Raw genomic sequence first — 72,089 nt, 5'->3', positions numbered from 1 at the left:
ATGACATACTTCCTCCATCAAGGCCCCGCCTCTTAAACCTACCCAAACAGTGCCACCAGCTGGGGAAGGAATATTCAAACACCTGAGTCCATTGGGGGCATTCTCATTCAAACCACCACAAGAAGTCACTAAACACAGGCCACACATGAGTGACAGGAGACATCCTCTACCTCCCTGAAGGAGGTGCGTCTACATGCATTATCTAGAATGCATAAGAGGAATTTTTCTCGTCTTACACACTTATTTTATTTGATCATTTGCTTGTATTAGCGTGGACTAGTGAATATTTATTCCATACACTATTTTATGTCCCTATGGTAGGTTATTGCAGTATTCATTCACCACTGGAAACTCATCCAGTTATCACCTCTGTTGTTCTGGTACTCCCTCATCTTACGGTCTTTGAACATGTCCTTCTCCACCACACAGCACTCCAGGCTCATCCTGCTTATTTCTTGTCCCTGCTCTAGATTCAACCATTGCTGTAAGAAGGCCCTGGGTTTATTTATTTATTTATTTATTTATTTATTTATTTATTTATTTATTTAGAAAGATGGGAATCCAGGTTTTGGTGCTTGGCTAGACACCCAGGCATTACATTCTAACATGCAACAAGGCCTCGACCCTGTTGCCCCTGAGAGTGAACGTGATTGTCAGCTGCCTCTTGTGGGGTCACCAAGCTCTGCGTAAAACAGCATTCCACCGCCTGTTGCAAACTATTTACAGATAGGACACACACACACACACACACACACACACACACACACACACACACATTTTCACATACAGTCAATGGAAATTGGCTTTTATGAAGGAATATCTATGCAATGTTCATTGCAATACTTCTTGTAGTTGAAGTATTAGCAGAATTGATGTTCCAATGCCAACTTCTCTCAGAGCCCAGTCCTCTTGGCAACCGGGAGAATGCAGAGAGTAGAGAGCTCAGCCTTTCAGGGTGTCAAGACCAGAGGTTCTAACCCAAGACATCAGAGATCAAGGCATGGAGGGGACTGTATTCATTCCAGAACCAGCAAGTGAGTTCTTGTTTGGTTTGAAGTGTGTATGTGTATGTGTGTGTGCAGGAGGGTGGGTGAATGGATATGACTGAGTATACACACACACACACACACACACACACACACACACACACACACACACGGTGTGAGTGTGTACACCTGAGTTTTGAGGTGTGAACAAATGTACATGAGAATGTTGGTAGGTATGAGATTGTGTTTGTATGAGAATCAACATATAATGTGTATGGGGCGGGGAGACTTAGTGTGTGTGACTAAGACGTATGAGTGGGTGTGTGAGCATCAGAGAGTGTGAGGTTGGAATGGAACCGATCACCTTTTCAACACCCATTTTCCTTCTTTACGCCACACGGAACATTGTCCAGTGCCTCCTCAGGGCACACCCCAGCCCGTGGAAGGAGATTAGAGTCTCCGGAACGGGGGCACCCGGTATGGCACATTACTAAGCCTCATCTTCCCCTATCTCCTGAGAATCTGGGTGCAGCACGAAACAGCCAAATATTTTCCCTGTCACCACTAATGATGGCCCCACAAGTTCCCCGACAGCAGAGTTAATTCATTACCATAATTAACAATTTTCTGATATCATACTAACACCAGCTAATTATTCCCTTGGAGACAAAGCAGACTCACAGAACGCCACTAGTAAAGAGGACACACCCCGCCCAGAATCTCAAACACACACTGTGACAGTCACATTGCCAAAGGGTTCCCAGACAGGCTTGGTGACCTGGAATGTGGCTGTGAGACAGAGGTAAGTGAGTGTCAGTTACCACTGTGGGAGCCCAGCCTTCTCTCTATTAGGCTTGCTCCCTTCTGGCTCAAAACCACCAGAGTTTTGGGGACATGTTGGCCATCCTGCCAGCCCTTCACTGACACCAGGGCCAGCCCAAAGCAGTCCCAGCCTGGTCTGAGGTCCTAGGGTGCAGAAAAAGAGGCCCTCATCTCCACCTCTTCCAGCTGCCCAGACACCCTAACAGCACCCACCCTCTCTAAGGTCCATTTGCACATTATCTGAGCGGCACACCGACCAGCCCAGGCTCACAGAGGCACATTAACACAGTCACTCCTCACCCCTGCAGGCAGGACCTCTCACAGGGGTTCTTAACACAGTGCTGCAAGAGAAGGAAGGGCCTGGGCCCAGACTCGGCTCTCAGACACCTGGGACAGATGGCCACCTCACCTCCCGTAACACCTCAGCTCCCTAGTGAAAACAGGAAGCCAGAAGCGAGAGCTCTGTTCACACTCTGACATGGGACAAACCACAAAGACTCATTTGATGAAAAGATGAAAATCAAACCCAAGGCTATTTTTGATGAGGGACTGTAATGGCCCAAGTGGACACTGGGTTTTCTTACCTCAGTTACTCAAATGGCAACCCCAATGGTGTTTCCCTTTCCCAAGCAAGAAAGTCCCCCGTCGGGGGAAAGTTCAGTCAGCTCTTACCTGATGCCTCTCTGTATTCAGACACTGCTTTTAGTAGCCGATGTTTCTTAGAAAAGTCTCAGTTCCAGCAAACTGGAGAGGAAAGTACAGAGATTTGTTGGATGCCCAGGTCCCACACATACACAGCCTCACTACTGCAAACAGCCCCCACCAGAGCGGCCCATTCCTCACAACTGATGAGACCCAGGACACATCCTTACCACTCAAGGTCCACCGTGCCCTCAGCGTTTGCTTTTGGGGTTGGGCAGTCTATGTGTTTGGTCCAAGTTGGATGACATGGGGCCACCCCATAATATGCATGGCATGGTGGCTTCCCCCCCTAAGGACTCGTGCTTCGCTTCTGCCTCCCTTCTTCTCTGAGCCTGACTCGGTCACCACTCATCTTGTTACTGTCTTCCTAGTTTTGAATGTTCCAGAACTCAGAGAATATGGCACATAGCCGATTCAGACTGGATTTTTTTTTTTAATGTGGGAAATTACCCAAAGTGGACCATCTTGGATTGGAAAAATGGCTTAGCATTTAAGAGTGATTTGCTCTTCTAGAGGTCAGTTGGCTCACTACTACCTGTAACTCCAGCTCCATGGAAGCTGACACACTCTTCTAGTCTCTGAGGTTACGGCACACATGTGGCATACACTCATACACACACACACATACACATTAATAAAGATAAGAAAGTGAACCATCTTAGTCATATGCCTGAGTGACTCCATGTTCAGGTCTTAGTAATTCATATCTTTCTGGCACTGAAGAACATTCCACTGTCAGATATACCACCGTTTCTTTAGTTGTTCAACAATTATGAGATACTGTGTTTGCATCCAAGGTTTGGCAATTGCGAATCAAGCCATGAGTAGAGTTTTGTGTGAATGTAGACTTTCAGTTCATTTGGGACAAATATGAGGAGAACAACTCTGGATTGTGAGGTAAAGGTGCTCAGGTCACTTTCACCTCTTCATGGAGGAACAGCAGACAGACGACACAAGGGATGGACTCAGGATTAAGGACAAAGGTGTTGAGCTGATGACTCCCTGGTAAAGTGCTTGCTGATGCCTTTGGTCTGAGTTCAAATCCCGAGAGCCCACCTAAGAGCAGGTGAGGCAGCTCCTCCGCAATCAGTGCTCCACAATCCTACTGGGGTGGGAGATGGAAGGAATCCCCAGAAGCTCCTGGATTAGCTTAGCTAAGACAGCATCACAGCAACAACAAGACAAGACAAGACAGAACCACAAACAAAAACAAGACCCCGGCATCAGACAAGGGTGATGGAGCAACAATGTCTGAGGCTATCTCCTGATCTTCACATGCATGCCTAACCACATATCTACATGTTCATCTCTCTCTCTCTCTCTCTCTCTCTCTCTCTCTCTCTCTCTCTCTCTCTCTCTCTCTCTCTCTCTCTCTCTCTCTCACACACACACACACACACACACACACACACTCGATTCAGGGTGAAAATGAGCAATTAAGACTTCTTCCTCCATCTTCAGTCTCCTCAGAGGAACCCCACATCCAGCAGCATCTACAGTCTGCATGGAATGGGACCTCTAAACTGTAGGACACCAGAGCTGAGTGAGGCTCATCACCACCTGTGCACAAACGTGTGTGTGTGTGTGTGTGTGAACACACACTCGGAGGGGAGACACATCAGTCTCAGCACCTATGAGGTATCATTTTTTCCCTATTGCTTTATCACCTATAATTTCTCATTTCATAAAAATGAATATGAACCTAATGAGGCATGTTAGGATTTGAAAGCATCGACAATGAGGCCAATGGCATGAATTTTATCCTTTGCATTTACATGGCATTTCATCCCCCAAATTGGCCCCTAGGTCCTGTCACTATTACATGTCATAACAAGAGGATGATACGAAATGTAAGGCTCTGGAACCTTTGCAAATGGAGCTCGCACATTCATCCTGGACCCTGCTTCTCTTGACAGGGTTATCATAGGAGCTCCCAAGACAGGATGGTCCTTTGGATGTCTTGTCAAGTGGACAGGAGAGGGTTGGGGAGTCTGCATCACTCTCCAACCAGACTTGAAAACAGGGAGCCAGAGAAAGACTTGGGACTCTAGAACCTGCAGGGACAGAGGTAAGAGATATAGATAGATAGATAGATAGATAGATAGATAGATAGATAGATAGATAGATAGATAGATACATACATACATACATACATACATACGTACATACATACATACATAGATACATAGATACATACATAGATACATAGATATATAGTTATATAGATAATAGACAGACAGATAGAGGAAGTCACTCAGTGAGCCCCACCCAAACCATCCCACTTCATCTGCACCCAGGTAGCCAGCAGAAAACAAGCCCCAAGCCACAGGACACCCGCCCTTAGATACAGAGCAGTGATGGGAACCAGCCATCGTCCTGCGGCCTCACCTCCCTTCACAGCTGTTCTTGCTCTGCACCATTAGGGACGTTCCCGCCCCCTGCCTTCTCTCACACTGCCTCTCAGCAGGAAGGTGGTGGGCTGTAGGGACGAGATAGGCAGTGTGGGTGTGGATGCTGAATCAATCCTACCAAAGAGAAAACAGAAGGAAAGGGCTGTAGCTCAGGTGCCTAGCCTGTGCAGGGCCTCAGGGGTGGGGTGTGGAGGGTGTGGGGGTGTGGAGGGTGTGGAGGGTGTGGAGGGTGTGGGGTGGGTTCCTATTCCAAGCACCTAACAGCTCATAAATAAAGTATGTGAATATGTTCCATATTCCCTTAAGTGATTTGCACATGTGACTGACTTGATATTTCAATTGTTTTGAGGAAATCTATATATGCTAAGGAATGTGGGCTCTAAAAACTTTAAATAAAAAAATGGGGGGGGGAAGAATGCCAGTGATCAAGCTGGTTTGCTTTGATGGCCTGAGCATCCCAGTGGTGTGGGGGGTGGGGGAGGGTACGGGGACATTGTCCTCTTGGCAGGAAGAGGTACAGTGTATATAGAGAATTTAAAAACAATAATCCATCCAGCTCGAGCTCATCTGCCCTTCATCACCCCGCAGGTCACTACTGTGAATAGTGTAGGTGACAAATAGTTCCCACAGGCCCATGGACACAAGGCCTCTTTGCCTGCATGTGGCTCCTGGGGTGTCCTCCTCTGTAGAGGTGCTGGGGGAGAGTGGATCCCTCCTTTCCTGACCACTCCCACTTTCCCTTTCTTCTTTTCTTCCTTTCTTCCACCTTTCTGTCTGTCTTTTTCTTTTTCCTTTTTTTCCTTTTACTTTCTGGTTTTTCAAGACAAGAATTCTCTGTGTAACAGCTTTGGCTGCCCTGGAATTCGCTCAGTAGACCAGGCTGGCCTCGAACTCACAGAGATCCACCTGCCTCTGCCTCCCGAGTGCTGGGACTAAAGGCGTGCGCCACCACCGCCTTGTGGCAGTTTTCTTTTTTTTTTTTTTTTTTTTTTTTTTTTTTTTTTTTTTTGGTTTTTTCGAGACAGGGTTTCTCTGTGTAGATTTGCGCCTTTCCTGATGGCAGTTTTCTTTAATGTGAAGTCTTTCACCTTTGCCTTGAGTCAGTGTGCAGCCATCCTCCTGCTGCCGAATCTAAAGATTTGATGTCCTAGTTCTGAGGTTGGAGGACCAAGGAAGAGTCAAGGTCCCAGTTCTGATGCAGGCAGTTGGGTGAAAGCTGCCCCAGCTCCCCCGGGGGCTCTTCTCACTCTATCAACTGATTGGCTGGGACCCATGACACGATGTTCCTGCTTTCTTGGTCTATATGTTAATCTCATCTCCAAATACCCTCACAGAGACACCCAGACACGTGATCAAGTGACAAAATTTCCCATCACAGCTCCTCACATCAAGAGATGAGGGGAAAAAAAATACATTAATTGATGGTCCAACTGTATGATTCAGATTCTTGGCTACATACAATGCTGCTCACACCCGGGCAGGCCATTTGGGTTCTCTCTGTGCCTGTGTCCACATCTCACTCGGGGCTCCGCCAACACTCACCTCTCAACCAGCATATGCAGAGAGCTGGTTCCCTAAATGTCATTACTGGTGGCTTTATAGTGTGTGTGTGTGTGTGTGTGTGTGTGTGTGTGTGTGTGTGTCCCAGATGGCTGGGGAATTTCTGATCAAGGGAAACAATAAACTAAGCCAGGCTTACCCAAGGCTCCTGAAGAAAACTCCAATTACTCCCATGGCTTTGTCTTATTATTTTTTTATTGCATCTAGCTTTATGACATGGGGCCTCTTAAGGGGAAGAATCTCATCAGATCACAAACACAGCTCTTTCTGAACTAACTAACTGTGCACATGTGGGTCAAAGTCCCGGGAGGCTAGAAATCCTTTCCTATAAGGCCCAGCCATCCCCGAATCTGAACTTCCAGGGCCCCAGGCCTCACTGAGTCCTGGATTTCACCAGGATGCTGAGCCCAGGTCTTATTCTCTAACTGAAGCTCTTTCTAGCCAGGCATTCTGGCTTATTTGCTACAGCACGTGTGAATTCAAGCTACACTCGGGTATCTACCAGCACAGGAGCGAACAGCCCTTAGAAAACAGAGTACAGGCGCTTGGAAAAATGGCTCAGCAGTTAAGAGCACTGGCTAGCTTTTAGAGGACCCATATGGCATCCATAACTCCAGCTCCAGAGGATCTGATACCCTCTTCAGACTCTTTGGTCTATATAGGCATAAGGCACACATGCATGTATTACACACACATGCATGCAAACAAAGTACTCACACACATACAATCAACAAAACAAAAAGAAAAGAGACTGCAGGATCCACAGCCCAGCAGCTTTGGGTTGATGAGCAATTATGGGTCAATATGTATTTATTGAGTACCTACTGCATACAGGACATTGGAGGCAGAGACCACAGTGTCCCTTGAGGGCAATGGTTCTCAACCTGTGGGTCACGACCCCTTTGGAGGGTCAAGCGACCCTTTCACTGGGACAACCTTAGACCACTGGAAAACACAGATACTTACATTACGATTCATAACAGTAGCAAGATTACAGTTATGAAGCAGCAACAAAAATAATGTAAAGGTTGGGGGTCAGCACAAGAGGAGGAATGTAATAAAGGGTTGCAGCATTAGGAAGGTTGAGAACCACTGCTCTAGGGCCTCAGAGGGAAAGGTCACCCACTTCACTTACCCCGGAGCTGCTCCTCCTCTGACTGGTTAGAACTTGATATTTCCAGTCTGATATACCTGTTCTCCTCTCCTCTTGGGTGGATGCTCCCCTCTCCTTTAGGGTGGGTGCTCCCCTCTCTTCCTGGGTGGGTGCTCTCCTCTCTTCCTGGGTGGGTGCTCCCCTCTCCTTTAGGGTGGGTGCTCTCCTTTCTTCCTGGGTGGGTGCTCCCCTCTCCTTTAGGGTGGGTGCTCCCCTTTCCTCCTGGGTGGGTGCTCCCTCTCCTATTCGGTGGGTGCTCCCCTCTCCTCCTGGGTGGGTGCTTTCCTCTCCTCCTGGGTGGATGCTCCCCTCTCCTCCTGGGTGGGTGCTCCCTCTCCTATTCGGTGGTTGCTTCCCTCTCCTCCTGGGTGGGTGCTGTATGCCTTCAGGGCCTTAGTCTAGGTTTCTCTGTAGGAAAAGAGCTGATGATTCCTTTCTCAGACCTCCAGGAAACTGCTGGCAACCGTAGATAGGTTAGCACGAGGCACATGCCCGGCCGCCTGTAGTGGTTGGTCTCTGGACTGGGGTGCTCCAGGTTGTTGTTTCCTATGTGTTGGGGTGAGATGCCCCTCTAGGGTTTAGGAACACAATGGCAGAGGCTCAGAGGGGTCAGTAAAAGCTCAGACTTCTACTCCTGTGGGAGTTCAGAGGGTTGAAAGGAAGTCAGTACTGTCCAGAGTCACTGGGGACATTGCTACCTCACTGCAGAGCTGGAGCCCAGGGGCTCAGGAGGTAGGGGTCTCCAGTCAAGGCTCTGTGCTAAGTCCTCAGGGAGAACTGTCTGGCCAGAGAGTGCACCCCTGGCAATTAATAGGCTCGGCTTAGTCCCCTGCAGGGACATTTCACAGCCACCATCTCATGTAGTGAGGAGGAAGTAAGGGCAATGGAGGGAATGTGTGCCTGGGCCCAGCCTAATCGGAGGATGCTGGGCACAATTCTTCCGGTTCCCTTCTGTGCACTGGTGCTGAGGAGGAACAGCCCCACACAGAGGCTCAGGGTTGCCTGTCCTGTTCTCCAGCATGTGCCAGGTCTGCCCAGCTCAGCAGAGTGTGTCCCTGGGGATGCTTTCAGCATCGGTTGTGACAGCAGGTGTGGGTGGTCTCAGGAAGGAAAGGTGGATGGTGGAGAGGGAGCAATCTACCTCCAGGCCTAGGTGGTACCCACAGTCGAGGTGTCATCAACATCCCTAGTCTCCAAAGGTGAAGAAGAGTCATGGATTGCTAACTTTTCTCACTTCTTATCTCACCACTGGGAAGTGCTTGCTTTATCCCACAGATGATAAAAAATAAACCGACTACTACCATCATGAGTGCAAAGACATTTTCAACACCCAAGGTTAGTGAGAATTTCCTTAAAAAATAAAATAAAAATGATTGCCTTAGAAAAATGTATGAGTGTGTATAAATTATTTAACATATCAGGAAATAGATTAATCATGTAATACACCATAAATAGAATAAATGCCATGTGCATTTTATATAATAAGTAGTATATGATATACACTGTGAACTATATTTCTTAAATGTCATTTTTCTTATTTATTTGTTTGGCAATGAGTGCCTTGCTGGCATTTGGAGAGCTCCCAAGAGCTCCCAGTAATGCTGGATACATCTCCACTTCCTCTACAGCAGTGGTTCTCAGCCTTCCTAATGCTGCGACCCTTTAATACAGTCCCTCATGTTGTGGTGACCCCCAACCTTAACATTATGTTCATGGTTACTTCATAATGGTAGTTTTGCTACCATTATAAATTGCAATGTAGATGTTTTTTGGAGATACAGGTTTGTCAAAGGGGTTGGGAACCACTGCTATGCTGAGCTGTGGCTCACACTGACTGCAGCATCCTTGAAGATGTGTTTTACATCATCCCACCTGTAAATGCTGGGCTCCAAACCTGTCTGAGATGGGCACAGGCTTGCTCACCCCGCTGCACCTGGGCACCCACAATCCGGGGGGTGCCCCTGGCTGGACTCCTTCAATGCAGTGAAGGCTGGACCAAGATTCAGTCTTGCTTTGGAGGCTTCTCTGTGAGGTACCGTTCCATGGCTGTTTCCTCAGAGTTGAGACATTCCCTTCAGAAGAGAGTGGGGAGGTTCCAGATGGGAAGGGCAGCATGTCTAAGAAAACAAAACTTGGAAGGTTCTTGGGGGGGCCCGACCCTGCCTGTATAAGAAGTAAACAGCTGTAGGGGTGGAGATTCTGACCACAGAGCTGGAGCCAAGAATTCTGTCTAGCTGCCTGTAAGCTGTGCAGAACTCCAGGCTTGCCGTTCTCAAGAGTGGTCACCATGTTGGGGGGGGGTGTTCCCCGAGGCCCTGCTTCTGAGTCATCTCTGCTTCTTCTAAGTCACCCCTCCCCCACAGTCTTGTTAGGAACCTGGATGCAAACCCATTGCCTCGCCAAGTTGGACCTTGGCGCAATCGTCTGTTGTGGGCTTCTGGGGTGAGTGGATGTGTGTGCGCCGTCTCCCCAGGAAAAGCCTCACACTGCAGGAACCCAGATGAAAGGAAAAAGCGAATCTGGCACAAACCCTGGTTGTGTGCTCCTACCCAAAGAGCCTGTGACGTGTAGAAGTGAGAATAAGAAAATTGCCCGAAGTCCAGAGTAGGTGACCTTGAAGGGACGTGGCTTGCTGGAGTGGAGTTCAGCTGTCAACCTCATTAGCCCTGCCTAAGGCCAGCTGGAAGGCTCTGCTGTGTCAGCAGTGGCAGCTACGCAGGGAGGTTCCACCTCGGAGGCTTGGAACGCAGATCTCAGAGATGTACAAACACCCCCGATTCCCTCCAGCTTTCTCCATGAACCGATGGGAAAATAAAATGTCATTGCAGGTGGAAGATGCCTGAGACAACTGTCCAAGGCCCTTCCTAGGACACGTGCACCAGCCAGACCTGACCAACCCTCCAGCAGACCCTTCTTCACTCCATATCTGGGCTTCCCTGCCACCAGCTCCGTGACAGAAGGCCCCAGTGGTAGCTGTGGTCTGGCAGAGTTTCCACAGGAGGTGGCCGTCAACCCCTGGAACCAATCTCCCCAACCTTGGGCTAGGCCAGCGGTGCTGTGGGGTAGGGGTGGCTCTCGGGGGTCTTCTCCAGGAAGCCCCGTGGCTAGACATGTCTGTTTTCTCCAGGAAGTAAGACTGGAAGCTGGGGCGAGCTGAGAGCTGCCCACGCACAGGCCTCTGTGGAGCCCGGAGCAGGCTCCTGCCAGACAGATGGATGATGTGGCTCTCTGGTCTCACAGACTCACCTAATGTTCCATGCCTCACCCACATTCACGCAGCAGCCCAGAAGGAATGAGACTTTTCATCTCCCAAGTCACAGAAGACAGACACCCCAAAGTGGCTTCTAAGTGCAGCCACTAAGCCCCACCCCCCTTGATTCACCTCCACAGACTGAATAAATCTAGACTGGGGGGGGGTGCTCACGCACTAGATGAGTATCCAGACAAGGGGTGCAGATCTGGTCAGCCTAAAGGAAAAGCTCTTCCAACCAAACTGCTAATGCCCTGCCTGCTGAGACCCTGGGGTCGGGGGTGACGTTGGCCCAGGGCAAGGTTGCCTAGGGTGGGCTGAAAGGCCTGCCCTCTCTTCCCCCGCAGTGTGTGAAGGTAGGTAAGGCTGCCTAACTCTCCCAGATGCCTTACTGCCTTCCTCTGGGAAGTGTAACCGTAACTGTGGAAATCTCACGGGCTCCTGTGAACAGCCCACACGTGGCAGCTGCTGTGGCTTGCTGGAATTGTCACCATTATCACTGCCCCTCTGATGATGGCTTAATCAACGGCGGCCATTCTCATTAGCTCTTCACCCTCATCTTCATTACGGGGCGGGGGCGCTGTCCCGACACCACCGCATACACTGGCACCTACATCTGTCTGGCTCTGTGGTTCTTACTCTGCTGTCTTTAGCAGTTCCTAAGGAAGCATGCTTTCTGCAGGTGGAAATGCTGGGCAGGAGCCACATTCCTTCCCTGTGGACCAGGGAATGTGAAAGCATTGCCAGGGGCTGATGAGGGGAGGTGGGCAGGGCAGGGATGGGGATGCCAAGGAGCAGAGGGCCCCTCTGAGGAGGGTGGCACCACCGGCAGCACACTGATGGCCCACTTCCTTTCCAGCACGGCTTCCCGGACTCTGAAACGCAATGTGTCACCACCAGCTTGTTAACACTTGCTGGCTTGTCTCCATCCCCAGCTTGACACTAAGGGGTGAGAAGGGCCCAGGGCTCACTCGTACATGTGAATTCCTAGGTGATGCCAATGATGCCCGTGTGGGGACACAGACTTTGAGAAATGCTGCTTTGGGTCCAGGCCCAATGACGTATCCGTCAGACGAAATCACTGGCAGGCAAAAATGAAGCAAATGAACTAAGCAATGATATGACAGCTTTTTGGAGGGTAGGGGCCAGGGGGCACTCTGGACACTACCAAGGCACAGTACCAAACCAAACAGAAATTCACCTTCGGCTTTAGATCAAGCAGTAAAGAAAGAAGAGTAAGTCCAGACCTCATAGGGTGGCTCCTCAAAGAATGGGGTGCATCCTCAGAGAATGAGGTGCATCCTCAGGGAATGGGGTGCATCCTCAGAGAATGAGGTGCATCCTCAGAGAATGGGGTGCATCCTCAGAGAGTGGTGTGGATCCTCACCACTAGTACCTCTCAGCATTCAAGGCTGTGTTTCAGTGGGCCCACAGGAACCCCAGATTGTGCAGATGTGAGCCCCACTATCACAAAGGCCTTGTTACACAGACACCCCATCCCTGTGGCTCACAGCTTCCCTGAGAAGGCAGCGAAGGTCCCCGTCAGCTTCAGTAATGATCCAGTGGTCCTTCCCTGCCTCCCCCAGGCTACACTGAGCCCACCCCCCTCCTCTTCCTGTGTTCCCAAACCTGCAAGCGAAGTCAGGGCCAATCGCTCACCCCAGGCTTCCCCTGACAGATGTTATGTGTATCCATCCCAAACCAAGGTATATGTTACAATCCCTAGTGTGGAAATAAGACAAGAAGGATGCGGGATTCCAGGCAGCTAGCCCAAGGTTGCTCATCTTGAAGGATGGTTCTTGAACACCATCACCAGCAGATCAAGCCAGAAACTGATTCACCACACAGGACTCCCGGCTCCCAGGCCTTGACCTTGATTTATTAGATAGTTGTTTCCTCCCAGAGAGAGGCTCTGTAGCTTCCTGAGCTGTGAGCCAATGCAGAAGGTGCAGGAATTCCAGTCACTGGAATAGCTGGCAATAATCAGAATAACATTTCAGATGGCTACTTCCAGGTTCACAGCCCACCATGTTAAGACCCTTCCTGTCTGGCAGCAGAGGGCACTGGGTCCCAAAAGTTCAGCTTGGCAGGAAAGGGAAGGTCTCATCCCTTTCATAGGCAGTTGGTTTCCAAGCTAAACCAGTCCAGAGAACGGCCTAACTGGTGTTCCTTCATTCTTGAGGATGCAGTGCCCCCATGTGGCCATTGCCCAGCATAGCCACCAACAGGCTATAATAGCTATTTCTTCCCCTATCAAACTGTTGTGTGTTGAGCTTTGAGGACAATTTGTCCCTGGTGTGCTGACTGTGAGACCACAGCCCCCCAGCACGGTCTAAGCACACCCCTTCAGGCACTGCTGGGGAGGCTGTGAACCTTGTGTTCAGGGTGGCTGACTTTCAGGTCTGTTTTCTCCCTGTAGGGTGCCACCCTCACCCCTTCATCCCCCACAACCCGCATCTTAGTGACAGGTGAGACCAAGGGAACTGTTGTGTGACCTCTAGATGCAGGAGATGGAAACGAGGGACTTTTACGCAGAACAGAGGGTCTATAGGGATTGCTTAAAGCTATGTCCATATTTATAAGTGCATTGGGCCAGAAGTATTGAAGAAGTTTCTCCCAATGCCACCCAGACCATATGCATGGATCCAGGAGGAACTGCACGTGGCTGTGGCGGCTGCTGACGCTTGCTGAGCTTGACACAGCTTAGGAAGGGTTTTCCCCTCCCCCACATAATCTTAGATCCCTGAACACAGGTAGGTGGATCGGTGGGTTATGACCTCACCTTACCTCCCCTTTCCGCACCTCACTTCCCTTTCTCTGGCTATAAATAAAACCTGCCTGAGCCACAGGGCACAGAGCTCTGAACCACCCCTCCTTGTGTCTGTCTGGTTCTGTTCTGAAACGGCAAATAAAGTCAATTACGATCCTGCAAAACTAGACTGTCGCAATTTATGTGGATTCTTAATTGTAAATGGAAGGAATGTTCTGAAACATTCTTTTCGAAGAGGATGACTCACCACTATTTGAAGTGAGAGAGACAAGAACACTACACTTAAAAAAAAAAAAAAAAAAAAAAAAAAAAAAAAAAAAGCTATTTTCCCCAAACTCTTCTTTTTTTTTTTTTTTTTTTTCCAACTGTTATTCCTGTAATCTCAAGGAGAAATTCTCCTGGGAATGAGTTGTGACTGTGAACCTAGACAGTGTTGGTTCAATAATGACCAGTCTGCCATATATATCTCGTATATATATATGTGTGTGTGTGTGTGTGTGTGTGTGTGTGTGTGTACATATATATACTTGGACTTGCACAATCCTGATCTTGCAACTTCCAAATCTCAGAACTAAAATAAGCTTCCTTTCTTTATAAGAAGAGATTTGAGTATTTTGTTATAGCAACAGAGAATATGTTGTGGAGTATTATTTTAAGATGCGTTTTGTTTATGTTGCATTTAACTGTGGAGCTGTGTTCCTGTGCCTGTCTAATCTAAAACGCCTGATGATCTAGTAAAGAACTGAACAGCCAATAGCGAGGCAGGAGACAGGAGAGGCGGGGATGGCAGGCAGAGACAATATACAGAGAAGGAGAAATCTGGGAGGAGAGAGCGAGCTAGGAGCCAGAGAAGGAGGAGGACCCCAGGGACCAGCCACCCAACTACACAGCACGCCACAGAGTAAGAGTAAGAGTTACAGAAGTAAGAGAACGGGAACAGCCCAAAGGGAAAAGAGAGCCGGGATAATTTAAGATAAGGAAAGCTGGCAAGAAAGAAACCATGCTAAGACCAGGCATTCATAAGTAATAATAAGCCTCCATGTGTGGATTTATTTGGGAGCTGGGTGGCAGCTCCGCCCCCCCCCCCCACCAAAAAAAAAAGAGCTGAAAAGCAAACAAGAACAAAAACACACTAAGATCTTTTCTAAAATCCATCCCTCCCCCACTCACCTTTCTTCCGGTCTTCCTCACTTCCAGTGTCCTGTTCCAGGAACTCTATTGGGTTTTGAAGACACAGATACCGCAGGCCAGTCCCTGTACTGACTGTATTCCCAGCCCAGTGAAAACGGCGGCATCGTGATGATCTGCCACACGGGGCCATCAACACCTGTGTAAACTTGAACATGGGCTTGAGGACACCCCGGTGTCAGGGGCAGGGCCTGAGCCAAACTGAAGCGCACTGAGGTTTAAAACGCTGGCTGTGGCTCGAAATGCACCTTGGTTATTTACTGCCGCAGGCCAAAGAGAGAGCCTCGGGTGTCAGGAGTCCTCAGATGACCTCACCCCTCCCTCTTGCTGGGGATGGGAGGGTGTGAGACACTGCTCAGGTTCCTTCCTGACTGAACAGTGGGTATTCTCCTATTCCTCTTTCCCCGGATGGACTGCTTAGGCTTCTGTAAGAAAGTACCTCTGACTGGGTGGCTTAAACAAGACCTTCGTTTAAACAGTTCTGGAAACACAAGGCTAAGGTTACTGGCTGCTCCTGAGGTGCCTCTTTGGCTTGCCGATGGCAGCTCACACTGTCTTTCCTAGGATTGTGCATCCCTGGGCTTCTAAGAACACAAGGGTTTGGATTAGGGCCCACACTCATGACCCCACTTAACCTCAGTTATCTCAAGCACATTTAAAGTCCCATCTCTCCACAGTCCCATTCTAAGTCACGGGGAGGTAGGATGTCAACACGTGGGGTTGGGGGAACAGGATTCAGTCATAGGAGAGTCATGCAAATAGGTCTAGGGTACGAGCAACTTTGTGAAAGGGCATTATTTCACCAACATGTTCAATCAACCCATCTAGACGGGGACCAAGCATTGATCTCTTTATCTCCAGGCCAGGAGAAACCCGAAAGCATGGGAGGGCTTCCCTGTTTGCCTCAGCCAGCCCCCCTGGGTATGGAGGGCTTATCATTGACGAGGCAAGTCCACACAGCCCTTGCTTGTGCCCCGCGGGGTCTTTATTTGCCAATACCCCTCCACTCCTGATGTGGCCACTAGCTAGTCCTCCGATACTAGCTTTGGTTCAACAGTCTGCATCCGGTACATTCCACATCTGTGAACGATGTTATAGCTGGAAACCACCAGATGGACTGTGGCACACAGAATGGTTATTAAGGAGAATCCCCGGAACTGACATTGACGGACGAGAAAGGGAGGAGACGTGGGTCAAGAGAGCAGTCAAGTGACAATGCCAGCCCATCAATAATCTCAATAGCCAGAATGATCCCTCCGTGATGGCCTGTGTCAGGCAGAGCCAGCCTTTATAGACACGTATCGATCCGTCGCAGATGTGAGCTGCTCAGGAAGTAGACTGACCATGGGCGAGGCGGCTCTCTGTTGCTCAGCCAGCTCTAAAAGGAGCAGGGAGCAGGAGCCTATAGACAGACAGCATGGCTGGCCGGTGGCCAGCGAGCGGCGTTTCACTGCAAGAGCCAGGGCAGTGCATCCACATGCTAGCTACAGTCCACACTAAGCCTCTCTGGTTTGTGTCTAAGTGTGGATTCTGGAAGCATCTCTGGCAAGCTCCCCCTGTTGATGTGCCTTCTTAGGAGGAACTTAAGGAGGCAGGGTGTAGGCACATGGCTCAGGGGCAGAACAGATGCCTGGTCGTGCAGGAATTCCTGTCTCGGATACAGGTCCTTACAAAAAGATGATAGAAAGGGGGTTCAGTGTCAACATCTTTGGCCGTGTTGCTGGACCCAGGGCTATAGCTGGCGTTCCACAGTACCCATCTATACTGTCCAGTCTGCCCTTGCCCTCAGCCATGTCTCAGCTATTCCCAGTGGCTTTCCTGAGAGGTGTGAGGCCCTCATCTTCTGGCTAGGGTAACTACACTTGGCCATTACTGTCTACCCCGAACAAGAGACATCTCAGGGGGTCACCTCTGTTCCACATTTCTCCTTCCCTTCCCCAGTATATGACAGCAGCTGGGCATCCCCTTCCTCTTTCTGGTTAGACACCACCTCCCCCATCAGGACCACAACTGCCTCTGGTCATCCTTAAGTGCCCAGATTGAAAGTGAAGTTCCAGTGTGTGATTCAGCCAGCTTTTTGTCATCTTTCCAGACAGAAGGCTCCCTTGAGAACCAGATATTTTGATCTTGAGAGCTTGCACGTAGGGCTTTGGGAAGCATGTATTTTCCAAGAGGTTACTGGGAATTAGAGGTACCACTCGTTGGTTCTCAGACCCTTGGGTCCTCCTCTATGGAGACAGAATACTTTGGAGATTGATTGACCCTAAGTGTCTCCTGCATCCTGGAGTGTGGCATCCTGTTCTTGTATCTCTGAGCTGGCCCTGTGCCCTTAATAGGCCACACTGACTTCCTGTGAGCCTCGATGGTTCACATGGTGTAGTCCCCTGGTTACAGCCAGTTTTCATACCTTTATTCTGTAAGGAAGCCCTTTGACAATGATACCCAACGCTAAATAAACAAGCACTCTGGGGGCCCTCTAGCGGCGCTTCTGAAGAGCTCTGTGGTCAGAACAGGCAGGGGTATCTGTCTGTTTCTATCAGAATGAGTCACCGGCCTTAATAGGGTGAAAGAGGTCCGTTGAGATCAGTTTGTTGCAAGCTCAGACTCGTCTGTTATGGCAGATTGGGGATGTGTAGGGTAGACCAGGCTGATGTCAACTTTGGCAAATGAATGCCTGCACCATCAGACCCATTCACAGTCTCCATATCTCCCACCATTGAGCCAGCCCTGGGGTGGCCAAAGTCATCTTGTCTACTAGGTCACGAGGCACCTCTTCTGTGGTAGAGGATGGCCTCCAGCAAACTAACATGAAACATGACGGCCATCATCCTCTGTCAATAGCCCACAGATGCTCCAACACCCCTCTGCATCAGACACCCTGTCCCGAATCTTCCAGGCCTTGTCCTTCCAAGTTCCTAACAGTAGGAAAGCTATTGGTCCTGCCTGCGGATCCATCTATATTCTCACTTGGCCTGCTTTCCTTCACCCACAAAGTGAACTGACAGGTTCCCTGCCCTCAGTTCTGCCCTCTATGAGGCGTGTCCTGCACAGTTCTTCCAAGACTACCCTTGAGTGGGGCTACATGGAACTGTCATTATTTAAATCACGTATCCATATCACGCCCACTTGGACATAAACTAAGCTTGGCCATTTTCTTCTTGTCGTCTGGTCTTATTTGGAATCCGTTACATAGCATGGGTGTGAAGATGGTAGGGTGGCATTGGTCCACAAAAGCCTGGGTCACCTGTTTGTGTAGTGGCTGTGCCCTCTGGTCTTGCCTGTGTACAACTGTAAATATTCCTCCTCCATCTTCAGATGGATTCTTGCTGTCCCATGCCACATGAATCTTTTCTGTTCTGCATCAGAGAAATGATCTTGAAAAGTAATGTTTTGTTATTATTATTGTTGATTTCTTTTTGTTTTTAGTCAGGGTCTCGCACAGCCCAATTTGGCTTTGAATTCACTAAGTGTGATCTTGACCATCTGACCTTCCTGCCCCGTGTCCCAGGTGCTGGGATTACCCACAGGCATGCACCATACCGTTGATGTGGTGCTGGGGCTCAACTCAGGGCCTTGTGTATACTTGGTAAACATCCACTGAGCTACATTCTCAGCCCAATAGAGTTTTTTGTTTGTAATGAAAAGCCACTGACAGTCTATTCCCTTGTTTTCCTACTACTGAGTTAAGTAGTAGATGGAGTAGTCGTTAAGTAGTGGACTGATTCCACATCTCTACTGTGTTGAATAGCGTTCCTCCAAAATTCATGTCAGAACAGAGTCTGCGAATGTGGCTGTCTTAGTTAGCTTTTCCACGGCTGTGATAAAACACCATGACCAAAAGCCACTTAGAAAGGAGAGGGTTTATTTGGCTTACAGGTTACAGCCCATCACTGAGGGAAGCTAGAGCAGGAACCTGGGGGCAGGAGCTGAAGCAGAGACCATTCAGGAGTGCTGCTTACTGGCTTGCTCCCCATGACCTGCTCATCTAGATTTCTTCTATATACCCCAAGACCACCAGCCCAGGAGTGGGACCACCAGCCTAACATCAGGATAGGTTTTCCCATATCAATCATCAGTTTGCTTACCCACAGGGCATTCTGATGTGGGCATTTTCTTAACTGAGTTTCCCTCTTCTCAGATGACTATAGCTTGTGTCATGTTTACAACACACACACACACACACACACACACACACACACACACACACGCACATACACACACACACACACACACACACACACACAACCATCACAGTGGGCTTATCTGAAAACACTGCTTTTGTGGGTGTAATCAAAGTTGAAGGGCATGTTCTAGAAGGAGAAGGCCATACGCGCATGTCGGGAGCAGAAGGCCACACGCTCATGAACAGGAGGTCCGAAACCTTCATGGAAGAGCCGAGGAACAAGAAGGACTGCTAGAAGATGCAAGGGAATTCTCCCTGAAATTCACAGGATGCATGGCTCTGCCACCACCCTGATCTTCATCTTCTAACTTTTAGGATTCTGGAATGATGCAGTTCTAGTGTTTTCAGCCAGAAGTCTGTGGCAGTTTTGTTAGGACCACACCAGAAAGCTAATTTAATAGCCTGCACACATCTAGCCATTGACCTTGTTATCTTGGAGGGATTATTTATTAATGAACATTTACAACACTGTACGTTTCGTCTACCCCAACAATCACATATTAGATACACAATTTCAGTTAATTAAAATGAACAGGCAAAGAATACAATGAGGTAAACATCGCAACATTTAAATTGGCCTTGTGGAAGAAACAACAAATGGGCAAATGTTGGTGCTAATGTCTTCCCCCCCTCCCCATCTCAAACAAGAAACAAAGCGAATCTGGTGAATACGCCACAGTATATGAATGTATCACTACTGATCTCTAAAGCGGCAAAAATCTTGACATTCATTGATATGGGCTAAACTTGTTCAAACCTGCTCTAAATAAAAAAAAAAAAAAGATTACACACAATTCTTAATTGGTAACGATCATTTCACAAGTACAAAATCAGTTGCTAACATCTCGTAGTAGAAATGGATGAGTTGTGAATATGCAGCTTTCCAACCTACCTATTAACCACTTTCTCCAAAGCTCAGTGGGAAACAGTGTGTCGGGGTCCGAGCTGTATGGGAGGTAAGGTGGTCCAGGGGCAGCCTGTACACAGTAAAACACTACTAAAGTCAAAACAATGCTGTAAACAACGGAGACCCCAACTCAACTTGACAAGAGCCAAGATTCAAGATACCTAGCTGCAAATGCCATATTCTCCTGACTCTGGGACCTGACAAACACTGAACGAAATAGAATCGAAGAATATTAAAAAACCATTTCATCAAAACCTCTCCAAGAGGAGGGCCATGGGGACTGGAAGCCTTTGAAACTTCTCCCCTGGAGTTTTCCCACCGAAAACTAGCTTGCAGGCACAGACAGGAACGAGTCAGTTTCAGACTACAGATTCCCTCAAACACCATAGAGCATTCTGAGCTAGAAATGAATCCAGGATGTCTCTTGTGGGGAATGAAAGGGCATTAACAGCTTTACCTGTAAATCACTCTGGTCCCGAACTAGCAGTGAAGAGACAGACGTCTGGGCATAGCGGTAGATCTTTCAGTGGACTCAAGCCCACGTCTTCTCAGCTAGAATTACAGGGTCAGTCCCAAGTCAGAGTGACTTTCCTGTTCTTATTTAAACCAAAGATGAAAGCTCACAGAAGGAGGAATTCTCTACTTCTGGGTAGGTGTCTGCCTCTGCTGCAGGCAGACACGGACACCCTTCCCCTTTTATATCAACCTGCCCATCATCCTTTCTCCTTTGCACCAGACGGTTTTCTCCCTACAGGCAGTCCACAGGAAAGAATAATCAACATTAATGGGGCTCTATGAGATTTTCCAACACAATAGTCCCTACGAATACCCTCGAGTAAACAGGAGGGAAAAGAAACAAGGCATCTTAGTTTGGGTTTCTATTGCTGTGATGAAACAGCATGACCAGAAGCAAGCTGGGGAGGAAAGGGTGTATTTGGTTTACACTTCCACAGCACGGTTCATCAACCAAGGAAGTCAGGGCAGTGGCTCAGCCTGCTTTCTTATATCACCCAGGACCACAGCCCAGGGATGGCACCACCCACAATGGGCGGGGCCCTCCCCCATTGATCACTAATTAAGAAGATACTCTACAGCTGGATCTTACGGGAGCATTTTCTCAATGGGGCTTCCCTCCTTTCATATAACTCTAGCTCGTGTCCAGTTGACATAAGATTATCCAGCAGAGCATCCTGTACCATGCTTGGTGGATACTAGAGCCATTTAATACCACAAAGCTCTAAGTCAGTGAGTCAGTAGGTCCCTGGAGCAAAAAGGTCATGTTTAAGGTGGAGGATCCAAGTCACAGGTTCCATGTCTGACTCTGTCTGGTTGACCGTGGGGCCAAGTTTGGAAGAAGATGCCCTGTTTCGGTAAGGCTGTGCCAGTGAACTTGTGAGGGCAAGACTTACTCTTCGAGACACATGTGTTTTTATCCAGAAGGTAAAACAATCAGCGTTTCCTGACTTCCCTGAAAGAACCGTGGGTCTCTATAGGCAGAAGTTGGTATGCACCAACATCTGATTTTTTTTTTTTTCTCAGTGTTTAGGAGTGCTTTCTTTTGCCACAGGAAGAGTAAAAGCAAGGAATCTGCAGAAGTCCAAACAGACTGAACCCCACCCAAGGGAAGTAAGCCCCCCCCCATTATAGGAGACAAAGCAGCAACCTCCAATTGTGTATAACAGTCCCCATAACACTCACGTCCAACCAGGAGAGAACTAAACGGGTGAGGATGGAGATCTGGGAATAGTCAGGAAAACACTGTGATAGCTAGCTTTCCTGGGGCTTCAAACCCTAAGACCCCATTGTCTAAAGTCCCGAGGCTTTCAAAACAGTCCACAGTCCTCAATCTCCGTCCAGCTTTAGTTCATATTTCCAGTTGTGAGGGTGCGTTATTTCCTTTCCCGCTGCTCCGATAAACACTATGACCAAGGCAACTGACAGAAGAAAGGTTTCCTTTGGGCTTATGGGTTCCAGGGGGCGAGTCCATATGGCCAGGGAGTCATGGCAACAGGTTGGCCAGAGCAGGAAGCGGAGAGCTCACATCTTCAGTTACAAATGTGAAGCAGGGGGAGCACACCAGAAGTGGGGCGAAGCTATACAGTCTCCAAGTCCACCCCCAGTGACATGCACCCTCCAGCAAGGCTCCGTAACACTGGCCAGACAGCGGCTCCAAGTGGAGATCACGTGTTCAAATGCTAGTGTCTATGGGGGTGGGGGGTGGGGTGGATTTCTCATTCAAACAAGCACACAGAGAAAGTCATTACTGTTTGTCTTTTCTCTGGAAAGCCACCAGCACACCTGGAATGCAGCACACGGTCTACTAAAACCGCGCCTTCTTTTCCAGGTACTGCAATGGGGCCTGGCTGCCCTGTGAGCACAGTGTGCAGCTGGTCTGTCCATACGCTCTCCCACTAAAGAGGGTTCTGAAAATGACTCTGGCTACCACTTAGAGCGATTCACAGAATGCCAACGGGAGCTGATGGAAAAGCATCCGGGGGGAAGGCAGGACTATCCACTAGGGAGGGAGCAATCTGACAGCTGAAGGACTTCCTTCCTCACCAGGGAGAATTAAAAACTATTGCAGTTTGCTCTGGCCTACAGCAGAGAGAAGCACAAAGTCCTTCTGGATTTTGTGGGACACGACAGGTTCCAAGTCCTTCAACTTTCCCTCACTTCCGTAGGGACTCAGCATGAGCCCTGGCCTTGAAATCAGGATGAGCAGCTTCTGGCCAGATGAAGCTGGCCTCGTAATCAACCCCCACTGTCCGACTTCCAAATTACACTAGGCCTTTCCTGTCATTTGTTTGTGAGCAGGACCATCAGGAATCAGGGGGTTTTAGGCAAGGAGTGAATGGGAAAAGCTGAGGACCACTGTGTGCTGTGCACTTGGCCTTTCTGTCCACAAATACTATGTCAGCAACTCAGAGAGAAACCATCAGGCAAAGTGTATGCTGCTGCAACCCAGTGTGAACAACAGAGAACAGAACTCTAAATTCCGAGTTGGCTCAGGCCACAGAGCTTGCTCAAGTTTGTCACAGGGACAAGAACAAATCAGGAGACTTTTTAGAGAGCTACACAGCTAACTCACGAGCTTTAGCGTTGTCTGCAGTTCTGGCTGTAACTCTGGAAACAGGGCTTTGCACGTCTAGTGGAGGGCTCTTCTGTTGCCTGATGCTGTTCCACATCATCACTGTTAAAACTGAAGCCCACGCAACAGAACCCGAGGACCACCTCCACTCCCAGCCTGGCTTGAGCGCTTCCCCACACGACCCTAGGCAATGGGCCTCTGATTTGTAGAGAACCTGGGACAATCCACTTTTCTCTCAATGGCATCCTTCATTCACTCATTTATAAATTAAGTACAATTCAGAGAGAACGTCTCCAGCTCGGTTGAGCACCACAGTGGCATTCTAACTTCATTATTTTGTGCCACAGAACTATTGTAACAAGCAGTTTCCCCGCAAAGCCTTCAGGGAGTCCTGGTCTGCTACTGCGCAGGGGGTGGAGGTGTGATGTGGAGCCCAGCGTGGGCGGGGCAATCAGACCACATTCCCTTTGGTATTGAAACCCGAACACTTGGGTCTTTCCTCTTCGCATCACTGTGGTGTGGGCTTTTCCACAAGAACCCTGGGTGGTGAGAAGACTCTAGAGAGGCAGACAGACTCAGGACGAACAACATAACAGCTCTGAGGCCAAGAACTCAAGCAGTTATAACACGTGACAAGTCAGGGGCGAGAGCAGAGCCTTCCCAACACTCACTCAGCACAGACACTGGAGACGCCACCATCACACTGGCTGGACACTTCCGGAGGGAGACAGTAACAATACAACTTCCTATTTGTTTTTTTCCAAATAAAGCAAGAGAATACGTCAAACTATTTTCACGAGTAAATTCTAGTAAAGGATTTCAGCCACAGGGGTTGCAGTTTTGTTTTATGTAGCTGAGCTGATGTCATAAATGCCAAAGAGAGTTGAATGGCTAATGCACGGAATTGCTTGCCCAAAGGGCTTTTAAAAAGCCTCTTTCGAGATGACATTGAAGATTCACAGTAAATGAGATGGGTGTTGTATTCTAAGACCCACTATGGTGAAGCTGAGTTTCAGTGACTGGAAAGAACAATAAAATACATTATCACTGTGTTCATAAGACCTTCCTAATAAAATGCTTGATGGATTGATAAACTGTCAACATTTTGTATAATCAAGTGTACTTCTAAACTAAAACCCCACACCTTGAAGGAATAAAGCAGAACTCGTCACTGGGGTTTGTTCAGCAGGGTCTTGTCTGTCAGGATTCTCACCTTACAGACTGAGCAGCTGATGTCTGGACAAGCTGTTCTGGACAGCAGCAATGTCTGGGTATTCCCATCCGTATTCCCAACATGCACTGGAGGTCGGGAATTACACCTACATTACCTGATGGAAAATTCCCAGTTGAATACACATAAAACTTTGCTTAAAAGAACAAGTTTGGCTGTGTGTTTGACACCCCAATGCACAGACAGTTTTAACTCATTTTTGATTACTCTTTTGGAGTGTTTATAAATATATAGTCTCAAAATAACTGCTATTTTCAATCTTTTCTATGCGCAAGATACATATTGTATTTCCACGTTCATTTAATTACAACATGCAATTTACAACACCTGGAATGATAGCAGGACATGAAACACAAACACAGCTCCGTCCAGTAATTACGACTTCTTGGGTAAGGGCTGGACAATGATTCCATTCCTTAAGTTTTGCCAACAGGTTCACAGCGACACACAGAGCCCAAGTCCTTTTTTTGGGGGGGGGGGCTTGCTTGTATTCGAATAGATCTGTTTCCACTTGAGAATGTGGTTCTCACTTGCTGCCTGGCCACTGGCACACACGTTTTCCATCTATCATGTCAAGATGCTGACTAGGAATGTAATCACGTTCGACACGCAAGTCACATGTCAGCCACGTGTGCGTCCCAGGCTGGTAGTGATCTGGACTCTCGAAACATCTGGTTCGAAGAGATTTTTCTCATGGGGTTCCCAACTGCCCCTTCCCCTGGAACTTCGGGCTAACCTTGAACAGTGTCAGAGTCCGACAGCCATACTTCTAACGTGTGAGAAAATCGGTATTTGACAAATGTCCCATTTATCACCTTACGGACAACAAGCATTTTTACAAAGAGCAGTGAAGACGATGGGAACTTATCCCTGCCTGGAACTCATAAAAACACAGGGGTTTCCAGCAACCTTACGGTAGAGGAGAATCAATTATCTCTCTCTGTGTTGTTAGCCAGCTCCTGGCGACTATTCATCTTACGTGTGATGATGACTAGTATCCGTCGGATGGCAAGCAGACGCTCTTTCAAGGAGGCCATGCCGAGAATGGCCAGCTGGGCCTTGCGCTCCAAAGGCAACACAGCCAGAATCCACCAGGACCAGGCAGGGCCACTGGAATTGCTCTGTGAAAGACACGAGGGGATAAACAAAATGAATGCCTATCACACAGGCGTTCCCTAATTCAGTTTTTTTGTTTAACCAGAAAATACGGGCATGAACGGCCCATATATTCTGTTGTAGGGGTAGGTCACGACTTATCAGGTCATTAAAATGCAGAGTTCCAAAGGTAAAAGGAAAGGACTTGCTGAGAGAAACGTGTTCCTCAGAGAAACTCCATGAACGATCTGTCTGTGTTCTCCTAAGTGTCCAGATAACAACGTACACCCATCAGAAAGAAAGATCACAAATGTCACCTCTAGGTACCAACGCTGTATGGGATTGCTTTTTAAGCTGTAAGTGGGCTAGCTATTGCTTAATGTTATGAAGGTCAAAGGTGCTTGGATAAGTTTGAATGCCATGGGAAAGCTGGCCTTAAAGCCAATGTGGTAAAGCATGTGTACACACATCACTACATGTGGTAACTCTTGTGAATTTATACATATGGATAATATATTTAAGTTTTGTTTAGGTACATGTGTATATGACGTTAGTCTTTATTGCACGTAATCAAATGAGCATTCCGGCCTGAACTCTAAGCAAACACAGATGCTCAATCGGTTTCTGGTCTTCCTGGTACTGGAATGAAGACATTTGAGCTGACAAGGTTTGGATTCTCCTCTATTTCCTTTAAAGAGGTACCACCCCGGAGCTAGGGACAAGGAACCCCAGTGGCTTTAGCTTTCGAGTTGAGTAATTTCACCGGAGGATTAGGAATAACCCATTAACCAAAGCTCAAAGGGGCATCTCAAGCCACTGCCAAGAAGATCCTGGCCTGCCCTTCAGAGGTAACCTCTAACCCAAATGCTGGGGAAACACCACGGGACTCAAACTCTTCCCCTTCCCATATCCCACGAGATGGGGAAAAGTCGAGGACATGCTCAGTGAGAAGCTCCTCACATAAAGAATCCTCCCTTAACTAAAACCCTCGTCACTGGCAGGACAACGGTCTTCAAAGATCTCGCGGCCTAACGCCTCAAGCCTGTGACTATTGCCACTGTGAGTGGAAATGGGGGCCTTGGGAGATGGGATGAAGTCATTACAATGGGAAGATTATCCTGGGGCACTGACGTAGCCACAGGGATCCTTCCGGGGCTGTGATCTGGGGGGAGATGGGACATAGGAGAAAGAAGGGGCTAGAACTGGAGCGCGGCTGGCTTTGCAATGCCGAGGAAGGCCGGCAGCTTCAGAGACCAACAATGCCGGAAGCAGTCTCTCTTACAACCACCAGAGGGCGATGTGCACCGTCAAGGCTATGTCAAGCCTGGTCCACACCTGCAGGGCTTCTGACCCACACAACTGTAAGATAACACACGGGTGTTGCTGCAGCCACCACGGTAGTGACAACGTGTCACAGCAGTGGTGGGGGCATGTCCACCCGTCAGAGATTGATCTGAACTGATCAGTCTAACTGCTTTCCTGGGAGTGGTAAGAAGGGGTAGGTGGCCAGGAAGGACTTGGAGATGATTTTGGACTCTAAAGCAGTGCCTCCTAAGCTTTACCCACTCATGACATTTTTAAACTAAGAATTTTTTACAACTCTAGGCACAGAGTTACCCTGCATCTACTAATACAGATTGAGCATTTACTACTAATAAATACATTTATTCTTAAACAGTTCTTTTATATACACATAATTGTACCATTTATTAAAGGGTAAAGTACATTCCACACTAATTAGATATATGTGACTGCTTATTTTTTCACATAAAATATAAATATCAGCTGAGAATGAAATACTGTAAGACACAGAGCATCATCGATGTTTTTTCAGAACCAAATGATACTCTGAATTTAAAATAACTATCAATGTCGAGAATGCCAACTTCATATAAATACAGTGTGCTTAGGATCATTTCAGCAAATGCTGGAATACTGTTCTAATCCCAAGCCAACATTTTGTTATTGTTGTTGTTGTTGTTGTTGTTTTTCAATGAAAATCAAGCTAGCAACTGTGCTAGTTAGCTTCACCTATTGCACTGACCCAGCCTGGTGTTATCTCAGGGAATCTCAATTGAGGGATTACCTAAGACAGTCTATGAAGCACTGTCTTTGATTGTTAATTGATGTAGTTGGGCCCAGACCACTGTGGGCGGCACTGTCCCTAAGCAGGTGGCCTGGATTCTGTAAGAAATCAGCTGCTCATGAGCAGGCGAGCAAGCCGGTGAGCAAGCCGGTGAGCAAGCCAGTGAGCAGTGTGCCTCCATGGTTCTCCTTCAATCCCTGCTTGACTTTTGCCTTGGCTTCCCTCAGTGACGGACTGTCTGTCACCTGGAAGTGTAAGCCAAACAAACCCTTTCCTCCAAAGTTTCTTTCGGTCAGAGCACCTCCTACAGCAACCGAAAAGAAACTGGAAGGGCGACCCAGACAACTTTCCAAATCAAGCATTCTGCTCCAAAGACACACGGATGTGACAGAGACCAAGAACGATGGTAGGAGGAGCACCGAGTCTTTGTTTTCTGCAAATTAAACCATGATGTTGCTGTAAAAGCAGAAAATCATACGAATGGGGGACAAAACACTGCAATATACAACGTGCACACACCTCGACTCTTGGGTCAACAAGATTCAGGCAGCATCCACTGGCACTGTGCAGCGTGGCAGCGTGGACAGGCAGTGCAGAGTAATACACTGTGTGCTCAGAACCAAGGCTCAGCGAAGACCCTGGCCCAGCACAAGCCAAGCGAATGCTGCCCCAAACACCCCAAATTCACCATGCACTCGACTTTGAATTCATGTTTGATCATGGTGCACTCAGAAACCTTTACCGTTGGCAAATTTTTCTTAACCCTCACATTTAGTTAGGTGAGCCCCAGAAGGGGCTGCAATCCACTGTTTAGGAAACTTGTATTGAAAGCACTCTTCTGAGTCTGAGGAACAGCACTGAGGTACAGGGTAAGACAAACACACACACACGCACACGCACACGCACACGCACACGCACAGGCACACGCACATGCACACGCACACACAAGAGCCAGGAGACAGAAATGGATGGGGGGAGACAAAACGCCTTTCACTTTATACTAAACATGTTGACAGCCGGTCCTCCCCCTACATGCACGATGTCTGTCATCCAGATATGCACCTATGTGCAGCTGGCAGGAACTACATACTTCGTAACAATTCCAAACCTGAGCAGCTCTGCCATTAAATGGTGAGGCATCGGTGCTTAGGTGTATATACTCCCTGAACCGTCCCATTTGTTTCCTGAAGGGCCAGCAGCAACAGAAACTACCGGACAGCTAACAAAGAACTAGGGCTTCCAAGGTCATGGTGACCGTGGGGGCTTTCTCTTAAGGCAGTCAACATCTTGCTTGGTATGTGCAAGGCAGAGATGCAAAACATGGTGTGTTTGAAGCAAGGTGGTGGTGGCCCACGCCTTTAATCCCAGCACTCAGGAGGCAGAGCCAGGCGGACCTCTGGGAGTTCAAGGCCAGCCTGGGCTACAGAGTGAGTTCGAGGTGATCTTCATGCACAGCTAGAAAACATTAATGCATCCACTCTGCTACACGAGGCACGGGCTGCCGTATTAAGTTTCCTTTGAGCAGCTGGTGCACGAGCTGGCTCGTCATCACGGTGGAGTCCGGTGCCGCGCTGCTGAATTTCCCGTCAGAACGATGAGCCTCGTCAGAGTGCTGCTGCTGGACACAGCAGCATTGCAAGAGGAAGGAGGAAACGCCTACCTGCGGCTCAGGCTCCCTGTCCGGCATCGACCCAAAATGGCTGAGGATTTGTTTTTTCATGTGATCCTGGAGAGAGGCGAACCAGGAAACGGACTGCTGGTACACCGACTCGTGGAGGGCGGCGAGCTCTTCATACTCCGGGCCTTCCACCTGGCCAGAGGAGAGGGGGGAACGTTTCAGTCATCCACACAGACACCAGGTCTCCGCACGTCGGTGACCTCTGACAGCTGAGTGGGTTTGTGACATTTACTCCTTCGCTACCTCCGCAAAAGGACATGTTTACTATAGAAATGTTGTGCTTGTTAATATCTCTGAGACCCACCAATTGGACCGTGATTTTTCTCTGAAGACTCTAATGGGAGCAAATATTCAACATTATAAATAATTAAGTTATTTAGCCACATACATAAGATGCATGTGTATATCCTGACATTTGGACATCCTGACATTTTATTTTTAAAGTGCCAGTGATATAAATATGTATGCAGAAGAACCGGCAAGATGGCTCAGGGAGGAAGAATGTGCAACACCAAGCCGGGCCACCTCAGTTCGCTCCTCAGAACCCTCATGGTAGAAGGAAAGGGCAGACCCCTGCGAGTTGTCCTCTGACCTCCACATGCACACTGTGCTGTGTGGTGTGTGTGTGTGTGCCTGCACACACACAAAATCACAAATAAATACATGTAAACAAGAGACTTTTGTGTTAGGTATTGTTGTCTCTGGATAGTTTCCCAGAAGTGGAACAAGGAGCCAGAGTCTGGTATCTTACAAATGGTTTTCCTGATACCAAATCACACTCCAGGCACTGTGCTGGGACCACCACATCAGCGACCGCTCAGCCATGTGCCACGCCTGGCTTCTGGGACTCTGTACTGTCCAGCCAATCATTGAGTGGCCCCTCTGCCCTGCCTAGGATGGCCTGGCAGAGCAGGACTAGCACTTCGACATATCTTAGCTTCCTCGCTGGCTCTCATGTGTGCATGGCAGCCAGGATCACAGCCTTGGAAAGCGGGATAAACCACCCCATGTCTTTTCTGGATAGAAAACTCCAGCAGCTATGAAGCCCATAGAAATTGTAACCAACAGAAAGAACCATCAGAACCCCACTTTTAGCTACTGATGAGACAGTGTGGAGATCTCTACATATCTTTATGAATACCTATTCAAAATTCTTTGCTTATTTGTCAAAATATGCGTACTGATATTTTTATGAGATAAAAAATGATTCTTAAAGGCTGAGAGATTTTTATGCTGGCTTTGGAAGGCACTTTTAAGCACTACTGTTTTATTTTATACCTCATTCTGAACCATACCAGGAATCACTGTTTGTGACTCAAGTGCTGGCCATCTCCATATTTTTAGTATTTTTTCCCAAATTCTGTATTTTATACATATGGGTGTTTTGCCTACATGCATGTCTGTGCATTTCCAGGGAGGCTAGAAGAGGTCAACCTGAGATACAGGAGGTTATGAGCCACCACGTTTGTGCTGGAAATCGAACTTGGGTCCTCTGGAAGAGAAGCCAGCACTCTTAACCACTGAGCTATCTCTCCAGCAACTCCCACCGCGTCTTAATAACTAACACTATTGAAAGCCAGGCTAGCACAGTCATTTACATATGGTCTACTGCTGCTTTTAACCCTAAGAATAGAAACTAGTAGTTTGCAACAGAGACCACATGGCTTGCAGGGTCTAAAGAACAACCTTCAATTTGTGTCTATGGGGAACTGAGCCAGGATATCTTCCACAGATACCCAAGTCCATATAAAATAATATATCATTTGCATAAAGCCCCCCCACATTCATCCCCCTCATATTTTGAGTCATCTATAGATCACTTGACCTAATAGAAACAGTTGTTACATTCTATTGTTTTGTTTTTGAGAGGGTGTCAAGCTATGTTGCCCAGGCTGGCCTCACACGTGGGCTCAATCACTCTTTCTTCCTCAGCCTAGGGAATTTAGGACTATAGATGAATGCTACATGCAGCTATACCCTGTTGTTTAGAGAATAATGACAAGGCAAACATGCCTATACATTTTCTTTAGAGGCATAATTTATTTTTTGTAATTCTTTCAATGCACCATCAACTGACTCTGTGAAGAAACCAGAGACAGAATGTCAACTGATATTGATCTGGCCTTTATAGGAAAAGTGTGCCAGTCCCCAGGCTAGAATATCAACCATGGGAGCAGAAGCCCATGTTCCCTAAGGGCAGTAAGGGCATTTTATTTTAGGAGATTTCTCTACCAGCTCTAACTCAAGTAAAAATGCATGTAGGGTAAACAACACGTATGTAGAGCGCTGGATTAAGAAAGTAAATAACACTGTGAGCACAATGGAGAAGAAAACAAGATGAGTGATGCTGACGAGACCCCAGTAAAACGATCCGCACCTTCTCATCTTCCAGGTACTCGATGTCTGCCGTGTTATAGCCGTCTCTGTGGCGGTGGTTCAGGACTTTGAAGCGGCTAATGCCAACTGCATCCACAACGGAGCTTCCATCGGGAAAGGTTCTGACATCCTTTATCTCCAGCATGCAGCCGTATTCTGAAATCCTGAAAGGACGGACGGGTGGGGAAAGAGACAATTGTGTCTAACATTCAGATGCCTTCGCTTCCCCTGAAGTCTGCCTTCTAAAAGGGATGCAAAGCCAGACCGAACAAAGGGTGTCTCTCCATCAGGCCAGCAAGATTATCATCCCGTGGATAATGCGTCCTTCTGTTGAGTACCACCTACACATACTGGAGATGGTGGCTGGGTGGGCAGAGGCCTCAGGCCTCAGCATCAAATGAGGTAGAGCTCTAGGGGGACCCGAGGCATGGGAAGAGACCAAATCTTAAATGTGGTGCTGTAGTCCTTTGGCCCAGCCATGTTGGGGGTCCAGTAAGCACAAGACTTGGTGTTGCTCAGATACTCCACTCCCGGCCCACAGAGCATCCCCCCACTTTCATTGCTTTGTCCCGATCAAAATCCTGAGGCAGGCCACTGCCTATGTTTCTCTGCCTCCCCTTTACACTCCGCCATTCTACGCATGATCCCAAGAGGAGCCACAGATACCCTCCAGGTGGCCACAATCAGTGGGCACATCCTGCCACTGAACTAACACCTCCTACCCTGTGTGACCTCTCTGGTCCACCACACTGCTTTCTCCCTGCCTCCTTCTTACATGCTGGGACACCTAGGATGGATGGCATCCTTGGCTGCATCTATTCTCACTTCAACACTTTCCCTAGAGCTCTTCCCGTGTTCGATACTAAAACTCTCATCAGCGTTCCGGTGATACTCATGATGGTCCACACAGCGGTACATAATATGGACCTGCTCAAGCCTCACAGAACATGGAGGCTTATTTAAGACTCCAGTAAGATTTAAAGTCAAGATTTGAATCCTAAGATGCCTGTTTCCTAAGTTCTCACAGTGAACAACTGCACTATGTACCTCCCAAACTAAAGACGAATATGGATTCTAAAGTCACAAACCACTTCCACGTCTAATACAATCGTTCCCTTCCTGGTTATCCAACAGAATCATCTCACTCCCGCCTGTGGCGTGCACACGGAAGCACCTTGAAGATGTACTGTGTTTTCCTAACTGGTAAACAACCTCCGAATGCCAGCTCTCCCATGTCTGCCTCAACTGTAGAGCCCATCCCATCCAGGAGCATCTTATCTCCTCTGTGGACAAGAACCTGTTGAGTGTGGCCAACTTCTCCTCCCTGCAGCTCCCAGAAGATGCAGTCTCGTTCTGTTCCACGAAGGGCCATCAATGTGCTTTTAAAAACTAGCCAGATTCCAACACACTACTGTTTCTCTGGCTTCCCTTCATGCCCTTTGCTAGGAGGACTTGTGTGCCCTCTGCTCTCTGACGTGTCTGAGAAGCACGGTTGATCATTCATCTGGTTCATTCTTCTTCTTGCTCTCTTGGTATAACTGCAGCAGCTTTCGTTATCCTGCTTCCATTGACTTCTGATGAGCCCAAATGGAGCACACACTAATTTCCTAAGCCCTCACGTGCTACTCAGCATCTTGCATTAACAAATCATTGCCTGCTCCTAACTGTGAAAATACTCTCTAATATTTTCTATTAATTATTTTTACATTTTTCTGATTTACAGTTTTCACAACAGGAATTTGTTAAAAACATATACGTAATAATATAAAGAGTGGAAGGGATTCTTGCTGTCCTATTTAGACTGCCCATGTGAATTTGGAGTTCATATTTGAGGGGATCTGTACTGATCTCCATGTTCTGTTTCTCTGCTGACTATGGCTTATGACTCTGCTATTAGGGGATTGTCCTTCCTTCTGATCATTTGATTTATTCAAAACTACCTGGTCTTGGTCTCTTTCCCTGTCACACTGATTCTAAAATGGGCAAACAAAATCCTTTTGGGATATGAATGGAATGAATTAGTTGGATAGAAATGTCTTGGAGTCTTATCATCCATTAACAGAGGCCTTTCAGTTATAGCTTCATGGATGTGAATCAACAAAGTTTTAGGGTTTTCTCATACATGTGTATTCTCTTAAAAAATGATTTATCCCCGGGTATTCATGGTAGAATATGTTGAGTGGCCCCTAAAATACATTCTCCTCTTCTTCCTGGGCACATGGACAGACTACACATCCCACCCTTCTTCACAGCAGGTGTCAGCATACGGGAGGTGGCCTTTTCCCCTCCAGAGTCCTCTAGGAGTACATGTACCACCCATTGGTATTTGGGTATAACGTCGTCATCTCTGTGACTACGCAGCAGCGGTAAAGTCTCTCTTAGGACAGGAAGGGACTCTCCAAAGAAGCCCCAGCAGCCTGCTGCCTTGCAGCATCCTCTCCAGAACACTGAGGTGAAGGAACAAGAAGAGAAGGAAGTCACGTGGTACAGTTTGCAGAAAACTGAACATTTTAGAGTTGTGGAGAGGGAGAAAAGCTTCACTGGTAACGGAACCATTTTCCTAAACCAGAAAGGCCGAGCCAGCGCCGTCTGTGTGCAGATGGGCAAGAAGAGAATTGCAAGCAGAGGGTGGCATTGAGGATGGAAGCATGCGCTTCCAAGAATTTGGACAGCAACATGGAGGTGGGCTAGCCAATGCAACAGCTGAACAGAAGGAGCAAAGACGAGGAGGGATGGGGTGGTATTTTGGCTAGCCTTGAGCTAATGCTTTTTGAGAAGAAATGGCCACTACTAAAGATTTCCAAGCATCATCCTTAGCTGTTCTTCCAGAAAAAGAGGAAGCCTGATTTTCATTAGGACCCTGGAGACACGGTTTCTTACCCGGCGTTCTCGGCAGATAGGCACATGCCAAACCGCTTGGTGCCGGTTTCCATGCATCTTCTTATCATGAGCCGATAGCGGGGCTCGAAGACATGGAGAGGGCAGGGAACCGTCGGGAAGGCCATGGCACACACGAAGATGGGCACGTCTCTGGTCAGGCTGCAGAGCAAGGGAAAACGTGAACTGAGACGCGGAAGCTGTTCAGAACAGACGTGAGCCGTTGCTCCGACAGCCAGAGAGGCCAACAAAACAAAACCTGAGCCTGGCTCAGGGCTGAGAGTGAGGGGACAGCCAAGGATCCTGGCATGAGTCTGTCACATTTAATTTGATGAGAGAGAGCATCCCGAGTTATATTATGGTACTTGTAAAAATTACAGCTTTGAATTACACTTAAAAATACTGCACAAAGCAAAAAAGGACACAGTAGACCAAGGCATCAAGTTTTAAATAAAAAGTGGAGGGTGGACCAGGTCTGTATGGAAACACACACTGTAACCAGCTGGAGAGAGGAGCTCTCCATGAGTCATACACAATCCTGCTTCCTGTTCTGAGTTTTGTCTTTCCAAGTAGAGAGTTACTCAGTTACAGAAAACAAGTCCACAATTTTCAAAAAACATACTTTGAAATATTCCTTATAATTACTTACAAGTATATGTCCACAAAAATTTTGCAACTTTTTTTTTTCTATTTAAAGATCAATAAATTCTGTTACGAAAAAACAAAATCTAAGGTAAGGCTCGTGTCAGGGAAGATTTTCCTCATTATTCTGCACCAAGGACCGACTTCAAGTGGCATCATCACTTACTGTGATAGTTCCGACATTTCTTCGTCATAAATCCTCTTCCTATCAGACAGCTCCTCTGGTAAGTATCGGAATATCAACTCTTCAGCCAGAACAGTTACATTAAAATTTCGGGTTGCCAACAACTGTAACAAAAAAGGTGTGTTGAGTGACAGCAGAGAATAATGGATCCTGAAGGGCAATGCTTAGCAGTGAGTTTGGCCTGCGGGTTTGTTCTGTACACGAGAGAAAGGGGTTGGCTGGTATTTGCTGTTTGGGTGACTAGTGCTTCCTGGCAATACAATAAAAACTGTAGCCTGGCGGTGGTGGCGCACGCCTTTAATCCCAGCACTAGGGAGGCAGAGCCAAGCAGATCTCTGTGAGTTCGAGGCCAGCCTGGGCTACAGAGTGAGTTCAAGGAAAGGCACAAAACTACACAGAGAAACCCTGTCTTAAAAACCAAAAAATAAAATAAATAAATAAAATAAAATAAAAATAAAAAAGTGATAATTGCTTTAAATTTTATCTCATTTTAATACCCTCTCCTGCAATGTCAGATTTTTGTTTTGTTTTGTTTATATAAATGGACTCCAGAGTTTCTATTTGGGTTAAATATCAACAAATAGGTTTCCTATATACCTAAATTTTACTGGATTTGGTTTCAGACCAAAGACAGCAACAACTGATGATTGGAAAGGGCATAAAAGGGACTGGACAGCAGTATGGAACAATCCGGACACACACTAAGTGCACCATAATGTATCAAACCGTTAGGAGGGAACATGCACTCTAAACACAGATTCTGCTAGCTTTTTTCAATCTAACTCAATGGTTTAGATCTGAAAATGACTTTAATACTTGGCTACTTCTGCATCTAATGCTCCCTTGTATGTTTTGGTTGATGAAAGAGGTGGGAAACGATCCATCTTAGAGTTAAAAAAAAATCTGATTTTAACAAGTAGATGGTGGAAGAAAAGCACGAAATGTCTACCAAAGAACAAGAAGAGGGGCCTGTTCATCTCACAAGCCACTTGCCTCGGAAAGCTTGTCTTTGCACAGTGGACAGTGTGGAGCATGGTCAAGGCAGCGCTCAAGGCATTTCAGGCAGAATGTATGTCCGCAGGGTGTAGTGACAGGTTCAAAGAGCAACCTAGAAAGAAGATCATGGTTTTCACCAAGATACATCCAGAACAGACTCTCAGATAAGCTGCTTGTTTAAATGGATGCCCCATGCAGAGTCCATACAACCGTGGAAGTTGTTCATATCCACTCCTCCTTTACATTTTCGTTAAAGTTTTAGAAAACAAATCAATTATTATTGATATGTATTGTGCTGGCGAATGTTATGTTCATTTGACACAGGTTAGAGTCATCTGAGACGAGGGAACCTCAATCAAGAAAATGCCTTCATAAGATTGGGCTGTAAGCAAGTCTGTAGAGCATTTCCTTAGTGATCGATGTATGGGAGGGACCAGCCCGTTGTGGGTGGGACCACCTCTGGGCTGATGGTCCTGGGTTCTATAAAAAAAAAAATCAGGCTGAGCAAGCTCTGGGGAACAAACCAGTAAGCAGCACCTCTCTGCTGTGGGATGTTCTGTATGTTAAATGTGTTGCTCTGATTGGTTAATAAATTAAAACGCTGATTGGCCAGTAGCCAGGCAGGAAGTATAGGCGGGACAAGGAGAGAAGAGAATTCTGGGAAGTGGAAGGCTGAGGCAGAGAGACGCTGCCAGCCGCCGCCATGACAAGTGAGATGTAAGGTACCAGTGAGCCACGAGCCACGTGGCAAATTATAGATTAATAGAATGGGTTAATTTAAGATATAAGAACAGCTAGCTAGAAGCCTGCCACGGCCATACAGTTTATAAGTAATATAAGTCTTTGTATGCTTATTTGATTGGGTCTGAGCAGCTGTGGGACTGGCGGGTGAGAGAGATTTGTCCTGACCGTGGGCCAGGCAGAAGACTCTAGCTATACCCTCCATGGCCTCTGCATCAGCTCCTGCCTCCAGGTTCCTGCCCTGTTTTAGTTCCTGTCCTGACTTCCTTCAGTGACTAGGGATGTAGAAGTATAAGCCAAATAAACCCTTTCCTCCCCAAATTGTTTTTGGTCATGATGTTTTATCATAGCACTAGTAACCCATATTAACACACACACATCTTAGAGGTGTGTGTGTGTGTGTGTGTGTGTGTGTGTGTGTGTGTGTGTGTGTCCGTCCACTAACAGTACCTTGCAGGTGGTGACAGAACCAGAAACATTTACTTTTAAAAAGTTGCATGTATTCTATGCCAGCCTACCTCATGCACAGAGCACACTCAAAGTCAGTCACGTCAATCGTGAACTCTGGCTCTTCCAGAGAGTTCACCTTCCCCTGAGGTGAGGAATCCGCATCTGAAAAAGTTTTCAAATGTTGTAACTAACATCCAAACTTCTGAGAAACACCACACAATGAATTTATTTCTTCTGTGCAAAATATTTCAATATCAATGTTAACAAACGATGCTGAAAAAGAAATTCTTGTCCAGCAAGTTTAAAGCAAGAACTGATCATGTTGGTACAAATTCAGGAGAAAAATGCATCCAAGTGTTCTCTTTTTCACTATAAAGCCCCTGCAAAATTAACACTAGAAAATCAACTGGTATACTCATTTCTTTATGGATTTCACTTGTGTAAAGATCTTTTAAAAATTCATTTGAGCCGGGCATTGGTGGCGCACGCCTTTAATCCCAGCACTCGGGAGGCAGAGCCAGGCGGATCTCTGTGAGTTCGAGGCCAGCCTGGGCTACCAAGTGAGCTCCAGGAAAGGCGCAAAGCTACACAGAGAAACCCTGTCTCGAAAAACCAAAAAAAAAAAAAAAAAAAAAAAAATTCATTTGAGTACTAACTAATACTCTACCCCCTTGGATTTCAGAACGGCATGGCAAGAAACAGCTTGCTGACCTTTCTTGGGAACTTTTTCAGGGGTGTTCCTGTCACACTCATCTTCGGTGTCACTTGGGAGCTGTCTCTTTAAAGTGCCACTCGGTGCTGCTGGGATGACGCTTTCCAAAGCCTTTTTATCCTCTTCACAGTGTAGGCCCAGAATGAAATATAGAACTGAAGAACTGGCATTCCTGAATATATCAGACTTCTCAGATGGAGTCTATTTAAGAAGGAAAAAAAGAATCCTGAATATTCAAGAGCCATAGGATACAAGGGAAAAACAAAACAAAATAAAAAGAACAACATGAATAGTCTTCTTAGAAATCTCTGGAAACGGGTTGTGGAGACGGCTCTGTGGGTAAATTACTTGCTGTGCAAGTGTGAGCCTTGGGTTTGGATCCCCAGTGTCTGTAACAGCTGGGTATGGCAGAGCTGAGCATGTCTGGAACTTCAGTGGGAGGGGAGACAGCCGGGCCAGTGGAAACAGCATGCTCCAGCATCAGTGAGAGGTCCTGTCTCAAAACGTACGTGGAGCAACAGAAGACGACACCCAGTGGTCACCCCGGTCTCTACACACACAAATCAGGTCTCCTAGGAAAAAGAGGGCCTGTGCTCTTGAGCCTGATTGCCTTTTCCTGTTAGGTGATCAGAAGTGCTTTACACTTTTCGTGGTAAAACACAGGGTAATTTCTTTCTGAGAAGACCAATCTTCATATCTATAGCATATACATCAGCGTATACATTATATATCATATGCTCAGATCTATCTCTGCTCTCTTTTCTCCAAGACAAAATAATAGGAGATCTCCTGATGTCCTGGAGATGTTCCAATATGTGTGGAGATGTTTGGAGGGGCTCCAGAGTTCTCATCTACACTGTCCCGTTAAAGTTCCACCAACTTCATTTAAAAGTCTTAACTAGTGTTTACATCTAGCCTGTGTGATCCATGATGCCCAAGGAACTGCTGGATAGTAAAGCACCCCAATGGCAGACACATGCAATCCACACCTCAGGACTGCCTGTGTCCTTAGTGTCACTGCCTTCTTCCAGAGGATGCTGGGGATTCGTCTCCTCATCACAACGGGTGTCTGGTTCACTTTCGGTGGGAGCTGTCGAATCCTGATGTTCATTTTCCGAAGCTGGAAAGAACACCTCACATATTACCTATAAATTTTCCAAGAAGAGAAAATACATTGTAAAATCCTCTGAGTGGTGTATGAAGGCTTCTCTAACTTTTTTTTTAAAGGTTCAGAGTCAGCAGAAGCCAAACAGGCCCTCAAAAATGGAAAAGAATAACTGCCATATTTCCAACTGTCAACCTTTTAAAATACAAACATTTTGAGGCTGTACACAGTGTGTTAAGAACTGCAGACTCTAACCCCTCTCCACCTATATTACCAATGGAAATATATGGGAATGCACCCAGAAAAGGGAACTCCAGAAACCCTTTTCTGTGCGAAAAAGATATTTCAAAGAAAGGAAGCTGTTCTCAAGTCCCTAAAGTGGTTCCACACAACTGGAAGGAAAGACTGACTGTGTTCTATTGCACCACAAAATGAAATCTGCTCATCAGCAGAGATTTTAATGTAGACACATGGTAGCTGTTAAACTGTGTTAAAACAGGAAACACTGACAAAAGGAACCCCAAAACTCCCAGTCACTGGGAATGCTACATAAAGACCAGGTGGGTACTGTCTAGGCATTTGGCTAGGGTAGACTCCTACATTAAGCGTGACTCAGCTCTTCTGGGCCAGGCTGGTGAAGCGTTGCTGCTCATCCCAGGTCGGTCTGTGGAGCTGAACTGTGCATGCCACATGCTTCACAAGGCAAACTCTAGGATCAGGACAAATCCTAGGACCAGCACTCTGTCTCCACAGCCTCACGCGGCAAGTTGGCCTCACATGGCAACGCCTCATCACGAGTGAGGTGTGTGTACATTACCCGGACAGACATTCTGCTGCATATCTAATTAGAAGTTATCGAATGTGGTACACGTGATTACTGTGCTGTGACTCACACCATCTCGGGCATTTGAGATCATGTGTTGCTCTGACAGGCAAGGAAGACTCCTGGCCTGACCCAAAGCCACATGCAATGCCTGAAGGAGGAAGTCCTTTACGAGAGCTCATACCTTCTGTGTTTCCTTCTTTGCGGAGCTGCATTCAGGGTTTAAAGCAAGGCAGTAGATAAACTCCTTTAAGACTTCTTTACTTCTTCCCAAGCCAGAAAGAATCTGAGCTTTTATATGATGCCCCTGGATTTGCCCAAAGACAAAACACAGCAAGATTATACACATCTGGCAACAACAGCCCTGGAGAAAGTGTTGGAGCAGTTCGCTATCAACGCAGATAGGTGGATGTGTGTGCACCGCATCTCCCCGTCTTGGAACAGCTCTCAAGACAAGCTTCGCTGTTCAATAAACACATCTACAACCAGAATGCACTTATCACTGTAACTGAGATTTGTGCCCAAAGATGTTCTAAAGGACATGCTAAGAAAGAAAGGGAGTCTACCAACCTAACCTATTGTTTATGGTATTTATGAAATTCATATAGTTTACAAAAACTCTTGAATAGCTAAGAAATTAAGTGTGTAATATACTTATCATTAATTTTAAAGCAATGTTGAACAAAAGATCAAAGCCAGGCATACTTTGAATTCAAAATATATGGTAAATTACAAGTGAAACAGTTATGACTTCTATATACTAACAGTCACCATTTGTTTAAACATGCACATGTGTGGATGCCACAGGTAGAGGCGATCCCAGAGGTCAGAGGAAGGTGTTGGAACTAAAGAGGTACTGCACCTTTTTATGTTTCCTTGATAGTCTGATGTCTTTTAGTAAAATACACTGGAATTCCTTATCACTTAGCCAGTTGTGTGGATTATCACTGAATTAGTAGGATCACTTCATATATGCTGAATACAACTTCTCCTTATCTTGCAGTCTTAATCTGTTCCTAATCTGTGTTTAGCTTTTCATCTCTGCACCGACGTCTTTCGAAGATCAGGAGTTTCAAAAGTTTGTGAGGAACTACTCACCAAATTCTTGCTCTTGTATTGTGTACCTTCTGGTCCCATCTGCTGGCTGCTGATCTTACATTTATTTCCTTTTTGCCGTTCACCTCGGTTTTATTTAAGATTTATTTTTAGTTCTGTGTCTGTGTGTGACTGAGTATATATGCCCTGTGAGTACAGGCTTCTGCTGAGGCCAGAGTGGGATGCTGGATGCCCTTGAGCTGGAATTGAAGGCAGTTGTGAGCCACCCACCATGGCCAACCTCAAGTTTTCTGGAAGAGCAGCAAACGTTCGTAACCACTGAACCATCTTCCAGCTCCTCTCCTTGGGTTTTGTTTTGTTTTAAAGATTTATTTATACAGTATTCTGCCTGCATGTGTCCTTGCAGGCCAGAAGAGGACGCCAGATCTCATTATGGATGGTTGTGAGCCACCATGTGGTTCCTGGGAATTGAACTCAGGACCTCTAGAAGAGCACTCAGAGCTCTTAACTGCTGAGCCATCTCTCCAGCCCCTCTCCTTGGTTTTAATTTGCTCTTCTTGATGTAGTTTCATAAGATAGAAACAAGATTTGGGACCTTTGACCTTTAATAGGAGATGATAATAATGTAAATTTCCCTCTTAGAATGGCTTGTTCGTTTGTTTGTTTGTTTTTTGTTTTTTGAGACAGGGTTTCTCTGTGTAGCTTTGTGCCTTTCCTGGATCTCACTCTGTAACCTACACTGGCTTCGAACTCCCAGAGATTCGCCTGCCTCTGCCTCTTGAGTGCTGGGATTAAAGGCGTGCCTGACTCCTAAGAATGGCTTTAACGACATCTAAGAAATTACACGTATAACATATTTTATCATTACTTTTAAATACTAGATAGTTTCAAATCCTTTTGATTTCTTCTCTGTCCAAATGATTGTTTATGAGGTAAGTTGTAGATATATATGGACTTCCTAGATTTTTCTTGCTCTTGTTGACTTCTATTTTTAGTTATTTTGAGAGAACACTCACTTGAGGATTTCAATATATTGGATCTTGATACTGTTTTATGCACACTGGATCTAATGCATTAAAAAAGATATGTATGCTACAGTTAAATGCATTGTTCTACAGCTGCCAATTAGGCTGAGATGAAGTCTCCTTCTAGGTCTCTAAAGTATTCCTTAAGTTTCTACTGATGCTCGTTGAGATTAATATAGCTGTTCAATTTTGTATACTCATGTCTTCACATTTAAAGTGAATTTCTTGTAGATACTGTATCGTGGGTCTTGTTTTGCAGGCACGCCGATGTTTTCTATTCCCACTTTGAATGTGCTGCTCCCGTGCTGACTGGCCTCCATGGAGTCTCATGAGATGTTAACCATCCATCTTGCTATTTCCCTGTGTGTTATGTTTTCCTGCTACTTTCAAGACTTCTTTAACAACTCTGGCTCTCACAGCAGATTGATTGTGATTTGAGTTATTTTGTGTGGTTTCTTGTTCAACTCATGCATCTGAAATTAATGTTTTCCACTTCGGTAGTTTGAATGTAACTGGCCCCCATAAGCAATGGTAGTGGCACTATTAGGAGGTGTGGCCTTGTTGGAGGAAGTGTGTCACTGTGGGGGTGGGATCTGAGGTCTCATGTATGCTTAAGCCACTTGAGTCCTGAACCCAACCACCCATGTGAAGACAGCTGGGAGGGTGACATACTGGGAGGGGGAGACAGGAGGACCCCAGGGGTTCACTGAGAGACCCTGAATAAAAATATAAGGTGGAGAAGCAATTGAGGAAGACATTGCATATTAACCCCTGGCCTCTACACATACCTACACAGTGAGTGCAATGGCACACACACACACACACACACACACACACACACACACACACACACACAGGCATACACCTTGTATGCACCCCCCACACTCATATGCACTCACATACTCACATATACATACACACACACACACACACACACACACACAAACACTCTCACACACAGGCACACATACACACACCATAACCTTAATCAAATACCCACAGGCACACACACACACACAGACACACACAGACACACACCATAACCTTAATCAAACAGATGCTTTCCAAAGCCAATGAATAAGCATAACTCACCTTAGTCAGGAGAGGCTCCCTCTGACAAACTGTGTCAGCATCCCACAGGGCTTGCTCATAGTTCTTCATGGTTAGATATATCTCTGCTCGCAGCAGCAGTAGTGAGTTATCATCGGGGGCTGAAAGACAGTAGAGATACATATGACTATTTAAAGATACATTGCTTTCAGTCATTAAACACATTAAATTAGGAAGTAAACACAAAGACAAATATGAAACAGCTCCTCCCAGGGATCGCATGTACAGTTCACTAGGTACATGAGTATAATTTACAGAGTTTCTTTCAGGAAAACAGAAACGAGTTTAATTGGACTTCAAAATGCATCAAGGAAAAACAAATTTAACATTGACTGTTCCTCCAAGCCCAATCTCCAATAACAAATCAAGTAATTCTGTAATCCGATAATCCTAATCTAAAATGCTTTCAGATCTGGTTTGGAGGTATTTCAGATTTTGTATTTTTAATTGGAAGACACTCAAAAAGAGAAAGAGAGCCTCTAAAATGTGGAAGCACTTATAGACTCTACAGCCGTTTTGGACCAGATAAATAATTAGGTATTTTAAAGGGGGTATATGAAGTACATTTCATGGGAAGCACACTAAGAAATTTGCGCTTTAAAAACTAATAGAAAGGGATGTGTAGATGGCTCCATCTGTGAAGTGCTTGCCAAGAACCAAAGTAAAAAGGGAAGAAGGTGCGTACAGTGGAGCACGCCTGAAGTCACAGTACCCGAGAGGTAAAAGGCAGGAGGCTCCCGGCGGGGGTGGCGCACGCCTTTAATCCCAGCACTCGGGAGGCAGAGGCAGGCGGATCTCTGTGAGTTCGAGGTCAGCCTGGGCTACAGAGCGAGATCCAGCACAGGCACCAAAACTACACAGAGAAACCCTGTCTCGGAAAAAAAAGGGGGGGGGCAGGAGGCTCTCCAGTGGAGTCCCAGTGCATCAAAAACAAGGTAGAGAGCCACTGAGAAAGACACCTGACACCCACTTCTGGCCTCCACATTCACACACAGGAACACATGTGCACACACATGCCACACACCAAGAAACTGTATCAGAGGAATAAAACATAATTTGTTTTCCTACACAACCATGGGCATGCCCATTTTCCTACGTAACTGTATTATACCCTCAGTACCTTCTCAACTTTCCTCCCTGTGCTTCTCATACGGAAGATGTATTGGTGACCATTCATATGATGACAGAGACAAACCCAGCTCCTCAGAGAAGCCCAAAAGTGACCCTCTCTACAGAATGACAGACAGCGCCTAACAAGTGCTGAAGGGGCAGGGTACCATGGAAACTCACAAAGCCAGGGCTCCCCAAAGTTGAACCTTCACAGCTGTTTTTCACACCCCTTGACTTTGCTCACTCCACCTCCACCTTCTTAGGAGCCTCACAGCAGGACCAGAGCTGCACTTTTCAGTTGATAACTATGTTGAGCACTTAGACATACTCCTTTGTCTCTTCCTCAACACGTTTTCAGTTTGCCTTGAAACCTTGACTTTGACCTCTCAAGTCTTACTTGGGCCTTTGCAAAGGCCAATATGCTTCCTATTAGTTTATGTAGATAACCAAGCTAATGTACAGGGAAAAACTCACCTAAGACAGGACTTAAGACATGGTAAGTTGCAAAAAGAAAATGTGTTATGGACACCTGTCATCCAGAGGTGTGGCAGGGAAAAGGATGGGGCAATGGGGAGCAGGAGTCACAGGTAGACATTCCCAAGTTTGTTTCTTTTTAACTGATACAAATCAAAGCATAACACTAAACATTTTCTCACTGAAGTGTGATTGAAACCTCCTGTTGCTAATTTTTAAGACATAAGGTAAACAACACAAAATAGCTCCAGGAAGTACCTGAAACTGACCAGATTCACTAAGCCCCTCCCTCTCAACAGTGAACAATAAAGACCGCTGAGAGGCAAAGCTGCAAAGGAGACTCTCAGGATGAGCCAAGCTGCAAGCAAGAAACAGAGATCAGCCAAGAAGCCTGGAAGGAGCAGAAACCGGCTGAGCTGCCTTGGAGAGGTGTAGACCAACTGAGCCACTGGGAGCTGCCTTCAAGTTGTACAGTATACTCTAAATATCCAGCTTCTATGAGATGTCACCAATGTTAGGGTGGGCTTTGGTGGTGCAGCTGTCTTTGAGTTAGTTCTGCTCCAGTAAGTGACGCCTCACCCATATTCCTGTAAGTAACACTTTGCTCTGCCATGGGCTATCTATCTGTGGTGAGTAGGTGTGTGTGTTACATCTCCCAGAAAAGTCTTGTCACATAACACTCACTTGCTCACTCTTGTCTCTGGTAATACAGGTCTATTATGGAATTCTTTGGTAAAGGGAGAATATTTCCCTTAAGGTTGAAAGCTCTCCCATCCTCAACATCAAGTGAAAATGTCCATCTGTTAGTTAGGCTCCACAATCAGATCTTATATGCTCCATCTTTGAAAATGTACATACAAACTGAGAGGCATTGACAGAACTCATAAGCAAGTGTATGGTTTTTTAAACACTTTTTATTGTATATGTATGGGTGGTTTTGCCTACATGTAAGTCTGTGCACCACATGTCTGCCTGGTGCCCTCAGGGGTCAGAATAGGGCATCCAATCCTCTACAACTGTAGTTACAGACGGTTGTGAGCTGCTGTGTGAACTCAGGTCCCAGCCCATGCTCTTAACTTCCGAGCCATCTCTCCAGCCTCGAGTGTATGTTTTTTAAAAATATATATATTTTCTTTATTCTTAAGAATTTTATACATGTATACAGTGAAATATGATCATATCCATCCCCATTCCAACTTCACTAATATCATTCCCAACTTCCTGATATCTTCCATGTACATACAGGCAACATTAATTGTACCCAGAGGGTTATCAAAAAGAAACCAACAGCAAACAAACAGATCTTAAAAGGAGACTTTTCACTGCCTGGAAGAAAAACAATTATTAATTCTCAGAGGCTCTGCCTTAAAAAAAAAAGCATGTCATTATATGGGAACTATAACTGTAGACTAATAATTCTAACTGAAAGATTAGGTAAAAGTTCCTTAACTACACAATTACATGCATTTTGATAACTCCCCTTTGGAGAGTTTTAGAAATCTAAACCAAAGAAGCTACTGGAACTACAGACTGAGCTTCAAAGACAACTCCATGGGTCGCATACCCTGTGCCCACTACAGGAGTTTCTCATGGCTCCTGGCAGTCTGCCGGCTGGTTCTCTTGAGTTCCCCACACAGCCACATTGTGTGCAGACAGTTACATTTCTTTGACTATACTATTTCCAGACCGTATTTCCTTTCACTCTCACCTTATAAAAGTATTGGTAGTGGATCCTCATCCTTTCTCACAGCTCTGCACAATCCCCCCCATTCTTTTTTTTTTTTTTTTTTTTTTTTTCTGAGACAGGGTCTCTCACTCTGTAGACCAGGCCGGCTTCAAACTCACAGAGATCCGCCTTCCTCTGCCTCCCAAGTGCTGGGATTAAAGGTGTGCGCCACCACACCAGGCTTCCCCCATTCTTGACTTCAAAAGATTACGTCTAGGGCTGAGAGTTGGCTCAGTAGCTGAGAGCACGCAGCTGAGTGGTTCTTCCAGAGGATCTAGGTTCAATTCCCAGCACCCACACGGTAGTTCACAGTCATTTGTAACTCCAGTTTCAGGGGATTTGATGCCCTCTTCTGGCATCTGGTAGCACGATGGGCACACACATGTGAAATGGCTAAGGTGATGCCATCTTGTCCTGACTTTATTTCGAGACATTCCTCAGCCTTCCACCCCAACAGCCACATCCACATTGGCAATGCTTTTGGTGGGACTGTCCATGACCCTGACCATGGTCCAGACATATTAACCAGAATGACTGATGTTTGTGCAGGCTGAAACTAAAATAGCTAAGTGGAAGTGAAAATTAGAAATAATTGTCATGTAGTGTCTAGAAAACACCATTAAGCTCTGCAAAGAGGCGGATGTTGTTCTGACCCCCCTCAAACACTGATGTAATTGTGGGTTTTGTCTTTAAAAATGCTGCACTCCTGAGCTCTGCACCAAGAGACTCCACGGCATGAGCCAGCTCTTGATCATCAGCTAAAATAGGACTCATTGACTTCTATACTTCTAATTGACTTAATTAGTGTGGTTGTCACTATCTCACATGGATCATTCCACAGACATGTAAACATCCGTACATAGATAATTGCAAAAAATAAAGACTGTGTCCAATCACTGATGAAGTTAGCCAGGTTACCTTCGATCCTAGATTCCTACCAGAGGATGCTATGTTCCAGGAGGTCGTTCCAGGATCTGAAAGATGAACGTACCGTGTCTTCCTCCATCCAGAGGATTATGCTAACTGACTTGTCTAATATTGAATTGTCCTTAGATTCTGAAAACAGGCTGCTAGACTCATTTGGTGAGGATTTCTCACCGATGCACATGTGTAAGATTGGTCCACACATTTTGTCTCATAAAGAGAGATGGAAACATTGCTGTGTTTCTCTATAGTCTGAGATATAAAGGAATCAAGCTTTGAAAGTCTTTGGAGCTTGTGGGCAGAAGACAATCCCTCAGCAACATTCCCAGTTCTTTCAGACTACTCATTCACACTAACCTTTTACTTCTTCCTGGGCCCCTTGGAATCATTCATGTTTTCCCAAGTAAAAGCGTCTATTTTACATTGTTTTACCATCGGTGCTAAATTGTTGTGTTTAATTGCACCGCTTCTTCTCTGATATACTACTTGTGTTTTCCATTTTCTTGCCCATCCCTGGCCTGGGTGATGACCCAGCTTGACTAGTTAAGCAGCTCTATTTCTCAACAGAGTAACTATAGCAGCGTGTGCAGATGCAACCAAGACACAAAGCCTGGTGACAGATTATACAGCCCTGAGATGCAAGACCTGAATTTGAGACCCATTTTCACTATTATTTCATCAATCCTCTGCTTACACCAGCTACCTGCTGCTAGCTGAGTCTGGAAGCTGACTGGGTTAAGAACACCTTGCCCTTCCTTCCTATCATTTTTCTTTTTCTAACAAAGGACTTAAGTTTACTCCTCACTTTCCAAAGGCTGCTTTTCCTGGAGTCCAGAACTAATCAGATTCACTTCTCACGTAGACACATCAAACTACTTTCTAAGCAGTAAGACGTACACTGATAAAATCAAGGGAAATCGTCCATAAATCACTCAAAAATCAATGGGGGAGGAAAGGTAACTTTTGATTCCCTCTGTGTGGAGAGAGCATATGGCAGAAATTGTGTGTGTGTACCTTTCAAGTAACTAACCCAAATTTAAGAAGGGCCATCAATTAGCTCTGCTGTAAGACGGTGTCAGGAGGGCCTCCTGAGAGAGTGTCTGTGAGACAGCCAGAAGATTCATGCTCTGTATTTTGAGTTTGTCAGAGACTGTCTTCCAGTTGCCCAGAGCAGCCTCGGCCCAGGGAGCTACTGTTCTGCTGTAAATGCCGTCAAATGTGTGTGAAAGCAGAGAAGGGGACCACGTCCTTTAAAAGGAGTTCAATGAACAGACATCTAAACGCAGTAAAAAAAACCTGTGCCGAGTTCCCTGAGAACAGCAAAAGTGAGTGGCAACACTCCTCAGGGGCTGTTTATTCAGGGTGCTGTAGGACTAAGCCCACGTCTTCAAGGTGTATTTTGAACACTTATTCATGTAACCTCGCCATCTCCACCCACCCAATTCATGCTCAGCACCGAAGACACTCCCTTATGTGTTCTCCGGTGTGACAGGTCCCTGGAAAGAGTGACCACCATTCTGGCTGTCACTAGCAGTTGATGTGGACACCACTGGACACCGCTGCAGTAGTGTTTGAGAGCTAATGTATTGCATTACATGGTTTTTTTTTTTCTAACTAATTAATTAGTGAATGAGGGTGCGCACATGTCTCAGTGCGCACGTGGATGTCGGAAAACAACTCTTGGGAACTTTCTCTCTCCTGCAACCGTGTGAGAACAGACAGTCAAACACAGTCAGGTCGAGGCACAAGTGATTCTACGCACTGAGTCTTCTCCCCAGCTCAACAGAAAGTTCTCATTCTCATTCGGGTCAAATGTTTCCTTATTTTAATGGTGATTTCTTATTTGATCCATTGGTAACAGTGTGGCTGGAAGCTCCCCAAGCGCACATTGATATTCTTTCTGCTCTGTTGTTAAGGAGTATTAAGAGGGAGGGCCTAAGGAGGAGATCAGGCCAGGAGGGCTTTGCTCTCCTGAACAGGCTAATGAGGCTATCACGGGGCAGGTGAGTTAATGCTACCTAAGCAAGCCTCTGTGCTTGCCCCCTGCTGGTCTTGCCTTGCAATGCCCTCCGCTTCCACAGAGCAGGGGCCTCAGCAGATGCTAGCACTCTGATACTGGATTTCTTGGCCTTCATGACTATGTGGAATCAGTGTCTTTCTCTTATAACTTAGCCAGTTTGTGGTATTTTGTCATGACTTCAGAAAACAGACTGAGACAAGTTCTGGTACAAATGCACTGCTTTGTTTCCAAATATTTGAAGACTGTCTACTTATCTGTTGCTTAATTTTCCTTTAAGATTAGTGTTCCAATAACACACTCTGTTTGATTTCAACCTTCTAATATTTGTTGCATTTATCTTACAGTCTAACCCAGGAGTTGGACTACATAGCAACAGGCCCATAGTCCTGTGAATTCGAACAGGTGATATATTCTGCAAGTACTCCATGTAGTAACGCCTATGAAATAAATAAAAATGCCAGTGTATCTGTTCCAACTTATGTCCTTACCTACTTTTCATGTTTTATCAGTCACTAAGAGCTTTGTTTAAACTCTTTAAAACAAAAGTTTAGTTCTGCTGCCTTGTATTCTTGGCGTGTGCGCCCACTCACACACTTGTCAGGTGTCAGGACACTCAGAACACCGCTTTTTTCCTGTTCTGATTTCACCAGATCATATAGCCTAGACATCTCCACCTCTTTTCATACATTTTGCCTTTGATTTACCGGATGCTAATTTTGTCACATTGGGGCTCTCTCTGTCAGTCTTTTTATGCCAGTTCTTACCAACTTGGACCTTTTTGTCTTTGTATCAAAAGTTTTTCTCACATGGAAACACCAGATAGCCATGTTTCATTGAATCCAGTCTGTCGACATTTTAATGGAATATTCACATCACTTCACACGAAATGTCAAGTAAATCCTTGCTTTTCTAGGTGTCTCCTTTGTTCTCTGCGGCTTCGTTTTTTCACTTTTACATTTTTTTTATTGTGTGTTTATGACTGGGGTGGGATTGCCTTGCTGGGGAGGTCACTGGCTTTGTGGTTAGTTCATTCCTTTTATGTTCACGTGATTTCTGGGGATAGAACTCGGATCCCAAGGCTGAAGTCTTTACCTGCTGAGCCGCCTCAGAGGTCCCTTTGTCACTCTTTTGAATGGGTCAAATATTTGTTATTTCACTAGAGCTTTTAAATTTCACCTTTTCGTCCTTTAGGTAGTTGCTCAATTGAATATACTACAAAAAGTTCCCAGGATGCTTCTAGTATTTTTACCACACCCGAGGCAGCACACTCACCACACAATCTTTATCACTCACCCTGGCTTTGTGCTACCTCTCGGTTTTGCTTTTATGTAAGTCATAAATGCCACACAACACCAATGTCTTTTGAGATACCACTTTCATTCTTAGGGTTATATTTCTAGTCTTCATCCCTCCCTTGGTCCCTTGATTTTACATGGGTAATTTTTCTTCAGGGAAGCCTTCCCCTTAGGATTCTGTGTAGCACAATCCTGATACCAATGAAGTCCCTCAGCGCTGCCCATGGCTTTGGCCTAAATCATCTTGACTTCCTTTTCACCTGTGAAAGGTATTTTTAGATGGAAAACAACTTCTAGATTAGGCTTTTTTAGTCTTTATTTTATGCTTTATTTTTTCATCTGAAGATGTTGACCCATTGTCTTCTGGCTTCATTAGCTCGGTGTGAAAGTTGGCTGCCAGTCTTATTATGACCCCTTCAAAGGAAACAAGCCCACTCTGTCTTCTCTAACTGCTTCCCAACGTTTCCTTCTTTATTTTGGGAATTTCAATTCAGTGAGTCACAATTTTTCATCAGCTGTGGAACATTCTTGGCTCTTTTTTTTTCTTTTAATTATTTCCCTTTCTCTTCACTCTTCATCTGGGATTCCAACTCCACAGACTTCAGAACCCTTGTCTGTGTCCCACAAAACTCTGCTCTATTTTATCTTTGTCTCATTATGATCCGGCATGAAAACATTCTATTAATTTGTGCCTTAGTTTCCTTTTCTATTGCTGTGATAAAGACCATGAGCGAAAGCAACTTGGGGAAGAAAAGGATTTATTTGGCTTACATATCCCAGGCCACAGTCCACTGAGGGAAGTCCAGGTAGCAACTCAAGGCAGGAATTGAAGCAGAAACCATGGAGGAATATCAGTTACTAGCTTGCTCCCCTCTGGCTTGCTCAGTTATCTTTCTTACCTACCTCAGAACCACCTCCCCAGGGGTGGCACCACCCACAGTGAGCTGGCCCCTTCCACATCAATCATCAATTAAGAAAATGTGCCACATGCTTGTCTACAGACCAAGATGGGGGCATTTTCTCAATTGATGTTCCCTCTTCTCAGACAACTCTAGCTTTTGTTAAGTCGACAAAAACCCTAACTAACACTACTTGTTTTTGGGATTTTTTAATCCTAACTTCTGATGTGTGCAGTCTCCCCCCCCCCCCATCTTATTAACTTCCAACTTCAGACACAATCCTAGATTATTCATCTTGAATGTGGTGTGTGTGTGTGTGTGTGTGTGTGTGTGTTGTGTGTGTGTATGTAGGCAATTATCTGTAATTCTTTTCATACATATCTGTTCTCTTTAACATATGTATTCAGTTAATTACATTCACAACTTATTGGCAAAGATTATTGACAAAGCCTCTACTTGGGTGAATCAGAACATTCGATCTTTGTGGAAGGAGTCAAGAAGGAAGTATTTGGGACATGATGCTAATGATTGGTACAAACACAAACATTCTAACTCGAAACATTTATGGCCTTTTGTACTGTACCAAAGCCTCTAGTTTGAGCTAACATTATCATGAAATTTAATTGTGTGTGTGTGTGTGTGTTTGCGTGTGTATCTTTGTGAAGTGCTGGAAATTGAACTCATGGCCCCGTGAATGATAAGCATTTACTCTACCACTGAGCTACATCCTCAGTCCCCTTTTTCTTTATAAACTTTGAAACCAGGCAACCCGATTTTTCTTTTCTACTCTTTGACTAGAAAACGAATATGGGACATATTCAGATGACAGGATCGAAGTGGTCAAGATTCTAAACTCGTAAACTGAATTCTAAAATACACAACATACATACAAGGCTTAAGACATAGCTACACAGTTTATGAAATGATCCGAAAGTTAACACGCATGTGTCTCCATCCCCAAAGTCAAGAAATAGCCTGTGTCACTACCCACAGTCCGCCCCTGCCTCCTCACAATCAAGTCCCTTTCACTCACCGACGATAACCACCACCCTTCTCCCAACCTACAGCAGCGGCTCTCAACCTTCCTAATGCTTCGGCCCTTTTAATACTGCTCCTCGTGCTGTGGTGACCCCCAACTGCCAGACTATCTTCCTTGCTGCTTCATAACTGTAACTTTGCAGTGATGAATCTTCATGTCGATATCTGTGTTTTCTGATGGTCTTAGGTGTCCTCCGTGAAATGGTCATCGACTCCCTGAGGAGTTGCGACCCCAGGTTGAGAACCACTGCCTTACAGTGATTTGCCTGCTCCCCTTCAGACAGAGTCACACGGTAAAGATGTTTGTGTTCATGGCTGTTGTTTCTTTTCTTCTTTTTCCATTTTTTTGGGGTGGTGGTGGTGGTGGTACTGAATATTGAATCTGACACTTGATCAATAGGCATTCAGACACTGAGCTATTCCCCCCCCCCCCCCCCCCCCCCCCCCCCGCCAAAACACACTTTTGATTATAGGACAGAGCTTTGAACTCACACTATAGCCCAGGCAGATGTTGAACTTGCCATGCTCCTGCCTCAGGTTCTCCAGTAGCTGGGATTACAGACAGATCTGTTCCCCCAGGCCTGGCAAGCCCAGTTGCTTCCACTTTGCATTGTTTTTGTGGGGTTAAGCGCTCCATAGTCTAACTGCAACTGGCCGTTTTTTTTTTTTTCCTTGTGGTATTCCACAAAGGCAATCGAATGTACCGGCCCATTCTGCTCTCACAAACATTCGTTTCCCACCTTAGTTGTTATTGTCTGTGTTCGAGTGCTTTGCCTACATGAACGTTTGCGCACTTTGAGCCTTCTTGGTTTCCAAGGCAGTCAGAAGAGGGCGCCAGATCCCCCGGGACTGGAGTTACGGTTTGGAATCCCCTGTGTGAATGCTGGGAATCTTAACCTGTCAACAGCTGCGAGTGCTCTTAACCAGTGAGCCGTCTTCCCATCCTCAAGAGCAACTTTACAATCATTCGGTGTACATGTATATGTAATTCTTTGAAAGTGTTAGAAACCAGTCATATTTAACACACGGATGCTACCAAACAATTTTCCAAGAGGAGAATTTGCATGGGACAGTTCTCATCTTCTCCAACATCTAAACACAGGTGAAGTATTTCAAATGAAAAAGTCATGTCTGGATTGGGAGTGGGGGGAGTGCGTGGATGCAAAAACCACAATGGACAAAAAAATAAAAAATAAAGCAAAATATTGATCTTTTAAATACTGAAGACATGTAAATAATATTCTCGATATAGCGTGAAAAACACTGTTAAAATAAATATCATTTGCTTCTTGTCACCCTAGTTAACATATCTACCAGAAAATTGAAAGCTATGTGGTTTACACTACAGCTCTTCCACATTACTTTACATCATACACCAGAGTCTTGGAAAAGACTCAAGAACGATGCACCTGGCATGTGACACTGGCCACCTTGCAGGGTGAGGCTGTTAGCCTTGTGCACCCTACTTACTACCTTTGAAATTAAAATGCCCCCGGCCACCGCCCAGCCCGTCCGTGGTCACCCTCGAGGCTGACTCACCCATGTCCAGGGCCTGCTGGCACCTGAGCAGCGCGGTCTCGGGCTGCTGCTGGCGCTGCAGCCCCCGCGCCTGGCACGCCAGCTTGCGCAGGCGACATTCGGCCGGGAAGCATCTCTCCAGCACCCCGCTCAGCACCACGTTCACGCGCCGGGCCTGCCCCCGCCCGGGGACCAGCTCCACGCAGCGCTTGCACACCGTGATGCCGCTGGCCAGCGTCACCGGCTTGTAGAGCAGCCGGCCGCAGCGCGGACAGCCCAGCAGGTCGCGGGGCGCCACGGGCACCGGGGACCCAGACGCGTAGCCGGGCCTCGCCAGCAACGCCGGCGGCCGTTTGTCGCGCAGGCCCAGGGAGCGCGCCAGGCCGCTGGCCAGCTCCGCCAGCTCCTCGGGCCGCAGGGGACCGAGCAGTGCGGCGCCGCGGAAGGCGCCGATGGCCTCGGGGAGGCGGCCGGCGCGGGCCAGCGCGTCCCCCAGCTGCAGGCACAGGCCACGCTCGGGCTGCGCCAGGCCGGCCAGCAGCGAGCGGAAGAGCTCGGCCGCCTCCTCGTAGTCGCCCGCGAGGAAGGCCGCGGAGCCCTGCTCCAGGCGCTCAGCCGGGGGCTCCTCCAGGTTGCAGCTCACGTCCTGAGGGTCCGGAGGCTGGGGTGCCGGCTCGGGGCTCATCGTGCCGAGATGGGGTGCCCGGAGGCAAGAGCGCGGCCTCCGCCTCCGCTGTCAGACACGCGCGTCCGCGGACCGGGTGCTCCGAGCTGCCGCCGCCGCGGTGACGGACCTCTGCACGACGGGCCCCCGCAGGAGGCGCAGCGCAGCGCACGCGGCTCGGTCCCCAGCTCGCGCCAGGCGCCGTGCGCGCCCCAGCGGCTCACGTCAGCTAAGTGGCCGTGGGAGCGGGGCGACCCCCTCACAGCTTCTTGGCTGAACCTTTTCGCTGCTCCCGGCGGGCGGCCCCCGCGCGCGTGTGTGTGCGCGCGCATCCTCTTCCCGCCCCCGCCCCCGAGTCGCTGCGCAAGCTGAAGCGAGCATCCCAGTGTCCTCGTGGTCCTCCACCCACCTGCATCCTCGGCACCTGCCTCTTCCCCAAGGCCTGGCTGCCTAGCAGTTTCCAAACCTGTCAACCATCCCCAAGAGAATAAGACCCTGCAAAAGAGACCCTGCCCCTGCGCTCTCCAGTAACACGAGAATCCAGACAATGAAGATTACATACGTACATACAAACCATCCAGTTTACATTAAACGTCTTTAAAGTACAAACGAAGCTACCTTATTGGGAAGCAGAATGGAGGTCATTTGGGGTTGGGAGAAAGGACACGCATGAGAAGTCACATGAAGAAATCTTTAGGGGGGATATCTTGATTGTGGTGATGGTCTGATACCAGGTAGGTGAGCAGTCAGATGAGGTAACCAAGGAAACCGCAGCCCTGGCTCCTGATGGTTGGAAAGCCCCTTTGTTGTTAAACACCATTGAAACTGCAGATAGTTTGTTCTCAATGAAAAACCAAGGCAGGGTGACATTTCCCACACACGAGTGCACTAACGAATTATAAGAAAAAAAAATTAAGTTAAAAATTTAAAAAGATGGGAGCAATACTGTCATGATGAGGTCGACTAGGGTAGCAAGAGCTGATTGTTTTTCTCTGGGAATTTAGAGAATTTAAAAGGCAGGAAAAGCAAGATCTCAACCAGGTTTTGTTTAAAGCCAAAGTCCAGGCACACGGCAGAGTCCACAAAGAAACAGACCCCGTAGAGAGGAGGGGATGTGAACTCTAGAATTTGAGTTTGTCTGGTAAAGCCAAAAGCTTTCATGTCTGTGGGTAGGATGGTGTCTTCTCCCTCAGAATTGTCTGGTTTGGGCTATTGCAGTGGGTTAGAAAATCCAGACAAAGAAAGCGAAGCAGACTGGTTCCTACCAGAGGAGACCTCTGGTTGGAGATTTGAAATCCTTGTCTCGGAAGGGGAGAAGGACCGCGAGGTTGGCCATATGAAATGTTCAAGTGAACAGAACATTAATCTACTGCATTTGTCAGGGTTCTCTAAAGGAACGAACCTGATAGAATGACTATGTTAAAAGGGATGTATTAGACTGGCTTGTGGCATGTGATCTGGTAGCTCAATAATGACTATCTCATCATGGTGGGAAGGTCGGGAATCCTGGAGCTGTTCAGTCTGTGAGGCTGGATGTCTCTGCGGTTCCAAGTGGGCACTGAATTCCTAGAAGGTTTCTGACCTCCAGTCTACATTGGAATCCCAAAGTAGTTGGTTCTAATACCGGCAAAGGAACGTGGACAGACCTGTGAAAGTGAGGCAAGCAGGCAAAAAGGAAAGCCACCATTTTCTCTCCAGACCTTCCAGGTTCTTTTACGCAAGCTGCCTCCAGAGGGTGTGGCCCAGATTTATGGCAGGTCTTCTTGCTTTGAATAATCTGATCAAGAAAATCCCTCACAGAAGTGTCCAGCCACTTGGGTTTTAGTTGATTCCAAATATAGTCAAGTTGATAACCAAGATCAGTCATCACATCTACCCAGACCCTTTTCCCTGTCTGTCTGTCTCTCAGACTGTCAGACTCTTGGTTTCTCAGAAGTATATAGAATGTAAATAACAGCAAATGTAAAGCTAGAGTGGTTGCTTCAATAGATGATTAAATAGATGTTATGATAGAAAGGAATGATTAGTGATAAAGTCCCTCCTAGTGACAAAAAAAGTTTAACACCATGAGATGGAATTCTAAGCAGGTATGTAGGCAACGTAAGAGCCTCCATATATGTTAGGAAAAAGAGAGCTCATGAAACAACTTAGTTAAGAAGAGGGCAGGGCGGCAGTGGCACTCGCCTTTAATCCCAGCACTCGGGAGGCAGAGGCAGGCAGATCTCTGTGAGTTCGAGGCCAGCCTGGGCTACCAAGTGAGTTCCAGGAAAGGCGCAAAGCTACACAGAGAAACCCTGTCTCGAAAAAACAAACAAACAAACAAACAAACAAAAAAATCAAAAAAAAAAAAGAATTAATGAAGAAGAATAAAAGTTTACCTTTTTTTAAAGGATAACTTTGGTTTTTGGAAAGATCGTTATAATGTGGAAGATTTAAAAACATACTGTGGTGAGGGCAAAGAGAAGCACTGGAAAAGCCAGGAAAGTTAAACACACGAGCATCCTTCAAAAGAAGATGTTTAACCTGTCTTCCTCTTGGAAAGCTGGGAAAGGATGTAGTTTACAACCTGGTGATCCTCTGCTGTCTGATGAGCCAGGCTCCACATGCATCTCCCAGTTTCCTCCTAAATCTTGTGCATTGCTCCTAGGCCATAAAACTCATTCTTATGAGTGATGTCACTTGTACTTTACAACAGCCCAAGTAACTTCTCTGTCATCTCAGGGCCAGGCCAATCCTGACACCCACAGGCATTATGTTTACCTCAGTCAATCTCCTTAGACTCTAAATCTTGGCCACTATCTCTGAGTCAACAGTGCCCATCCTTGTGAAAGAAGCCAGATGTACTCTGTAAAGAATTTCAGTGTAAACACGTCTCAAATTTGTTGTGCACTTGGGACTGCGCTAATTGTCATCAGAAAACTCTTTTTCCAAAATTGTGGTGTGCTTAAATACGGCTAAAGTAAGTGATCTGGTGCTAGACTGTAGATGGCCTGGCTCAGCACCACTACAAACATCTGGCTGATCCTAGTTTCATTCTTTGCTCACCCTGATCATCTTCCCTGCCCGCCTTAAAGCCTGAAGGGACCCTTCCACAACACTAGATAGAATAGAAAGGACTTGAATAATGAAGTCTCCTTGGTCCATCTTGCAGTTTCTCAACTCATGGCCCCTCCAACTTCTCTGCTGCCCTAAACTTTTCAAAAGGCAGATGACTTGGTGCATATCTCCAAAGGGTGAGGAATGCCTTAAAAATGAAATTGCCATGCTCCCATTCATTAACTAGAATCACTTGATATCATCACAAGTCTAGTTAGTTCATAAGTCTATGGCTGTCATTTCACTGAGAATAGCCATGAATCACTTCACTGAGAATCAGCCATTTTATCAGCTTATAAAATAACACTAAAAATATCACACACACACACACACACACACACACACACACACACACACACACACACAATGTGTGTCCCTTGGACCTCAAAGTCTGGCTGGTGGCAAGGAAATGAATTTGTTATCCAGATGGGTTATGATCAGTGATCCAGACTTGAGCTTGAGATCGTATTATCTCCTTTATTTAACAACATAAGCCCATCTTCTGAGCATCAGTTTCACTATGCTCAGGCCTGGGGAGGGAGCACTGCTTCCAACAGTGCCAAGCCACCTGGCGCTCTCATTTCTGAAGGTTCCCAAGAGGCAATAACAGTCTGGGGAGCCGGACCAAAGATCCCGTGTGCCAGCTTGGACTGGTGCCGTGGGCCTGCCAGCTGTCTGCACCCCAGGTCTACAGGGCCAGGCTGAGCCAGTCCCTTGGCTGAGACTGCAGACGTGAACATTCAGACACCACAGTGGGGTACCACAATACCTGTGGCAGCATCCTACACATCTGCAAAGCTCAATTTGCAAAATCTAAGCACGATCTGTGGGCCCACATACCTCATCCAGTGTTGACACACTTCCTTTCCGATGAAAAGAGGAACCAAAGGAGCACCCGTGCCCTCCCCATGTCTCCCACATTTCTCTTTATTCGATAGTTTGAATCTGAAAGGTTCCCCAAAGGCTCACATGCTAAAGGCTTGGTTGCCAGCTGATGGGCTTTGGGGACATGACTGGATCCTGAGGGCTCTGAGGGATTCATAATTCGAGGGTATCATTGAGAAGTGGTGGAAACTAAAAGATGAGGCCTATTTGGAGAGAGTAGGTGTGGGGGTTATCTGGTCAACCTGAGGAGGTTTAGACTTACCATGGAAACAGCCTCTGGGCATGTCTGTGGAGGGGTTTCTAAATTAGGTTAAGAGATATGGGAAAAACACAATAATTGTGGGTGGCACACTGCATGGGGTGGGGTCCTGGACTGAATAAAAAGGGAGACACTCACTGAGTACCAGCATTCATCTCCATCTGATTCCTGAATATAGACACAATGTGATCAGCAGCCTGAACTCCTGCCACCATGACAGTCTTAGGTTGACTATTGCTGTGTGAGACGCCCTGGCCAAAAGCAACGTGGGGAGGGAAGGGTCTATTTCACTCACAGTTCCATATAACAGTTTATCATCAAAAGACAGTGAAGGCAGGAACTCAAACAGGGCAGGAAACTAACAGGAGGCAGGAGCTGATACAGAGGCCATGGAGGGGAGCTGCTTACTGGCTTGTTTCCCATGGCTTACTTAGCATACCTTCTTATAGAACCCAGGACCAACTATCCCAGGGGTGGCCCCATCCACAATGAGCTGAGCCCTTCCTGATCAATCACTTATTAAGAAAATGCCCTTTGACAGCCTCATCTTATGGGGGCATTTTCTCATTTGAGGTGCCCTCCTCTCTGATGACTCTAGCTTGGGTTAAGCTGACATAAAATTGGCATGGTCAGGTCTGTCACAGCAATACCCCACTCCTGATACCGTCTGTTTTAGTCACTGTTCTATTGCTGTGAGGAGATACCATGACCAAGGAAACTCATATAAAAACAACAAAACCAAAAACATTTAATTGGGAATTTGTTTATCATTTCAGAGGCTTAGTCTGTTGTTATCATGGCAGGGAGCATGGCAGCATGCAGGCGGGCATGGTGCTGGAGAAGTAGCTAAGAGTTCTACATCCTGATCCACACAGGCAGCAGGAAGACAGAGAGAGAGAGAGAGAGAGAGAGAGAGAGAGAGAGAGAGAGAGAGAGAGAGAGAGAGAGAGCTGTGGGATGTCTTTCTGTATGCTGTGAATACATGATGTTCTGATTGGTTGATAAATAAAGCTGCATTGGCCTATGGCAAGGCAGCTTGGAGGCAGGCAGGAAATCTAAGGAGAGAGACAGGAAGAGGAAAGGCAGAGGCAGAACAGATGCCAGCCACCACCAAAGGAGAAGCAAGATGCCTGCAGACTGGTAAAGCCACAGAATACGTGGCAAAACATAGATTAATAGAAATGGGTTAATTTAAGATATAAGAGCCAACTAGCAAGAAGCCTAACTCATAGGCCATACAGTTTGCAAATAATATAAACCTCTGTGTGTTTACTTGGGAACAAGCGGCTGCAGGACATGGGAGGGAGAGATTCGTCCTGACTGCAGGGCTGGGCAGGACCAGAGAAACCTTCCGGCTACAAGAGAGACTAGGTCTGGCATGGGCTTTTGAAACCTCAAAGCCCATCCCTAGTGACACTTCCTCCAAAAAAGACACCACCTCCTAATCTTTCTACTCCTTTCAAATAGTACTACTCCTTGGTGACTAGGCATTCAAATACGTGAATCCATGGGGACCATTCTTATTCAAACCACTACAAGGATTCCCCACCATGAAGGGCTATACACTGGAACTGTGAGCCAGAAAAACTCATCCTTCTTTAAGTTGCTTTGTTGGGGCATCTTTTCACAGTGACAAGTCAAATCTCTAATACAGGGGTCACTGGGAAAGTGACCTAGAAGAGTGTGCCGTGCCTCTGACCCCCTCTGTTGTACTCCTCCTGGCTTCCCTGACCTAACAGTGGTTCTCAACCTTCTTAACGCTGCGACCCTTTAATACAGTTCCTCATGTTGTGGTGATCCCCCCAACCATAACATTATTTTCGTTGCTACTTCTTAACTGCAATTTTGCTACGGTTATTAATCATAATGTAAATATCTGTATTTTCTGATGGTCTTAGGTGACCCCTGTGAAAGGGTCATTTGACAACCCCCCCCCCAATGGATTGTGACCCACAGTTCACTACTGCTCTGAAGCCAGGGGCCAAAATTAATCCTTCTCCCTCTACATTGTTTCTCTCGGGTACTTTGTTACAGTATTGAAAATCTAATACATTTTATGATAAAAGTAAAACTGAGGAAACCAAGGTACCTCACTTAAGAGACCTGGGAAAGGCTGGTGCTGAGGATTGCATCCAAGCAGGTGTTATATCCAGATCACAGGGACCCCCCAAAGACCACCACGAAGACCGAATCCCGAATGTAAAAGCAAAGAGCCTTTATTTCAAGCTCCAGCTTGGACTCTCCCATCTGGCCCACAGAGTGGTAAGAGCAGAGAGCCCCAAGCCCTGGTGGAGTAGGTTTTGTATCATAGCAAAGGCTGGGTTATGGCTTTTTCTGGGGAGTAGGTGGTACCTTCCAGTAAGCCTGTCATGGCAGCTGTGTCTGGGCCTCTATGGCAGCTCTGTGGTCAAGCTGTTTTGCCTCGCCCCCCACAGGCAGGTTCCTGGGGCCTCTGCTCTCAACCATTAATCCCATGCCCATGACTTAGTTATCTGCAGTTACTGAAGTGATAGTAAAGGTAGTATGATGGTCCAATTGGAATGTTCTCTTACCCTGATCAGCTTTGGCATGGCATGTTCCTCTTATGAAACTATTCCTATGAGTAGTACTTCCTTTTTATAATTTACTTGGGACTTCTAATATAACCTTAAGATCACCATGAAAACAAGTCATTCATTTTAGATGATATCTTCATCTGTGAGAGTGATTTTCACAGGGTAGCTAGTTGACTTGTAGCTCTGGTAGGCCAGGATGACTGAAACATCCATCCAGTGCATTTAATTAGAAATAATATTTCACATCCTGCTGGGAATAAGATTGAAGATGTTAAGAAACACTTCATTGGACTATATTTCAAATACACATTAATTACAGCAGCTGCTACGAATTTTAGCAAGTTACTCTGGTGTTCAACCAGTATTAGAGCCAGGTGTGTAAGTATAAGTGAGACATAAAAGGAGTTGGATCAACATGAATACGTTAAAGCAGAGGTGAAAAATATCTATTGCTGGGGGCCCAGCCCTGGCAGTTGTTGACAGGTTCCAGAGGCAAGACAAGGAGTAGGTGGTGGAGGCGGGGTTTGAGCCAGGCCATTGGTGGTGGTGAGAATCTTGTAGCCTCACTGATCAGCAGAGTGCATCTTTATTTATATAGAATTCATTAGGCAGGAATAGATTCATGTTGTTCCAAAACATGTATCATATCATTTCTGCTCTCAGATACATGTTCAACTTCCTCTTGCATATCTTTTAGCCATTGATAAATCGTGATAAAACAGAGTAATCTATTGCAATCATTTTTATTCATCAACCCCATAACCCAACCTCTAGGCAGCTCTTGTGGTTTCAAGGACTCGAGACAAAATCTCCAAACCAGCTCAGGCAGATTGCCAACTCCCGGGCAGTATATTAATTCCTAATGGTCAGGCCAAAGTTGCTGCAGTTATTATTCAATTTCTGGAATAATACAATGTAAACATTTATATCTTTATAGAATTGATTTGCGTGTCTAATCCTGGCATTCTTTTGTTCCCTGGTCATATGACACCAAAGGGTCTTTGCACAAGCTTTTCTAAGTAAGGGAGGTCCCAACACCTCATTCTTTCGTCATCTCCCCCCACGATTCTTGCCCATCAATATCCCTGTGTAGGGCAGAGGTAACTCTAGCTAGTCTAACTGTGTTGCTGTAGATGCTATATAATTGCCCGAGTGTATAGTAGGAAGAGGCTTGGAATCTGATCTGCAGCTAACTCCTCTAGCCTACCAAATCTTGTTGACCTTTTAAAGTTTACTTTGTTTTGATTATCTTGTTCCTGAGTAAGTACAGGGGCAAGTGTTTTGAGAATGTCTCATAGCCTCATGAAGAGACCTCTGGCTTCTTTATGTGTGTCACAACCTCCAAGTCGTTAAGGAAGACCTTCAAGTAGATAAGGATATCTCCCTAAAAGTGGGAGGGCTAGTATGCTCAGGACTTTCCTGGGGAAGCTTGGAAGCAATACTCCTAGGAGAAGGCATAAATGATTCATAAGAAATTTCCCATTGTCTTAGTTAGGGTTTCTATTGCTGCAATGAAACACTATGACCAAAAAGCAAGTTGGGGAGGAAAGGGTTTATTCAGCTTATACTTCCACATTATTGTTCATTACTAAAGGCAGACAGGGCAGGAACTCAAACAGGGCAGGATCCTGGAGGCAGGAGCTGATGCAGAGGCTATGGAGGGTGCTGCTTACTGGCTTGCTTTCGATGGCTTGCTCAGCCCACCTTCTTAATATTTTTTTTTCAAGACAGGGTTTCTCTGTCCTGGATCTCACCCTGTAGCCCAGGCTAGCCTTGAACTCACAGAGATCTGCCTGGCTCTGCCTCCCGAGTGCTGGGATTAAAGGCGTGCGCCACTACCACCTAGTCCACCTTCTTATAGAATCCAGAGCCAGCAGCCCAGGGATGGCACCACCCACCATGGGCCGGGCCCTTCCCCACTGATCCCTAAATGAGAAAATGCCTTACGGCTGGATCTCAAGGTGGCATTTCCTCAGCTGAGGCTCCTTGTTCTGATGACTCTAGCTTGTGTCAAGTTGACACATGAAACCACCCAGTACACCCATCAATCTAACATCCTCAAATTGTATAAATATTAAAAGCCCCCTAAGCATGCAACATATGGAGATCAAAACTAAAAGTGGCACAGCAGCCATCCTGGGGCTCAGCTTTGCTGGATCTTTGTCAAGCAGCTGTGCTAGCTTTATGGCTTTTGCCGTTCCCATCAGATATGGCTGTGCCAGCCTATGAATTACTTGCTAACTGCTGGCATGTGTAAAGTAGAGCCTTCCTCTGAAGCCTGAAATACAGTCAGTGGACTGGTTGCAAGCATCTTTAAAACTGTTTCCATTCCTAATTCTAGAAAGTTTTGTTAAACCCATGCTTTATAAACTGTCAAAAATAAAACAGTGGGTGTGCACTGATGCTTTCTTCCGCGTCACTGGATTGGGCTTCCAGCAGCGATGGTTTCGTATCTCATTGCTACACTTGATGGCAGACGGAATCGCCAGTTTTCCCTGAGTCCTTGCTAGATTTCCTATGAGCATGGCATGATCATGCCTGTGGGATGTACATTTTTGTGGAAACCAGAAAACAATAACACAGAATTTACTTCTAGGGATTCATATATCTTCTAGAAGGTTTGCCATAGCCTGAAGTCTCACTGGTCCCGCTCAGCCCTGCATGTTAGCTGTCAATTGTAGTTGGATGATTTCCCCAGTCCTGCCTGGCCCTGCAGTCAGGATGAATCTCTCCTACCTGAGCCCCACAGCCACTTGGCCCCAAGCAAACACACAGAGGCTTATATTATTTACAAACTGTATGGCCTATGGGTCAGGCTTCTTGCTAGCTAGCTCTTACATCTTAAATGAACCCATTTCTATTAATCTATTTTTTTTAAGATTTATTTATTTATTATGTATATAGCATGTATGACTGCAGGCCAGAAGAGGGCACCAGATCTTGTTACAGATGGTTGTGAGCCACCATGTGGTTGCTGGGAATTGAACTCAGGGCCTCTGGAAGATCAGTCAGTGCTCTTAACCTCTGAGCCATCTCTACAGCCCTATTAATCTATGTTTTGCCACATGTTCTGTGGCTTACCAGTCTGCTGGCATGTTGTTCCTTGGGCGGCAGGCTGGGGTCTGTTCCACCTCTGCCTCTCCTCTTCCTGTCTCTCTCTTGGATCTCCCGCCTGCCTCTAAGCTGTCCTGCCATAGGCCAATGCAACTTTATTTATCAACCAATGAGAGCAGCACATATTCACAGCATACAGAAAGACATCCTACAGCACTTCCCCTTTTCTATCTAATCAAAAAAGAAGGTTTTAGCTTTAACATAGTAAAATGACATATAATAGAATAGTTATCAAGCAAGAATTACAGTTACAATATCTAGTCTATTTGTATTTGGCAAAATTAAAAAAATGTTTATTATCTATCATATATTTGTGAGTCTAAAGTTTCATATCTAATTTATCTTTTATCATAACCAGGGAAAATTATAATTATAACTATATAGTCTTCAATTACATCAAAGACCCCAGAAGGATATAATATTACCTAAAGTAAACAGGAAGTACTTTGTAAGCCACTTCCAAAATCTAGAATGACAGAGACAGCTGGCTGCCTGGACAGTCACCCAAAGTTCCTCTGTAATGTTGGGGTATCCATCTTCAGCCAATAGGCCTAGAGTTTTTCAGTCACTTCTCCCTGTGTCCTGTAGAATATTTGGCAGTCTCTTCTGTGAAGTAGGAACCTGAAGGACCATCTCGTCTTGCAAAGTTCAGTGGTCACCTTCCTATGGGTCCTGCATGTCCAGTTTATACAACATGCTGTCAAGTAGTCAAATGGCTAACTTTTGCCATAAGGAAAGCAAACTCCATATGGAGTGTCTTTGATGCCCATCTTCCTCTTTGAAGTAAATCAGTGCTGCCAGGAGCAGACGTGTCTCATCGTCCAGAAAGTCTTAGTTTTTAAAACATTTTAAATGCCATATTCTGTAGGTTTTTGAAGTGTTTGGAGATTACCTATCTATCTGAAATACATCTCTGCATATATAGAAAACCTAGTTAACATGACTATAAGTTTGATTATCCTAGATGACTATTAATCTGTATTTCTTTTTCTTTCTTTCTTTTTTTTTTTTTTTTCGAGACAGGGTTTCTCTGTGTAGCTTTGCGCCTTTCCTGGAACTCGCTTTGGAGACCAGGCTAGCCTCGAACTCACAGAGATCTGCCTGCCTCTGCCTCCCGAGTGCTGGGATTAAAGGCGTGTGCCACCACCGCCCAGCTAATTTGTATTTCTTAATCATATATTATAATTTAGAATGAGCTGTATAAACATAATACCCTAAACAAGAGTAGAAATATACATACAATATAACAAAATTAACTTTAAATTTATATCAATAAACTGAAACTCATAGCAATGTAAAACATTTTAAACAAGTTGTTGTTCTTTAAAAGTAGATTCAAAGCTGGGTGGTGGTGGCACACGCCTTTAATCCCAGCACTTGGGAGGCAGAGCCAGGCGAATCTCTGTGAGTTCAAGGCCAGCCTCAGCCACCAAGTGAGTTCCAGGAAAGGTGCAAAGCTACACAGAGAAACCCTGTCTTGAAAAACCAAGAAAAAAAAAGCAGATTCAATAATTTACCCTTTTATCTGATTATATCTATACTATCCCCCCCTTTTTAGAAAGAGATTGCATGTATAGTCAACCCCCTTTAAATAAAAATAAACACCACAAACATTTATAAACAATATTTTGGGAATTTGGGCATAGCTTTTCATACTACTTCCTGCTGGATGGGGGCACTGGTAATCTTAAGGGGATCTTGAGAAAATTAGGAATTATAGTTAAATCTTGGCTGTAGCAGTCTGTGAAGATGGATCATCCCAGCTAATTGCTTTGAAGCTGATTTTGGCCCTAAGTAAACACATAGAGGCTTATATTATTTCCAAATTGTATGGTCTATGGCAGGCCTCTTAACTAGCTAGCCCTTATATCTTAAATTAACCCATTTCTATTCATCTATGTTTTGCCACATGTTCCGTGGCTTACCAGTCTGCTGGCATGCTGTTCCTTGGGCGGCAGGCTGGCTTTTCCTCTGCCTCTACCTTTCTTTTTCCTGTCTCTCTCTTGCATCTCCCACCTGCCTCTAAGCTGCCCTGCCATAGGCCAATGCAGCTTTATTTATCAACCAATGAGAGCAACACATATTTACAGCATACACAAAGACATCCCATAGCAGTTAGCATTAGTTGGCATGGCCTTTATCTTATGAAGATATGTTTCGTAATTTTCAGAAAAAAAAGGTAACCATGAGCTCTTGGTGGAAATCTTAAAATGGGGCCTGGAAAGATGACTTAGTGTTTAAGAGAACTTGTTGCTCTTGCAGAGGACCTGAGTTTGGTTCCTAACACCCGCATTGGCTGGCTCATAGCCATCTGTAACTACATCTTCAGAGACCCTGTCATCCTCCTCTGGCTTCCACAGATACCTGCACTCACGTGCACATAGCCTCACACAGATACACAAAATTAAAATAAAAAAAAATAAAAATATAAAAGATGTGTTAACCCAATGTTTTGCTAATGTATTTATGACTGAATGCACATGGCCAGTGGTAGAAAAGAAGCTGCAGAAGACCAGATGATACCCAGCTCTGTAGCTACTATGGGAGATTTGGCTTTTACTTTAGTGTGGCAGGCCTGTTTGCTGGGGGGGGGGGGGAGTGTTGAGCATTTGATTGACAAAGTGAGGAAGAGAAGAGAATGGAGAGTTAGGTTTGGGAAGCCTTGCTTAAAGTCTTAAAAGTTAATATATAGAAAAAAATCAGGCTGTCAAGTGTGGGGTCTTGCCCCACCAGGAACTTAGGTCACCTCTGAAGAGGTGGCCTGGAACAGAGGAAAGGTAAGTGCTCAGCTGGCCGGTTTTCCCATCCTTCCTCTTACCTGGAGACCATCGGACACAGCGGAGAGTCAAGTCAAGCAAGAACTCGTGTATTATTAGGCAGTGAGCCTCTTTTATAGCAAAAACCTCAGACCCCTTGGAGGGGGTGGAAGGAACCAGCCAATCGTTTTAAAGGTCACCCTATGGTCATTTCTTTGTTTACGAGCTGTTTATGCACTGACTTTATCTCCTGAACTTTGTATCTAATCGCAGCATAAACAACTTGGACTCCATTCGTCTAACTTCCTCTCTGTACCACCCTTGCAGCCCATGTATGGCCCACAGTCAAGAGGAGGGCTGAAAAATCCCCCTTTCCCTGCTTGAGGCCTGTTGGACTAAAACAGAGAAATATAAAGGACAAAATCTACCTCTAGCTGTGGTTCTCAACCTTCCTAATGCTACGACCCTTTGAAGCAGTTCCTTATGTCGTGGTGACCCCCACAATTACATTGTTGCTACTTCATAACTGTAATTTTGCTACTATTGTGAATCATAATGTAAGTATCTGATATGGAGGCTATCTGATAGGAGATTCCCCAAAGGGGTCATGAGCCACAGGTTGAGAATCGCTGTTCTAGATGGACCTATTTGTTTGTCTTACCCTTTAAGGGTTAATCCAGTGGGGCAAGTCAGGGACCCGACTAGGACACTTTTCAGAAGGTCAGCTCACCTTAAGACAATGAATGTGGTTTTTCTTCTGAGAGTCCTTCCCACGCCCCACACCCTGCCCCAAACCCCACACCTGGAAAGGGACCAAGAACAGTCCCGAGGAGCGTCCATGGGTCCTTGGGCTTCCTGCCTTTCTGAGTTCTGAATTTCTCTTCTCTTCCTCCTTTTTCTGATGCCGGCCAGAGCCCAAGAATTCCTTTACATTTCCTAACTCGCACTTCCTTACTATTTTTTTTTAAGCTGCCCTCCCTGCCTTATGGACACCTGGCTGTGCTGCCCCCCCCCCCCCCTTCAAGCATCATGGCTTCATTCCTTCTCTTCTTCCTTCCTAGTCAACTCGTGAGATTCACCGCTTGCCTGCCCTAGGGCTTTCCTTTGAAACTCTAATAACGTGTGCTCAGGCTTCTTGGAATCTGGTCTTTGTCCTCAAGCTTCTGTGTGTGTCCATTCTTTTGTTATCAAAACTAAGTACCCCAAGAGTGGAGCCCCACTCCCCAGGTATCGCATGGTGGCTCAATTGGAACTCCCCAGGATTTCTAGTAACACTTCTCTCCGGTCTCTTCACCCATTTTCCTGCACCCCTAGCCAGCATCAGAACATGGGCTCCGTCATGCCTGTGCCCATTACTATGTGACTAGAGACACTGATGGAGGAGGAGCAATGACAGTCCTCTACCCAATATCCAGGATTGTTTTCAGGATCAAAAGAAGCTGGAGGACAGTATGATCCGTAAAGTATAAGGGGCCAGGTAGAAGGGGTGTCGTTTCTAGGGTAGCCAAGATGATATTGTGTTTGGGTATCATCAGATTAGGGGGTGGAGCGTAGGCAGCAAGCTAGATTGTACCTCATGAACACGTGGGGGCTAGCAGGGTGACAACTCCATATATATCTTCAGGGTAGAGTCAGCACCCCGAAGTCAGTTGGCAGGAACCTTCATCTCGTCATGATGGGAGCCTCAAGGGCCCACTTCAATTTATTATACTAAATGTCAGCTCTGTGCTATGTTGGAGTTCATCCCTGGTAGGTTAACTACTTTGAGTTTCCACAGGACGAGGAGGTGCCATGGGTAGAGTCGAGACCAGCTCCAGCTCCTCTTGGAGCAGCCTAGGCTGGCTGGGCTCTATGTCCTCCCTTTTATCGCCCCCTCTTGGCTCCTTGAGAGGAGTCTTTCCTTTGACTCCTCGCCCAGCCAGCTGGCTTTCTTTTTCTGTACTGTGACACTTAGCAATCCATTGTAATTAACTTCTGCCTAATTACCAACCCAATTAGGAGACTCTTTCCAGGCTCCTTTTTTACCTGCCATAGTTAATTTATGTCTTAGTCCATTTTCTGCGGCTATAATTAAATACCTAAAATTGAGTAATTCATAAAGAACAGAGGTTTATCTGGCTTATAGTTCTGGAGGCTGAGAAGTCCAAGAGCACAGTATTTGGGGAAGGGCAAGCATGCATTTATATGACAGAGAGCAAGAAAGGAGGGACACTCACCACCATGACATGGATCTTGATCTGTCACCAAGGGTGACACTCTAGTTGTCTAATGACCTTTAAAGGCCCCAGATTTTAATACTGTTACAACTGAAACAAATCACCAGTGTGAGTTCAAGTGGGGACATCCCAGCCACAGCAACTGGCACCTGGGGAATCAGAACTGTTTTTTTTAAATTTATTTTTATTTTATTTGAGTTACATACATAATGTGTATATGCACATGTCAGTGTAGGGAACCTTAAGAGGATCTTGGGTCCTCTGGAACTAGAGTTACAGGCAGTTGTGAGCCACCCAACATGGATCCGAACTCAGGTCCTCTGAAAGAGGAATGCAGATTCTTAACCACTGAGCAGCCGTCTCTCTAGCCCAGGACTGTGTTCTTGTCTTAATCTTTTAAGTCACCTCCTTCTTGGCCACCTGGGGTCATCAGGTAGAACCTGTGCTGTAGGGTCCAGCAGGAACAGGAAGGCGAATTCCTTACATCTCGCTGCTCAAAGGGGATCTACCAACTAGCAGCACTGGTCCTGCCTTACACCTATTGAGTGGGAATATGCATTTGAACCTGAGCCATAGGCAGTTAGTGTTTTCATGGGGTGCTACTCCATCTCCATAGCCCACCAAGCCTTGTTAGTAAAGGCTAAAGATACGCCCAGTGGTGCAGTTTCTATGTTCTGGATAATTATACTTTCAAATACCAACGTTCATCTAAACATATTGAAACCTGGCCAAAGTGGACAAGTTAGAAGGAACCCTAAGGATTTATGTCAAAACCCCAAGTGAGAATAAAAACAGACACAAATGGAGGCCAAAGCAAATTAAGGAAGTGGTACTTACATATTTCATGGTGAAGAGTTTGCTATGAGAGATGGAAAGGACCAGAAGATGCTATCCAGAGAGAGCATGAGATAGAGAATTAGAAGACTTAAATTTGAATTCTGGTTCCACCTTGGCACACAACAATTTCAAAGCTTTAAACCTGTTAATAATCTCTGATAAAAACAAAGCTCATAAAATGTATCTCAAGGACTCTTTGGAGACTTAGCTAGGATAACTGCATAACCCCCTTTCTTGGTTGATCCCTGAGTCATGGAATGGAGTATTAGTTATTCTTCATTTCTCAACCCAAGGTGATATACAGACTCTGGCAGCCACACATGGAGATTAACCATGCATGAGCTCTCGGGAATGAGAGGGCTGGAGGACTAAAGTGCTCCTCTCTTGCAATACAACTTTCTCACCCAGACAGAAGCCTTCATGGGACCTCTGAGTGGTGCTCTGGTGCACATGCCCAAATGTGGGAACCCATCTCAACTCTTGTATTGGCCAAAAAGATGGGAGGCAAAAGTGAAAAATCACCTCACCCAGTCAATTCTGAAAGGTGCCGTGCTGTGTTTATATGCTTTGTGGACTTCTGCTTGATGTACAGAACTTTATTTCAATTAACCCAGGTAAGCCTAGATACCCAGCAGAGGGAATGGGGGAGAGGTGCTAGAATCCCTTCAGCTGTTGTAAAAGAAGAAATAGCAAGCACTCTACTTTGGCTGTGTATGACTCTGTAATTCTCAGGTCTTCAAAGGAAGTTCTTGTAGTTTGAATGTGAAAGGTTCCCCCATATGTGTTTGAACCCTTGGTCCCCAGCTGGTGACACTATTTAGGGATGTTATACAACCTTCAGGAGGTGGAGCCTGGAGGGAGGAGATGTCACTGAGTGTGGGTCTCAAGGTTTTATATCCTGGTACCCTTTCTCTGCTTCTGGTTTACCAATGCAATGTGAGTGGCCAGCATCATGCTCCGCCACCATGCCTTCCCCACTATGATGGACTGTCTCCCCTTGGAACTGTAGCCCACAATAAACTTTTTCTCCCTTAATGTGTTTCTGTCCTGGTATTTTTTATCACAGCTACCAAAAAGGAACTAAGACAGAAGTTTGCCAAGCATTCTAAGCTATCAGTGGCTACAGGGGGTGTGTACACCTGTATGATAGATACTCATTAACTGAAGGGACACACACACACACACACACACACACACACCACTATGGGATACTCATCAGCTACATGGCATGGGACCCCTCCTCCCCTATGAAATCCAAAATAGGGAACCCCTGCTTCGACCCAGAGGCCTGAACTCTCCTAGGGGTCCCTGCCATGCTGTCTTTCCATAGCATTGACTCCTAACAGATCTCTTACCCAAAAGACAAGTCTGCCTCGGTGTCTCACTCGAAAACCAGAGACCTCTTAATGTAATATTGCCATAATTTCTTCTCTCAAATCTTCAGCCACAGTCCTTATTAGTACTTGAACATATTTTGAATGAGTATTTGGAATTCT

The 72,089-nt window shown here is 46.1% G+C and overlaps 1 protein-coding gene across 1 annotated transcript; it reads right to left on the bottom strand.

The window, feature by feature from the left end:
* Positions 1-19,450: 19,450 nt before the first annotated feature.
* Lonrf2 (LON peptidase N-terminal domain and ring finger 2) lies at positions 19,451-55,193 on the bottom strand. Its single transcript, XM_006980425.4, has 12 exons — positions 54,233-55,193; positions 43,190-43,308; positions 40,201-40,323; positions 39,078-39,233; positions 38,088-38,289; positions 37,445-37,538; positions 36,183-36,297; positions 35,172-35,293; positions 34,367-34,525; positions 31,488-31,650; positions 29,093-29,242; positions 19,451-25,372 (listed from the first exon to the last, which is right to left on the bottom strand). The coding sequence occupies exons 1-12, from the start codon at positions 54,894-54,896 to the stop codon at positions 25,178-25,180; spliced, it is 2,262 nt and encodes a 753-aa protein (XP_006980487.3). The 5' UTR covers positions 54,897-55,193; the 3' UTR covers positions 19,451-25,177.
* Positions 55,194-72,089: the final 16,896 nt, after the last annotated feature.

The sequence above is a fragment of the Peromyscus maniculatus genome, chromosome 21, assembly GCF_049852395.1.
Source record: "Peromyscus maniculatus bairdii isolate BWxNUB_F1_BW_parent chromosome 21, HU_Pman_BW_mat_3.1, whole genome shotgun sequence".
NCBI lineage: Eukaryota > Metazoa > Chordata > Mammalia > Rodentia > Cricetidae > Peromyscus > Peromyscus maniculatus.
This window is presented reverse-complemented; position numbering and strand designations above follow the sequence as displayed.

Coding starts and splice junctions, on each gene's coding strand:
- Lonrf2 (XM_006980425.4), bottom strand. CDS start 54,896: ATGAGCCCCGAGCCGGCACCCCAGCCTCCGGACCCTCAGGACGTGAGC. Junction 37,539..38,087: donor TGAAAAAGTTCCCAAGAAAG/GTCAGCAAGCTG, acceptor AAACTTTTTCAG/ATGCGGATTCCTCACCTCAG. Junction 31,651..34,366: donor CTATCTGCCGAGAACGCCGG/GTAAGAAACCGT, acceptor CCGTCCTTTCAG/GATTTCAGAATACGGCTGCA.